General features: G+C 50.5%; 2 protein-coding genes across 4 annotated transcripts; one reads left to right on the top strand and one right to left on the bottom strand.

The window, feature by feature from the left end:
• Window positions 1-6,006: 6,006 nt before the first annotated feature.
• On the top strand, window positions 6,007-34,731 carry BCL9L (BCL9 like). Of its 3 annotated transcripts, XM_080930105.1 has the most exons (10): window positions 6,007-6,766; window positions 12,507-12,563; window positions 22,203-22,304; window positions 23,511-23,902; window positions 24,576-24,695; window positions 27,907-28,117; window positions 28,281-28,365; window positions 28,448-30,734; window positions 31,013-31,294; window positions 31,549-34,731. In XM_080930105.1, exons 3-10 carry the CDS (start codon window positions 22,279-22,281, stop codon window positions 32,634-32,636), a joined length of 4,491 nt encoding a protein of 1,496 aa, XP_080786231.1. In that variant the 5' UTR covers window positions 6,007-6,766; window positions 12,507-12,563; window positions 22,203-22,278; the 3' UTR covers window positions 32,637-34,731. The 3 variants fall into 3 exon arrangements, with proteins under 3 accessions (XP_080786231.1, XP_080786232.1, XP_080786233.1); XM_080930106.1 differs by lacking the exon at window positions 22,203-22,304 and having other exon boundaries at window positions 6,008-6,766; XM_080930107.1 differs by lacking the exons at window positions 12,507-12,563; window positions 22,203-22,304 and having other exon boundaries at window positions 6,008-6,766.
• A 1,376-nt stretch (window positions 34,732-36,107) lies between these two features.
• Window positions 36,108-49,182, bottom strand: CXCR5 (C-X-C motif chemokine receptor 5; the record flags this gene model as incomplete). Its single annotated transcript, XM_080930691.1, has 2 exons — window positions 36,108-37,166; window positions 49,126-49,182. The coding sequence occupies 2 exons, from the start codon at window positions 49,180-49,182 to the stop codon at window positions 36,108-36,110; spliced, it is 1,116 nt and encodes a 371-aa protein (XP_080786817.1).
• Between the last annotated feature and the right edge of the window lie 21,110 nt (window positions 49,183-70,292).

Below are 70,292 nucleotides of genomic sequence, written 5' to 3' on the forward strand. Positions count from 1 at the left end.
TAACTGCCCATCACTTTGGATGCTAAGGTAGAAGGATTGTAGAAACTTTGAGGTCAGCCTGGGCTATATAGTGAATAACAAAAACTTTTTTCCTAAAACAACAAATCAAACCAATCAATAGCCAAGTCAACCTAAGCCTGCTACTGAATTGTTTTCTTCAGGGTGATGAAGCACTTATGGACCTGGAGAGATGGCTCAGTGGTTTCAGAGCACTGGCTGCTCTTCCAGAGGTCATGGGTTTAATTCCCAGCACCCATGCAGAAGCTTACAATGTCTGTAACTCCAGTTCCAGGTCAGTTGCCCTCTTCTAGTGGGAATGGGACGTGCACAAAAAATGGTGTGCAGACACAGGCAGGCAAAACACCTACAAGAACAAATACAATCTCACAATAAATATAAATGATGATAAAGAAATGCACTTGCAATTCAATTCATCCAATTATTTTTCTTTTATTTTTGTAATGGAATGTTCCGGGGGTCCATGCCTTTAGTCCCAGCATTCCGAAGGTAGATAGAGGCAGGCAGATCTCTAAGTTCAGGGCCTGCCTGGGCTAGAGTGAGTTCAAGGCTATCCCGGGCAACTTTAGGGAGAATCTTTTTCCAATCTTGAGAGAGGAAAAAGAGGGCTAGGGATCTGGTTCAGCGGTAAAGTGTTGCTTAGCACTGAGAAACCCTCAGTTCAGTCCCTATCGATACGAACAACCCACTCTCAGAACTACTTACACAAAAAGGGGATTTTAGCTAGAACGTAGTGGGAACTGAAGGGGGGGCAGGAAAGCAGGACAATTAATTGAAAGGGTGGGATACCAGCCCTTCAGAATCCTTGGCCTTGCTCACCCAAGAGGCTTCTGCAGTCTCAGCCTTGCCTGGAGCAGGCAAAAGTGACTGAATCCTTCCAAATGGAGAGATCCAGGAGACAGACAACTAGGCTAGAGGGGAATGAAGGTGAAGGGAAGCTGAGGAGACTGGAATCTGGCGCTGAATTTGCATTCGAAGCTGAGCCTGGGAGGTCAGAAAAGGCCTGGGGCACAAAAGAGGAAGCAGCCAAGAGGAGGTTCTTCCTTCTGACCCCCTCTATTGGGTGGAGAACCTAGGAGAGGCCTCCAGCTTCTGCTCTGTAGCGTGGCATTTGAGGACCATAAGGCGAATTCTGCCACGCAGATCTGGAAGCGGCTGGAACCGCCCGATGAATGGGGATTGCAGGGCAAAGATCATGGGGACTTCTTCCACATCTCAGAGGCGCTCTCGAGCCAGTCTACAACAAATCCAGTGAGGATACTTTTTTTTTTTTTTTGCTGTGGGATGTTAAGCCAGATCTAACCACTAGGGGGGAGTAAAACCAACCCTTAAGGTCAGTATCTCTCCAATACCCCACCTACTTACTCTTCACCTGAGGCCAAGATGGGCGTGCCTCACCTGGCTCTCTCCTTGCGCTCGGTTAACCACTTCCTGCCTAGTCTAAAGTGCCTCCCCGAGATTGAGTCATTCTAAGTGGAACTGAGGGCCAATTTTGATCGGAGGGAGGGTGTCCAGCCAGGGGATGGGGGTGAAATTATGGTTTCCAGAAACTCAGACCCTTGTCCTTGTCCTAAGCTGTAGCCTGGAGAGGATAGGGTTTTCTGCTTCAGATGGGTAGGTCTCTTTTCTAAACCGTGAAGGGGAGCAAAGTGGAACCCCTGGGACAAGCTTTAATGGAGACTGTTCAAGTAGCTTCAAAATCCAGACTTCCGCCTCTCTGCAGCCATTTATCTGTCAAGGGGCTTCAGCCAGACGGAGGGAGGGAGGTTGGGAGGGAGGGAGGGTGATAGGGAGGGAAGGAGGGCGGGAGATAGCCCACCAGTGAAGGGAAGACGACAGGCGGGAGGTAGGCAGTTAAGACAGGGTTTGAGAGCAGACGGCTTTCTGCAGCTCTCAGGTACCCGCTTTCCGTTACTTCCTCCTGCTACTAGCAGCCTTTCATAGCTCAGATCAGCCAAAGTTCCGGGATTGTGTTCCGGGCCTTAAGGTGTTAAACTGTTAGGAGTGGGGTCCGGAGTCCCTCCCTCCCTTCTTCGCGATCAAGTGTCACCACCTCCAAGTCCACCAGACTGGCACGCTAGGAGTTAAGTCTGCCCGCAATCTGCAAGACTGGAGCCGGAGGGGGGGGAGGAAGGGGGAGGGGGAGAGCAAGGAGCTGGGGGAAACAGACTGCTGGGAGACAGCGCCTGGAACCCCCTCCCCAGGGACCTGGCCCTGGGCCCCCAACCCCAAAAGGGGCCCTGCCCTCCCCGGGGTCGCGCTCCCTTCCCCCGCCCTGCCCCCGCCCTCCAGCTTTGTGTCCCCAGGAGGGTGGGCTGCCTGATTTCCAGCCAAGCCTTGGCTGCCTGCTCAGTTTTTCCAAACCCTCCAGTCGGAGAAGGCGAGAGCCTTGTCAGGATAAGAGTCCCTCCCCCTCTGCCCCTGCCCGCCCCCTGGTCCAGCTTGGAGTTTCCCGTCCCCGCAGCTTTCCAAACTCCTTTCCCTTTCCGACCGAGGCCCCAGCGCCCCCTAGCCCCACCTCAATTGGTTCCCAAGTTCCAAGTTCAAGTTGGAGGGGGCCAGGTGGACTCCATAATCTTAGCGAGGCGCTGGTAAAGCCTCGCTCCGCTTGCCGACCCTGAGACTTGCGGGGCTCCGGCCTGACTCCCGGCCTGGGCCCGCCCCATCCCTGGAGTCGGCCTCTGGCCACCAGGGAAGGTGGCTCTTTGGGGTCTCCAGCTCCCGGAAGGAGGCGGTGCCCAGGACGTGGGCACAGCTGGGCGGTAAGGTCGGTTCAGCAGATGCCAGGCCTTAAGGCATACTTCGAGGAGGGGCAGTGTTCCCAGCGCTGGCACGGCTCTGTCCAGAGAGTCTATTATATAATAATCACCATCTATCAGGAAGCCAGGCTGCTGGAGAGTGGGTAAGCCAGGATGCCCGGATCCGCGCCTCATCCAGGGCCCAGAAAGGTGTCTCCATCAAGATACGCACAGTGTGGGGCAAAGCCCAGTGGTCAGATGAAGATCATGATGGGAGGGGGATTCCAGGGGCTAGTGGCTAGTGAGGGGCTCTGAGCAATCTGACTGCAGCCTCGAAAACCCCACCCTCAGAACTCTGACAGGCAGTGCCCCGAGCCAATGACTGAAGTTACTGTGGGACTTGCGGTTAACCCTTTCTTAGGTCCTTATTTGCTTCAGAATCTAGTGTCCCTTTCCACATAACTTCCCTTGACCGGCGCCCACCTACTTCTGACTAGTGCACGCAGGAGGGGAGTGCTAGCATCATTTGTGCACTTTGATCACTCCAGAAACAGGAAGATGGCTAATTTCAGAAAACAAGCAGTCCCAGTCCTGGACGTCCTCTCCCTACCGTCCAAAAGTAAATTTTATTACTTGATGCGGTTGTAGATGCAGCTTCCAGAAACAGTTTCCAGTAGCACTAGCGCAGCGATATCGTCTCAGGAACAGGCCCCTTCATACATTTATGTCCATGCCGCACTTTTACCGGCAAAAGCCGACCGGGACACTCCCTGGCACACCTGTGACATCCCGGAGGACGCGGAGACAAACAGAAGCATGAAGTCTCTTCTAGTTGGCCGGTAGAGGGAGCCGCTCGATTCCAGCAAAGGGCCACCCGCTTTCCTTCCCTGCTCTCTGACTCCAGGGTTCCACCCATAACTCGTGGCTGCCCAAAGCTCGGCTCTGCATCCATACCAGGAAAACCTACATTGGAGGAATGAGTCACAGCCACACCCAGGGGAGGGCTCCACAAGGCTGCTTCACGGGACATACCAAACACTCTTGGTTTTTATTACGTACTACCTTAGAGACCCCTGTAACCCTGCCACCACTACTATATTTTTGGTTGAGAGCCTAGCCTTTGACGGCTGAGCCATCTTTCCAGCTTGCCACCATCACTATAAATTCTGATTTTTGGACCTACTATGAACAGGTCTTATGCCAAAAAGAATTAGGGGTACATGCCTTTAATCCTAGCATTCAATGAGTTCAAGTCCAGCCTACTCTACACAGAGAGTTCCAGACTAGCCAGGGCTATATAGTGACAGTGTGTCACAGCGAAGTCCGAGTGTCTCGTTATTTGTGATGGGAGGCTGATCCACATAGTAACTTCAAGTCAAATTTTTTTTTTTCTTTTTTTTGCTGGTCCTCTGCCTGTGGTCAGTAGTATACCCTAGAGACCCTACATTCAACCCAAATTCATGGTCCTACTTTCCAAAGTATGGGGTTCACGGAGATTAGCTTCTCTGGGCTCCAGTTAGTATCCACTTGGGAGTCATGTGTTGAGTGGATTAAAATGACAAGGTGCTGGAGAAATGGCTCCCAGTAAGGAGCACTTTTTGCTCTTGAAAAGGGCCCAGGTTCAGTCCTAGAACTCACATGGTGGCTCACATGGTGGGACACCAGGCACACACGTGGGTGCACACATACACACATGAAGACACACTCATTCACATGAAATAAAAACAAAATAGTTTTATTAAGGAAATAAAACATAGTCTCTGGGCATAGTGGTCCATTCCTTTAATCTCAGTTCTTGGGAGGAAGAGGCAGGCAGATCTGTGCATCCAAAGCCAGCCTGGTCTACAAAGTGAGTTCTAGGACAGCCAAGGCTGCAGAGACCCTATCTACAAACAAACAAACAAACAAACAAACAAAAGCCAACCCTAAAACATGGTCATCCAGTAATTCTCACAAAAGCGTTCTGAAAGTCCTAATATTATCACACACGTTAGAGACTCAAAGTCTCTCCACTTTCAGGGCTTTGTTCATTTTTATCTGTTACCATTATTTATTTCTTTTATTATTTTATTTGCCCAGTGTGAGCTCAAGTTCCACCTGTAGCTGAAGCTGATCTTGAACTCCTGACCCTCTAGACTTCATTTCCTGTCACTGAGGTCTTCCTCAATCAGGGTTTATGTCCCTACTCCCAGCTGGACCTCCCAGATCTTGCCAGTGCCCAGCTCCTGGGTCTGTCCACTCATTCAGTCAACATTCGCTGAAGCCCTCCTGTGAACCTGGCCACCACTTGAACCATTTGTGCAAGGAACCCAGAGCCTGGAAGCTAGGATCTGCGTCCTTAGGAATCTTTGTGCCAGCCAGATGTGCAAATAGGACAAAATACGGAGTCAGTGCTCTGCTGTGAGGTACTGATGTGACAGGTGAGGGGGGAACAGAAGACACAGTTGTCAAGTGTCCTTTCATTCTGGTTGATCTCACTCTAGGTGAAGGGGCAGTGGGATAGAAGGAAAGCGTCCTGGGATAAGACTTGAATTCTAGGTTCACAAGTCTAGTTGTGCAACTCAGTAATTCCTTAAGTCACCCAAGCCTCACTTTTCTTATTTATGTAATGGGTCTATAACCCCTTCCTTGTAAGCCTGTGGTAGCCATTGAGATAATCTATGCGATGATGCTTTTAGGTTAAAATGCTTAGGTTTGTTTTCTTCCATGGGTCTAACATCCTATAGGATGGTGTTTGTGTGGGTGCTGTGCATGTATGTGTGAAGCCGTTTGAGGTGAGGGAGAGTTTGAAAAGACAAAGGTTTCACTTCCTCAAACATTTTCTTAACATCCAATTTGCACTGCTGAAGGTTTAATTGAAAAAAAATTCAGTCTATGTCCTCAGTGGGAGGGGGGAATGCTCTAAGTGCAAAATGGTTTGGGTACAATAAAGAGGGGAGCTATAGCGTGTGTGTGTGTGTGTGTGTGTGTGTGTGTGTGTGTGTGTGTGTGTGTGTGTGTGTGTGTGTCCAGGCAACTCCCACTCTTTCCAGTCCGTGCTGATAGCACGGTAGGTTTGTCAGACCTCTCCCTAGCATCCGAAGCTGTGGGTGCTACTCCTCCCTAGTCCTTAGGAAAGGGGGGAGGTTGGCTCAAAGGCCCCTTCCCCGCTCAGGGCCAATTGCCTCCTGCTAGCCGGTCGGGCGCCTTACCGAGTCAGACCACTGGGAGGCTGGGGGAGCCGGGTTGGGCGAGGAGTCGGGCGAGATGGGGGAGCTCTTATTTTGACAGGGGCCTCTCCCGGCTCTGGTATGAAGGCAGAAGGAGGCAGCCAGAGAGCCCCGATGCTTATTCAGGCTGGGGAGAGGAGCCGAGTGGAGGGGCGAGCGAGGCTCCGGCAGCGCAGGGGATTCCGGGGAGGCGGCGGCGCGCGGCGGAGCCAGTGGCCGGACATGCCCCGGATCCGGGGCCGCTGCAGCACCGCCGCCGCCCGGAGCCAGCCGGCCGGACGCCCGCACGCCTGGGTCCCCTGGCGCCGCGCCGCCCCGGGGCTGCGATCTGGACCCTCGGCATCCGACCAACAATAAGCGCCTAGACAGCCCCCTCCCCGCCCCGCGCCCGCCGTCCCCGCGGGCCTCGGGGAAAGTGAAAGGAGGAGGCGAAGGAAGGAAGGAAGGAAGGAAGGGAGGAGGAGGAGCAGGAGCAGCAGCAGCCGGAGCCGGGAGGTTTGGGCCGAGACCCCAACCCGGAGCCCCGGCACGGCGGTGCGGTAGCTCTCCCGCTGCTGCCGGCGCCCAGGACCATGCTCCGCGGTTGGGAGGCAGGAACCCAGGCAACCAGCGCCTCCCGGATACCTGCTCGCGGGCCGGGCTGGTATTAAGATCAAGGCGTCCAGGATCAAAAAGACCACCGCCTGCCCGCCTTCTCCGCGTCTCCACTGTCCTGCTGGAGGATCCCAGTCTACCCAACGACCCTGACCTGGCTATGGCGTCCAGCTCCGGCCTGGTGTGAGGACCCCCGATCGGTGCGAGGTGAGGGTTGGTTTGGGGCAAAGGTCTAAAGTCATGCCAGGCCAGCTGGAGCGCGCCAAGCGAGATCCAGTTTAAATTGGGGAGGGGAAGCGCAGTCTGATTGTCTCTTGCGTTCTAGCTCGCACCCCAGGCTGTTTAGGAAGCGGGGGATTCCTCTAGGATCATCAGAAGAAATTCTTAGGTCTTCAACCAAGCTGGCACTCTCGGAGCACTATGAGAAGGGCTTAGTGGCAGCCCGGAGACCCTACCACCTTAGCGCAGAGAACAAGGCCGGCCTTGGGCCAGCTGGAGCAGGGAACTCTGCCCTGGGGGCTTCTGGGAGATGTAGTCCCCCCCTCTCAGGCTCACTAACTCTTAGGTCTTAGCACCCCTGAACTCTTCCTCTGACTTGTGAGAGCCAACTTGGGGAGGAGGGTTGGGACAAGAGTGAGAGGTTGAGTCCTCTGCCCCCAGGCACTGCCTCTGAGCCATAGGAGACAGAGGAGCCTCCCCTGCTAAGGATTCTGAGTGGTGTGGGCTTGGCTGGGGGTGGGGCAGTCATACAGTTCCTTAGAGGTTTCTCTGCATTGCCAAGGAAAGGTGGTTCCTGTCTTGATCCAAAGGAGTCCCTGGGGGGTAGATATGAAGAAGAGAAGTAAGACTTAGGCCTTCCACATGGCTGGAGTATGGCTCTTCTACTCTGAGGGCTGCTGGAATTTGGTTTCAGAGGATACAGAGGTCCATCGTCCCCCTTCCCCTTGGAGACAGAGAAATAGAACATCCCTCAAGGTCTGGGAGTCAAGAGTGTCTCGCTAGAGCAATGAAACAAGGATTAGCTTCTGTCTGTCTGTCCAGCTTCCTTCCTTCCGGGTTTTTCTGACACCACCTTTCTCCCTCCTCCTTCTGTTCTGTCTGCTGCTTGGTGTGTGTGTGTGTGTGTGTGTGTGTGTGTTCATGTCTTGTCTGTGGGAAACCTCTGCTTTAGGAGTAATAGTGTCATTTCTGAGAGAGGAGGGCTTGATGTTTGCCTGAACCTGGAAAAGGTGTGTGTGAGGGTCTGTGGCCCCTTTGCTCTTTTGCCCCACCTCTTTCTCTCCCAATGAACGGCTTGGTGTTCTGTTTGCCCTGGGAATGTTGTCTGTATCAGGAGCTGCTACACCACCACCAATGCCAATACCTCCACTTCCTTCTTCCCCTCCCCTCAGCCTCTCCAGGGGTCAGTCTCTTCCCTAGGATAGTTCCTCTGCTCCTCTCCAGCATGGACTTGGCTGCTTTCTCAGGCCAAGACCATGATCTCATGGCTCCAAGGGAAGAGTGTGCTTGAGCTTGGAAGAGTCAGCTCTTAGGCCCCACAGTTGGGAGCCTCAGGATAGGGTGAGAATGGTAGAGGAGAGAGAAAAACCAGGAGGGAAACAGAACTCTGAACCAGGAAAGCACTTTCTCTCACCTATCTGGCCCTGAAGGACCAGGATTCTGGCTGCATGCATCTCTGTGGGAGTTTCTTTTCTAAGCCATGTCATTCATGCTTGGGATGGGGTGAAGGGCTTTTGGTTCACAGAAATCTGGGGTTAAAGCATCTGTGCTAATTGGAGCTTAGTGATTTCGCTTGTTCAAAGTACACAGAGTACTCACGACTGGTTAGCAAGTTCCTGGTACCTGGATTCAGCAGAAGCCTTAGGCCGGTGGGTTCAGCTTCAACAACCTTGGAGGCCAGGAGCCTGCTGGACAGAGACCTAGTGAGTGGCAGAGAGGCAGAGTCAACTCAGCAAGAGCCAGAAAGCCTGGCACCTGCTTTAGATGAAAGGAAATGTGTTACAAAGTGGGGGTGGAAGCTGATAGGACAGTATTCCGTGGAGTCCTGGAGTGAGGTGGGGGTGTGGGCACCACCAGAGTTGCGGGCAGCAGAAGCTCTGGCGTAAGTAGGGGGAGTCAAAAGTCACCCTGCAGCCTCTCTCCTCCAGGGAACCTTAGATGAGTTGCTGAGGGCACCCTCACCCTGCCTCTGGTGCTGCCTCAGGCTGAGGTTTTGTCCCAGAGCCCTGGGGCAGGTCTAGGGAGCCAGAGTGTCTGTGTCAGTCTTCCAGGGATCAAAGGAAGCCCGGTAGGGGTTGGGGGTGGGGTACTGATGTGGCCATGTTTACTTTCCCTGAGCTTCTCCATTGCAGATAGTGAGAGGTACCTGAAGAGCCCAGGCACCCAAGAATGAGAGGGAAAAGGCATCCCTTGCTTCCTTGTACCAAGTCCCTGGGCACTGCCCGGGTGCTGACCTGGTGGGGGGAGGGGAGAGAGGGGGATGGCACCGTGGGAAAGTGGGCAGACGTGGGAGCAAAGCGGTACAGGCTGGGTGCCCCAGGCAGGGAGCCTCTGCCAGGCCCGCTCTCCCTGGGGTGGGGCTGGCTGTTCCAGGGACTGGCTCAACCTGTTGAACGCCTGGCTGCCGTAGCTTGGCATCTGTGCCCCTGCTTGCCAGCCCCAACAGCTGCCCACCCATAGCCACACTGTGTATATTGCCCCCAGGGATCTGAAGAAAGAGGCTCCTTGGTTAGTTCAAGGAGCTTAGTAGGGACTCCTTCCAGGACTGAGTATCTCTTCCAGGGATTGCTAAATTTTCCCAAGTCTGGACCTCTGAGTTCCAGAGCTGGGGCTAGAGGGCTGTGTGGCCAGGACCAGGAGCTGAGGGGGATAGTCATAGTCTTGAAGAGCTACATGCCGCATGTCACTTGGATGGGTGGCCCTGAAGGCAGCCTGGAGTTACAGCCTGGAATTTCCTGCCGGGTGCCAGGGCCAGGCCTCCAAAGCCCCACCCCCAGCCTGGCCTGACCTCCCCTCCCTCCCTCCTTCCCCCTCCCTCCCTCTGTCTACTTTCCCTGGAGGTTGGAGGAGGGGCAGTGAGAACATTCTGGCTACCAGGGAAAGGTGACTTCCTGGGTGTGGGGGTACTCATGGGAAACTGAGGCGTTTCTCATGAAGACTTCTAGGGGAGATGTTTCCTTAGCCAGTCTTGAATGTGGGGGACATTTGTCCCTCACTGCCTCTTGACTCTTACTAGCTGGGGAAGCTGAGCTGAGGCACTCTTCTGGAGAAAAGGGATGCTCACCTTGTCCTATGTGTAGGTAAGGGGTGTGGTGGCTTCTAACTTTCAGTCCTGAAGGGGAGTGGAGGCTCCCTTTGCCTCTGTACTTCTGTCAGTGGCAAAAACCACTGGAGGCCTTTCCCTTGCCCTGTGTCCAGCAGGCAGTGCCCTCCCTTCTTAGTTCTGGGCCAGCTGTTGTTCTTAACTTGGTAGCCCTTTCCAGGTCCCCCTTTCCACCAGCTAAGCCACCTCTGTCTGCCCCTTTCCTCCTCCTTGTCCTGGTAGCTCCAAATTGGTCTGTGTCTCCCCCCCTCCCACCCTGCCCCCACCCCCAGCTTCAGGAATGGCCCTGAATCCAGCATTTCGAAACCAGGACTGTTTTGAAATCCTGAATGCTTCCCTGCCGCCCCCTCTGACTCCCCTCCCCACTCACGGCTCACTGTCTTCAAATCTGACTTTTCGCTGGGCTGCACTTGAGGTACTTCATCCGAGTTTGTGTGCTTGCACGCGGACACAAAACTGTACTGCTCTGTACTCGGTGGCTCTGCGGGTGTCCTGGAGTGGGTGTGTCTGTGTCAGTATTCCCTGTGACTGGCTGAAGACTGGCTGCCTGTTCCCTGAGCACTCTTTGGTTGCCTCTGAATTTGCCACTCTCAAGGGTCTAAAGGAAAGTTTGGGCTGTTTTAGGAGGTACCTTGAAAGTGTGTGTGCTTGTCTCTCACTGGTGTGTGTCTGGGGGTTCGTTCTGAGGAGTGCACTGGAGGTGTGTCCCTGATGGGTGCTTATGTTCCGCCTCCTCCTCCACCCTGGGAACATGTCTGGGGAGTGTAGTCACAGGTCTGCAGCTCCCTGGGACGTGGAGTCCTCTGCCCTTTGATAGGGAGGTTTCCTGGAGTGAGGCCCAGGCTTCTGGCAGCTCTGAGGCCTTGGAGAAAGAGTGGTGGAGGTGGGAGACGCCTGGATAAGCTGTTGCCAGGGCCTGGTCCTCCCTTTCTCTGGCCTTGTATGCTCAGTGGCACCAGGCAACCCTGTGTCCTGAGGGTGTAGTGATGGTTGATAGAGGGCACCTAGCGACTAAAGGGACAGGCTCCTTTCACCTCCACAGTCACCTCCTTCATGGGAGACCAGGAACAGTCAGTCTCAGTTTACCTCGGAGTTAGTTTAGTGGTGAGTTTCAGGCTCAGAAAACTTCTAAGAGTTGCTTAGCAAAACAAACTCAAAATTTAATCCCAAGCAAAGGGAAGAGGAGTCTGGAGTGCAGGCATTTGGGGTGGACCATTGTAGCCCTGGTCCAGGGAAGTCTTCCCGAATTTCCTTCCTACTGTCAGTGAGGTTCTGCATGGGATGAGGTGGGGGTGGGCAGCTATGAATTTTTTGGGGTTCGTTTCTTCTGGCTAAAGCCTGGGTGTAGGTAGTGTATTTGTGCTGGTTAGTGATATACACTAACCGGGATGCTCCTGTCCCTTGTGAGGACTGTTTCCTATCTAGGATCTTAGGCAGTCACTGGATGCTTTTCTGAAAGTACATGCCATGGCCAATGAAGAGGAAGACGGGCAGGGGGTGATTCTGTGAGTGAGGGCCTGTGGAGACCTCCCTTGAGAGGTGGGCACAGGCCAGGCTTCTTTCCCCCAAGTGTCCTTTGATCCCCTGTGGGAAGGAGGGAGTAGTAGTGGCCCGTGTTGGTACAGGGCTCAGTGACCCAGCAGGAGGAATTTTCAGCTTGTTTCTCAATCTCTGTCTCTGAGACATGCACGCGGGCACGTCACTGCAGACACCTCTGGGAGTTGAGTCTAGAAAAGTCACCTAGATGGTGGTAGGGCAGGGCTGTGCAGATGGAACCATAGGGAGAAAGCTTCTTTTGGTGGGCATGGTGTGCTTTCTGTCTCTTCTCTCTGGAAGCTGGGTGCAGCCCCATCTTGAGCCAAGAGCAACACAGGCTGCAGAGGGTTAAGTCTGGTTGGCAGGGACACCCCCCAACCCCAGTGCAGCAAGAGAGAGGGAGGAGGGGTGGTTAGCAGCTTGCTCTAGTTGGCTTCTCTCCCAGAATTCTTCGGAAAAGAACTCCCCTTTGACCCCCAGTACAAACTGAGCCCAGCCACCAGCCTCCCTCCCTCCTGCTGTGGGAGCTTCACCCAGTGCTACTAAGCTGCTAAACCTTCCTTGCCCCAGGCCCTGGTACATAGACCAGGTGCCCAACACTCTTTGTTTTTAGAGGACCAGGGTTATAGCCAAGGAGACCACATAGGAGCATAGGAACTTAAACCCTTACCCCTGCCACAAGTTAACCTGGGGACGACTGGTTCTGGAAACTAGGTCCTTGGGCTTCAGCCACCCCTCCCCCCAGGTCCTCAGGCCAGGTCGTGGGAGTCCTCCACCCTCCCTCTCTCTGTGGGGCCAAGCTCTCAGGGAACTAAGTCTGAGGTCTTCCAGTGCCTTCTCCTTCCTGCTTCCAGGACAGGGAGGGGGAGTGGTGTGTGGGGCAGCTGGGTCAGGCCTGGCTCCTGGCCAGTCCACAGAAGTCCTTGGGGGGGGGGGTGTCTGAGTAACTCTGAGACTTCCTGGTGTTGTAGGTTGTCTGTAAATTGTACACGTTTATGGCTGGGGAGGGGGGCTGGGGTTGGATTTCTGGGAGGATCAGGGGCATAGATTGCTGGCCAGGGACTTTTAGCTGTGACCATTTTTCCACAGGGAGCCCCCATCCCAGACCACACCCCTGAGCCTGAACCTGACACACATTCCTCAGAGGTGAGCGGGTCCATGTGTTTTGTGCTTTCTTGGCCTTCCCATCTGTCTGCAGTGGCCCCATCATCCTGGCTTAGCCTCCTGCTTGGCTCTTTCTGTCAGCTCCCTCCTCCTGGCTTTCTGCCCCTACTTGCATTCTCCCCTGTCTCTGGGTGGGCAGTACTGCTGGTGTGTGTGTGTGTGTGTGTGTGTGTGTGTGTGTGTGTGTGTGTGTATGTATGTGTGTGTGCCCTGGACAGGGAAGGGTTAAAGCTGGCTGCCACCGAAAGTTCTAGGCCTTCTCTAAGCCTCTTCTCCTGGTGGGAGGTAGGAGATGCAGAACTGTGTCCACCTGGAGAGCAAGGTAGATTTAATGGTTGTTCCAATTACTTGTCTTCCCTCCTTGGCTTTGGCTTCTAGAGGTTGAGTCAAATCCAGGGTGACCACTGGTCAGTCAGTCCACTGGCCACCAGCCACCACCGTAAGTTTGGTTTTTGCTGCCCTGGCTCCACAGGCGTGTACACACTCAAAATACACACACACACACACACACACACACACACACACACACACACACAGAAGCACGTACATAACTTTCCCTCCTCCCTCTCTTCTTACTTAGCAACAACCTACATTCGCAACAAACACTCCCGTAGGCTTCTGTCTGACTAGGGAAAGCCTAAGGAAGGGGAGGTGCTTCTTTTTCCTGGATGGTCCTCTGGAGGGAGAACTTCTAGCTCCTCCACCTAATCGCCCCACCCCCCAACTTTCCCTGTTGGAGGCCACTATCTTCCCTGAGGAAGCTGCACTGCCTGTAAGTCAGGCAGTGAAAAAAGTGGGAAAAGGAGGGACAGGTGGGTCGGCTCAGACCCTGCCTTCTCTGGAAAGTCCTACTTGACCTTTGACTTCCACCTGGGGCTTGGAGGGGGGTGGGTGGCAGGACTTCTCATAGCCCTGGGCATCTCAGCAGGAGCCTGTGCTAGAGCACTAGAAACTTGTCTTGGGACCATGCTGACCTGGATAGGTGAGGAGGTGACGGACTGGGGTGGGTGGAGCTAGGGAGGCCCTAGACCTTTGCCCTTTGAGATCTCAGGCCTGGCTCAGCAGGGCACCTGTATAGAGGCCACAGGGTTCAGGGCTCTCTTTGATCTCTTCCCCAGGCAAGAACTGTGGCCTTTAGTGCAGGACCTGGTCCCCATTAGGCCTAGAAAGAGGGTGGGAAGGCGCGTGGGAATGAAGGCTAGACCTGAACCGAACGCTGTGAGGGGCCTGACTCAATGCTGCATCTGCCCAGGGCAATGGCTAAGAATCCAGTTGCTGGAGTGTTGAGCTTCCAATCCTGATCTTGTAATGGTGGGCTATGTATTTTGGGCAGGCTACTTAAGTCTTCTTACTTGCAAAGAGGGAATAATAAAAGGGCTTTCTAGGCCAGGCATGAAAATTCCAGTGACTGAGAGGTAAAGGCTGGAAGATCACTCCGAGTTTGAGGCCATTCTTCAAGTTTGAGGCCATTTTGGATTATAGAGGAATATCCAGTCTCAAATAGACAAACCAGCGAACCCCAAACATTCCAAGATTATAAAGTCTTTTCTGAGGCTGGCTATTTTAGTGGCTGGGAGGGCCCTGTCCTCAGGATTTCAGGCCAGCCTAAGTAGCATAGCAAGACCTTATCTCAAAAAATAAGAAGAAAAGCCTATACTAGGGCTCTAACTCAGTCGAGAGAATGCTTGCTAGCATGCACAGAACTCCACGTTCAAGCCTAGGATGCCACAAACTGGTATAAGGCGGGCATGGAGGAACATGTCTGTCATCCCAGCTCTCTGAAGGTAGAAACAGGAAGATCAAGAGTCGGAGGCCATTCCTAGCTGCATAGTAAATTGGAAGACCATCCTGAGATATGGGAGACCCTGAAAAGAAGCTGAGTACCTTACTGTTTACTTATACTTCTAGGCAGAGGCTAGAAGATTGCTGCACATTCCAAGCCAGCCCAGTCTTCATAGTGAGAGCCTGTCTCATGAAGGAAACTTTTTAGATGGTGATGTTTGCCTTGCGGACTCAAGGCCCTGGGTTCCATCCCAGGACTAGGGGGGAAAAGAAAAGAAAAGAAAGAAACCAAACTTTTTATAGGATTTTTCTGAAGGTTAAATTAGGTAAAACATATCGTGAATTCACAGATGTTTGGCAGCATTAGAGATGCTTGGCTTTGTCATTAATCTGAGTTCCTTGCAGGAGCTTTATCCTAGGGCTTTGGCCTAAGGGAGAGAGTTTAGGGCTTAGAGGAAGAACCCATCCAGGTCTTTAGACTCTAATGCCCTTCTAGAACCACCTTGTTTTTGTATTTTGAGGCAAGATTTCACTGTGCAGACCAGGCTGGCCTTGAACTCACAGAGCTCTGCTTGCCTCTGTGTTTGGGGGTTAAAGTCGTGAGGTACCACTGCTGGAGAGACGAACCTTGTTGCCTCAGTCTCTCCACTGTTGGTGTTGCCTGATACTGTGATCACAAGTTTTGTAGTTGCCCTGGACCTAGAGAAGAACTTGAGCGCCCCCATCCCCCATTCATTTGTCCTTGCCCTTGCCTTTCTGGGCCCAGCCCTACTCCCTCCCCCAGCCTGCCTGCTTGCTTTAGTTTTGGAGCCCTTCCTACCATCCAACTCCTGCTGCTCTGTTCTGTCACCAGACTGGAGGAAACACTCTGTCCTTAAATGGCTCCAGTGGCCTCCTTCTTTCCCTCCTGGTCTAGGAGTCAGGGGCCTTCCTTGGGAAGAAATAAGGCAGTGTGGAGCGGTGAGGTGGGTGCTAGTGGTTAGACCTGCCCCAAGTCTTAGGGTACTGTCTTGAACATTTTCTGAATATGGAAGGGCAGTGCCTGGGAGATGAGGCATGCCCAACATCTCACAAAGGCAGAGAGGGCTATCCTCAAGTCTGTGAGGAGAGTAGGGCTATCCTCAAGTCTGTGAGGAGAGTAGGGCTATCCTCAAGTCTGTGAGGAGAGTAGGGCTATGTCAGCATCCCTGGTATCCTTCCCTAAGAGTGTTGAAGAAAGTCCATTGTGTCTCAGGGCAGGGGGGTGAGGCATATGAATACCAGTGGGTAACCAGAATTCTCAAAGGTCCTGAGCTAGGACTGGGATGGTAGGGATGGAGCTTGGGAGCTTCTGGGTGAGGAGCCGTGGAGTAGATGGCAGGGCCGGGTTGCCCACAGAAGAAAGAATCTATGTCGACAGGTGGTTAGGATCTTGTGTGGATTAAGGAATAACAGGGCTCCTGGGTGTGAGGCCTGGGCTTGCCCACCAGGCGGTCTCTATGGTCTCAGACTAGGAAGGATGGACTAGAGCACCATGCTGGGCTGCACACTGTCTCCCGGGACGGAGAACTTCCCCTTTTCTATGGGCTCAGTAGGTGAGGGCTCATCTGCCTGCACCGTGGTGCTTAACTGTTGATCTGGCCATGCCTCCTGTGCCCAGCCTCTGGGCCTGTTCCTTGGGCAGGCTAGGGCTATTTTTGGGATTGGGCTGGGGCTCTGGGGCCGGTTTCAGATGTTCCAACGTGAACAGGAGAAAACGGGAACAGATGGCTGGAGGGTTCTGATCAGTGGGTCCTGCTGGGAACAGGTTTATTTTTAGGACCTTTATTAACCCTTTGGGTGCTTTATGGGGCCACCCTGAGAGGTGTTGCTCTTTCTGGTTGAGAAAAGAACGGCCTTCCTCCTTGGTTCTCCTGCCCTCTAGGATTGCTTATCAGCTGCCCTTTCTGTCTAAGACCTTCTCTTTAGAGAGAACCATGGCTCCACACTGCATGTATTACCAAAGAGGTCAGACTTGGGAGGGGGGGGCTGCAGATCACTAGAAGAGAAAACCCCCTTACTTACCTCAGACCCGAGGCTGAGGGAGCTTCGGATGGCTGCTTTCTGCATTCACACTCTGGACTGGAGAAAGAGAACTCAGGGGTGCTCAGGGATGCCTGCTAATAGAGTGGACAAGCTTCCTCATAGAGTGCAGAGAAAGCCATGCCTTTGTGTAACGCAGTATGATGTCCATGGGCAACTTATGTAGACGATGCTTCTCATTACAGATGTACCTTCCTGACATGCCATATTCTTGGGTCATATGTTAGGAAAGAGAGATTGTCCAAGGGACTTGGTTGAGGGCTAATGTGCCATAGACATTTTTAGGTAGTTTCTGGTAATTTCCTCACTCTGTAATTTTTGCCTGTGAGTAAACTGAGGCTCAGGGGGATGAAGATGTGGACAAGGTTCCACAGTTTAGAAGGGGCATGATGGGACTGGCATTCTATCTGCCTAGCTACAGACCTGCTTCTTACTCTGTTGTAGCCCATGCATGGCAGGATGCATGGTCAAGGCTACAGTAGGCACCATAACTTGTCAGGGAAAGGCTTATGGAATGGATATGGGAAAGAAGGCCTTAGGACAGGGGACTGTGCCTGTCACTGCTCCCACAGTCCCGAAAGCCCTTCTTGCCTGAGGGTGCCAGGACTGACACTAGAAACCCAGTTTGGCCTTCCTGTCTGCCCTGCAGGAGATCATAGGCACACATCCTGTCTCATCACCCCACCCCCACTAGCCCTGGCCCACAAGCCCCTGCTTCCTGGAGGGTCATGGCTGTCTGCATGTCAATGTAGGCAGAGCTAGAAGGCTACTCAGGTGCTGCTGGTGCCAAGAGCTTGGGCCAGGCAGGCAAGGCAAGGGATGGAGGATGTGTCTGCCTCTGGCAGTACCTGGGGGAGAGCAGAGTGCGGCAGGCAGTCTTTGGGCGAGGTCCCCGCCCGTGGTGTGCTGGCTGTGCCAGTAGCCTGCCCGCACTCCACCTCCCACAATGGCCCCATTGTTTCCAGTAGCCAGGCAGTTTGGAGGAGGTTCCTTGGTCACCCATGCCCCCCTAAACAGGGGCCAGATTAACCCCTTGGGAGACGAGGATCAGGTGAAGCCCCCAGGAAGCTACCTGGCTCATTTTTTTTTTTCCTGTTGCAGGAGTGGAGTGCAGCCTGAGAAGTCACTCCTTACCCACATGCACACAGCAACAGGCCACCTCCTGAAATCGAGGTCCCTTATCAGGGAGAGGTAGCACCTAGACCCTCCCCCACCCCCACTCTGGTACAGGTGCCAGGGGGCAGGAAGTGCCACTAGGGTGGCAGTAGAGTCCAGATATATTTGGGCGGTGGGGCTAATTCCAGCCACCACTGCTGCTCTGCTGGCTCCTGGGCTGCTACTTTCCTTCCTGTGAAACCAGAGCTGGGTTGGGCCTAGCTTAGGATTTCGGTGGATTTAAAGAGGCAGCCCATCTCTGCCAGCCTGGCTTCCTCTCCCCCTCCCCAGGTGGGGTCCGGGGCCCAGGGAGGCCTTTGAGCATCTCCTTTGCCCTGGGCTAACCCCTGGCCCAGGCCTCAGTCAGGATACTAGGCACTCCTCTCTCCCAGAGCCTTGGGCGGGTGGGGTGGGCGGGGGTGGGCTGTGGTTTCCTGTGTTGGCTGTTTGTGCCTGGCCCAGAGTGCCCTCTGCCTGCCTGGGCTTCCTGCCCTGTCTTGTTTCCTAGTGCTCTCCCCCCTCCCACCCCTCTCCCTAGGGGGAGGGAGTAACTAGGGATTGGGCATCAGTCTTTTGGGGGCACCCTACTGCCAGGGCATGATTGCTTCCTGAGGTCTGGACTCACTGGTAATGGCTGAAAGAGCCAAAAGAAGTGAGGTGAACTTAGGCCTGTGCCGACAAGGCCATCTGTCCCCATAGGCTTGAGAGGGACAGTGGTCCAGCAAAAGTAGAACTAATTTCCCACAGGCATTCTGTTTAAAGATCCTGCATTGCAAAGATCTAGGATCAGCAGACTTCATGGTCCTGCAGGGTTAGGATTGTATGACCTTACCCTGGGGCCCTAGGTGGGGCAGGCTGGAAACTCCCAGGTGAAGCCTCCCAAGCAAAACTGGTTTATTTGCATGGACTCTTGGGAGAGAAGTTGTTGCTAGGAACCAGGGCAGCGGGCGACCCCACCCCCCACGCCTGGAAGTTCCCACCTAGAGGGTCCCCACTAGAATAACATCTTGGGTTCTTGAGCAGATCTCTTTGTGCTAGGTTTTGAATCCTGGACCTCCCTACCTAGCTGAGTTACCACCTCAGGAAGAGAAGCAATTTGAATGCTATTAGGGAGCTTCTGAGAACCAGGGGACAATAGGAGAAAGGGGAATTGGAATTGGGACATTATCTTGGGAACTGAATCTCCCTATGTATCACACATCTTCTTTTCTGGAAGTCTCTGTTCACTGCATGTGGGGGACATGGCCCTCTAAGGCATTTCTCACTGCTCCTCAAGTTTCCTTGACCTTGCTGAGATTGTATGTAGGTCCTCTGATGAAGTATTTGCTCTACCGATGACGTCATTGGCCCTGAAGTGAAATTTGTTGTCCTCATCATCATTTGTGTGTGTGTGTGTGTGTGTGTGTGTGTGTGTGTGTGTGTGTGTGTGTGATAGCATCTCACTTCACAGCCCTAGATGGCCTGGAATCTGGTGTGTAGCCTGGGATAGCCTTCAAATCCAGCCCATTTCTACCTCTCAGGTTGATGGGATTGAAGGTGTAAGCCACCACACCCAAGCATACATATTTACTTTGTAGAAAGTGTCTTCTGGAACCCGTTGTGTAGCTCCTGCTGCTCTGGAATCCATAGAGATCTTCCTGCCTCAGCTTCCTGAGTGCTGAGACTCTAGGGCTGAGCCACAGTTCCTGGCTTCCCTGAAATAGCTGTGAGCAGGGCACTGAGACGGTGGACTGGCTGCTCTGGTCAGGCAGACTCTCAACCTGGAAACAGGCAGATCGCCTGGGTATATGAACACTTGCCCAACAGGGGAACAGTTGTGATGAACGCAGCTGATACAAAACACCTGGGAGCTCTGGCCACGGAGCCTTCCTTGTCCCCTCCTCCCACTGGGATTGTTCTCACTGACCCTTAACCTGTGGCCTACCCTTATTTAACACAGTGGAGACAAGTGACTCCCACTACAGAAGCTCATTAAGTATCCCAAAGCTGGACTGGGCCCTATCTCCGGCTCCCAAGTGCTGAGATCATAGACCTAGGCCCTTTATGCCGGGGTCTGGCTTCTTTGTCTCAGCCACTTGGCTCCAGGCACATTCTCCTGGGTTTGCTTCTGGCCTTTCTTTCACTCAGGTGACTTGCACCTGCTCCCTGTTTGTGAGCACATGTCATGCTTTCCCAGTCTAAGATCCAGAAGTTCCCAGAGCCCAGCCCTACATGCCAGATCTCCAGGGGCTTCCGGCCTGGTGCCACAGAGGCTCCTTTCTCATTTAGTGCCTAAGCATTTTCCTGCCAACCGTCGGTCTCTCAACGGTCCACATTTCAGGTGTCATCTGGGACTTAGCGTAGAGGAGGAGGGGTCTTTGGGAGCTGGGGCCAAGTCTGCTGAAGGGCACACAGGGAGATGCTAGATGGGAAAGCCCTGACTCATCTGGGGTTACCTCAGCTCACCTTGCAGCCGGGTGGGAGCAGGGGGTGGAGTCCTAGGGGGCACCTTTCAGAGTCACTGGAGCCACTGAAGAGGACTAGTTTCCCAACAGCCCTTCCCTGGATTATTATAGTCGAGGTCCTTCCCCTGCCACCCTTGGCTGGGAAGGGAAAGGTTGTGAGACCAAATCTTGCTAGGTGGTTTAGGCTGTCTGGTACTCACAGGTTGGGTTTGAACTTGTGATCCTCCTGCCTTAGCTCCCCAAGCGCTAGGATTACAGCAGTAAGTCACCATGCCAAGGCTGGCTCTCCAGTTTTTGAGACCCCCTTAAACAGAAAGTACTAGTTGGCTCATCCCCCTTAACAGGGGAGACGTTCTGGGGGCTCAAATGTGAAAAACCCACTGGTTTGATTTAGACTGAGATAAACAGTCCGGGTTCTGGGTGATACTGCAGTACCTGGAATGGGGGTCCTGGGTCACCCATGCTGTCATGTGACCCAGGAGCATACAGCTCTCCTCAGACCTCAGTTCCTTGTGAAATTGGGGAGATAGCTTTGAGAATCAACTAGGAATAGAGGTGAGAGCTTAAGCAGCATGTCCTCCATTGGCCAGGGCAATTTCCCTAGGAGTCCTGTTATTCCCTGGTGTTTGTGTGTGTGTGTGTGTGTGTGTGTGTGTGTGTGTGTTGCAAACTAGGCCCTGGACTTTGGAACCTCTTTCAGAGACAGAGTTGGAGTGGGGAAGGCCAGTGTTCTACGGGGTTTAAGGTTAGACGCCCACAATGTACTTGGTAGCCCCCCCCCCCCTTACTTGGAGATCCCAGCCCAGCTACCAGAAGCTGAGCGAGGAGCAGGAGTGTGTAAGGGTGTGTCGAGCTGGACCTGTCACGGGAAGAGGCTCTAGGGTCCAAGACTCCTCCCCTTCCCTCCCCCACCTTTCACCGGGATCTCTGCTGGGGGCGGGGAAAGGGGACAGAGCAGGGGGCGGTTGGGTGAGGCGTCTGTGTTTGTGTAAGTCAGCTTGTTGGTGTATCTATGGCCCTCTGTGTATTCTTTGTGACTGTCGGGCTCAACTTTCTGTGGCTCCCTTGTGTCTGGGTCTCAGTCTTCACATCTGTTCAATGAGTCCGCCGGCTATCCCTCCGCTGGGTGGCCGGGATGTTTGTGTACCTCAGGCTGCCCGGCAGTTCCCGCTGGTTCGCGCTGCCCAGTCCCTCGGGCACACCTCCGCCGTCTGGCCGTGAGCGTCTCTAGTTTCCTGGGCTCCGTGCGTGTCTTTGTCTCCCTGTCCACGTGTGAGCTGTAAGTGTGCGTGTGAGTCAGAGTTGGGGTGTTTGTGGGTCTCTTAAGTCCCAGCTCTGTGAGCCCAGTCTGCCCGGACGGCTAGCGTCCAGTCAGTCCCTGGAGGATTTGTCCATGTGTCTGTCTGCGCGCCCTCCAGTGGACCCGGGAGATCCACACTGCAGCCCTGTCCGCCTCCTTCAACCTCGCTCGCTGCCTCGCTGGCTCTCTCGCTCCTAACTCGCTCTGTCTCTACACTCGGGCTTTGCCGAAGGGGGCGGGGTGGGGGGGTGCAAGGGAGGGGGGAGGGGAGGCTCCTGCATTCTTGCGGTCGGGGAGGAATCTGAGCCAGCGTTACTGGTCTCCAAAAGAGCCCAGCTGCAGCCCCGGGGCCCCGCCAGGCCTCTCGCTGCCCGCCCAGGCCTGCCGGGATGGGCACGGGCTAGGCCTGGAGCTGGGGGCGGGGCAGGGCAGTGCGCCTACCCCGGCCCCTGGGAGGCTGCAGCGCCCGGGGACAGGGCGCAGTACTGGGGCGGGGCATGAGGGATTCCCGAATCCTGGGTGAGGGGCGTGTCTCGGAGTGGGAGTCCCCCCCCATCACCCGTGGGCCAGAGCAGACCTCGCAGCCGCCCCCACGCGTCACTTTTGCTACGAAACCTATTAGTGAATTCTGACTCTACAGCCCTTGGAGGGGGGGTGCCTTGGGTGGGGGGCTTGCTCGATACTGCAAGCACCCTGAGGACAAGGTGTGGAAGGGATGGGGACTGGACTGGTCTTTAGGATTGAGAAGTACCCTCTTTCCAATCCCACCCTACCCCTATCCAGTTCCTTAGTCCAGGGGCTCTGGGTTCTCCCCTTCCCTCCCCTTCATACACCCCCTCCCTAAGTCACAAGTTTTCTCTTTGGGGCTTGTTGCTGCAGTCCCTGCTCCAGTACCGAGTACCTGGCTGGGCCCTGGGCACGCACAGGGGTCGTAGCCCCACTGTGTGTGGGAGCCATGAGGATCCTGGCTAACAAGACAAGGTGTGTGGGTGTCACGGAGGGTGGGATATGTGTGTATGGAGAGTGGGGAAGGGAAGGGCCCCTGGTGATGGGGCCAATCAATGGAGCCATGCTGGCTTGGAGAGGAGCCCCTTGGGCACCCGGCTTCCTGGCTACCAGTGGGTTGAAGGGAAGTAGAATGGTAAAGTCTGGCCTCAGGCAGGAGCTGGCAGCCAGCCTTAGCGCCTGGGCCCAGGGGGCAGAGGAGACTGGCAGCTAGCTTTGCCTGCTTCTGGTCCCTTCTTCCCTCCTAAAACCGTTAGAACAGACCCTCATCCTACCCTAGCGTTGGGGGGTATGATGGCGTGCCCTCCAGCCTCAGTCTAGTTGGGGGTAGGAGCTGGAGTGGGGGTGGTGCCTGCCTCCCTCCTCCCCAGGAGAAGCGGGCAGACAGGGCCAGGCGGCGGCAGCAGGACAGCAGGGCTGAAATAAATCTGAGCTGGTGTGGAATGAGGGGGGATAAATATCCTCTCCCGTGATGTGATCTTTCCAGCGGCTATTAATAGGTCTCCGGGGAGGGGGAGGCGGTGGGGGGAGCGGGCTGGAGCTTAAAGGGCCCGCAGCCTAGGCTGCAGGAATCCTTGGCTTCAAACTGTACTCTTGTCTGCTTGACATGTCCCCCCATCCCTGCCTGCAGACAGGGCCTACTGGCCCACCCTCTTCAGGCCTTACCCCTTAGGCGCTGGGGAGTCCTCTGAACCTGTGGGTTCCACTCTGGGTTGTGCTTTCCCCGGTCCCCTAGGGAAAAGGGCTCGGGTTTGAGCAGTGACTCACAGGTCCTTCTCAGCTAGTTGTTAGGGTTCAGCATAGTTGAGGTTTGGGGCCTTGGAAAGGAGTCTTAAACCCTAGGAGGTGCTAAGAATTCATCAAATGCTGGGACGAAGGGCCAGTTAGAGAAGCTGCTAGATACTGGGGCTAAAGGTAGACAGATTCTGCCAAGTTACACAGCCCTAGGTTTCCATTTGAATTGGGCCTAGAAGATAAGGAACACTGCTCCATCTCCACTCCCCTAGGTGGACAGAGCTCTGCTCTTATCTGAGGAACCACACAGAGGTAGGGAATAGCAGGTGGTCTCAAGATAGCACCTAGCCACCCCCTGCATCGTTAGGTGAGGCGAGAGAGCTAAAGTCCAGGCATGCCTAACTCCTTGCAGGATTAATCTTTGCTGTTTCTCCTTCTTTTTCCCAGGTTACCCCACCCCAGGAGGAGAGAGGCTCCAGGGAGTCCACCGCTGTCCCCTCGAGGCCACTGTCCCCCTGCCTCAGCCAAGCCAATGCACCCAGAAAATAAATTGACCAATCATGGCAAGACAGGGAATGGAGGGGCCCAATCCCAGCACCAGAATGTGAACCAAGGACCCACCTGCAACCTGGGCTCCAAGGGCGTGGGGGCGGGGAGCCATGGGGCCAAGGCCAACCAGATCTCACCTAGCAACTCAAGTCTGAAGAACCCCCAGGCAGGAGTGTCTCCTTTCAGCTCACTCAAGGGCAAGGTGAAGCGTGAGCGTGAGCGGAGTGTGTCTGTGGACTCTGGAGAGCAGCGGGAGGCGGGAACTCCATCCCTGGACTCAGAGGCCAAAGGTACTCCATCACCTAGACTTTAACGTCATCTACAGCCCAAGACCCAAACTGGTCAGAGACCTTCCCCTACTTGGTTCTTGTCCTGTGTTGTGGCCTCCCAACCTATACAGTTTGTAGGAACTTTCTCTAACCTCTACCCATTAGTCAGCCAGTTTTCATCCTAGCGGGGCTGGCTAGGATGCCACTCATGGAAGGGCCCCCAAGAGCAGAGGGATAGAGTTTCTAGTTCCATTGTCCTCTGCCCTCCTATGGTAGCCCCCAGATTGGGAGAGGGCGGTGTCTGAGGTGAAGATAACCCCCCCATAATCATCCCTGAAGCCCCCTGATGTCCTGGTTGGTGGGAGCCTTTTGGGAATAGGCACTGGGGCCTGGAAGAGTCACAGTGGCTCCTCCCTGCACCCCCCCCAGCCCTAATTAGAACCAGTTGTGGTTGGGATTATGCTGTACTGGGGAGGGGGGAGGGGAGACAGGCAGCCAGGGTTGGAGAAAGAAATCAGAAACAAATGGTGGTGTGGTGGGGGCCAAGGACTGGCAAAGTGCTCACCGTGGTCTGGGCAGTGCCCTTTAGGGTGGGGCCCTTTGGAGAATGATCTGGGAGGGCCTCTGCATGTGGAGGGATTAGGCCACATTGCCACACATTCTTACTCTTCCTGCTTATATCCTGCCTGGGCAGAGGTGGCACCCCGGAGTAAACGGAGGTGTGTACTGGAACGGAAGCAGCCTTACAGTGGGGACGAATGGTGCTCTGGACCAGACAGCGAGGAGGACGACAAGCCCATTGGGGCTGCCCACAGTGAGTACCATTGATTCTGTGCCTTATGGTGCCCTTCCCCTGGTGTATGTGTGTGTCTGTATGTCTGTTTGTCCTTACCTAGGGTTTTAGGGGATTGTTCAAGAAATGGTAGTAGAGCCCAGGCTCTTTCTCAGTCTTACTTGACTTTTTTTCTATCTACAGTGTGCGTACTGCCGACAATCTCACCTTCCTTCCCTCTCTCCCTCTCTCCCTCCCTCTCATCTAAGGTCTCTCAGGTAATCCCTTCTCAACCACACGCCTATACGTCTCACAGATTTCATGGCCTATGCTGCCACCTACTGGTCAGCGGAGGATGGGCAGGGATGGTCCAGCCTCTCTGGGAATCTGTTAGCTTGGCTTTGCAAAGCCTCGCTAAACCTAGGTGTGAACTGACATGTAGCTGTGTTCCTGGTTCCTTTCTCCGATCTCTAAGTGATGCTCAGAAAACGCTCATGGTGCACTTCTAGGATGAGATGTGAATGTTCATTAATGGCCGTTCCTCTCTTTCTTTAATCCATCCTTCTGTGCCCGAGACCTGAGACATCCTTGGTGTTGCCAACTGAAGCGTGTAAGAAACTAGCCAGAAGAAGGTTAAATTGTGGACTCTTGTTGTTGTCATTGGAGACAATATCTCACTGTGGAGCACTGGCTTGCGTGGAACTCACAGAGATTCATCTGCCTCTGCTTCCCCAGTTCTGGGATCAAAGTATCTGCCATTATGTCTGGTTAAACTGTGTACTGCTTGCAGGCAGGGATTAAGGAAAGGAGGAAGAAAAATACACTTGCTACTGTGTCTAGTCCTCACAGCTGCCTATGAAGAATGTCCAGTGGAGGAGAGTCAGCAAGTAGGGAAGGAGCCGCCGAATCTACTGGGGAGTGTCCAGTAAGGAATCTCCACAGGGACCCATGTGACTAACGAGTGCTGTCAGTCTCTGAATGCTAGAGTGGTAGACTCTTCCTGCTTCCTGGGACAGGAACCCTCCTGTCACCCCGAATTTGTTTCTGTAACGTTAGCCTGTATCATTGTAAAAACTTCAAAAGATACGGAGTGATAAGAAATTGCTACGGTCCTGTGACCAGTATCTTTTAGATGGAATACTACTCAGTGGAGACCAGGTTTCGTGGAATTCAGGCTAGCCTCAAGCTTGCTATGTAGATGAGGCTGGCCTTGAACTCCTCCTCTTGCCTATTCCTCCCAAATGCTGGGATTATAGTCTGGTGACACCATGCCATTTAGCAGAATTCAACCATGCAATTGAATTCTTCACACGCAGCAAGGCAGACTGATGTAGCCGTCAGTAGGACAGGCCCAGAGATCAGGCCCCCTTCACGTACATCCCAGGGATTATAAACTCGAGAAAGGAGTTCTGATTTCTCATCTATAGAAATGATCTTTATCATATAGATTTGGCACAAGGAGAAAGTGAGTTCAAGCATGTGACATATTTGAACAGTGTTAGCTTGTATTGCTATTATGGTACTAGAGGGTTCTTTCTTGTGATGAACTCTGCTTCCCTTTCCATAGCAGGTAGGAAGGAGCCTGTGGTGTGTTTCCATTTATACTCTAGGCCTATGGTCACTGCTGCCTTGGCCAAGTTCTTGTGTTTTCTGGAAGTGCTGGAAGTGCACATGCTGACTGTAGTCCGGAGGCTCTGACTTGTTTTTCTTGGTGTGAACCTGGATCTTCTTGTCATCTAAACCCACTGATGACCAGTCGAGGATCTTACCTATGTGGGAATGGAACATAAGGCTTGTGACCATGGAGGAAAATTGGTCTTGCTGCTCAGGAATATTCTGGGAATGTTCTGAGTATGTCAGTCTGTGATAGTGTGAAATATATATTTGGTCTTTTCTTGTTTCCTGGCCTCCTACTCTAAAACCCTGGGAATGTCCGAAGGGATAAATGTTTTTTTGTTGTTCTGTTTTCTTAATGCTGTATTGACTGGTGTGTCTGGTAGCCTTGAGGTAGCTTCTAGATGGAACCTGATGACTGGAAAGATCAAAGCAGGATTAGAGGTTTGGGGCTTTCGGTCCCACACTCCAAGGGAGTGGGGCTGTAAGTTGAATTGATCACCCGAGACCAATGGTTTAATTAAATATGACAAATGACTAATCTGTAAAAATCTAAAAAGGAGGGCTGGGTAGATTGCTCAGTTGGAAAAAACTTGCCTTGCAAGAGTTCAGATTCCTACACAGGAAGCTGGATACAGTGCAACCTGCCTGGAGTAAGTCCAGGGATGGTAACACTCAAAGTGGGGGCAGGCAGCTTTTCTGGAAGCTCATTGGCCAGCTAAGTCTGAGAGCCAACAGTGTTCTCTGTTGACCTCCATATGTGCCCTGTGCCCTTAAACTGTGTATATACACACCGACTCCTCCCCTGCAAAACCCAAAAGGACTGTTTGATGCTCAGAGAGGGCACAGAAGCAAATGCCCTTCCTCACATGCCTTGCAAACTGTGTTCATCTCACCTGTCTCCACCATCTGTAGCATCATTTTCATTCACTGTGTGTGCATGTGAGTGTGTGTTGGCACGTGTGTATGCCTGTTGTCGATAGGGCACCTCCATATTATTCCTGGTGATCAGAGTGACCAAAGTCGTCTTGCACGCATCATTTTGTGAAAGCCTGTCTGACTCTTGTTGCAACTGATGCTTTGCTTTGTGCATAGTAAACCATGTCTTTTAAAAGACGTCCTCAAGCGAACTGAGTAGTATTTCCATTTTGTAGGTGAAGAAACTGAGGCTTAGATAAATGCTATGTTTTGTAAAGTCACAGTTTGAATCGTGGGGTAGGATGAAATTCTGTCTGTGATTTGAATCATCAATTACTACATTACTATGACTTCCCTGCCTTCCACAGTATATTCACACACACACACACACACACACACACACACACACACACAGAGAGAGAGAGAGAGAGAGAGAGAGAGAGAGAGAGAATAGTGAGGGTGCTTTAGAGAAGAGCAGAGCAGAGCTTTGGAGTCTCTGCCATGTTTTCTCTCTCCTCTCTACGTGGTCATCACTCTGGCCATCTTGGGCAAAGGTTAGTATAGGACAAGTGAACTGGAAAGTCAGGCTGTGGAGACAAATGACCCTCTGGGCATGGAGCTTGAGGCAGTGAGCGTCCCAGGGCAGGAACAGCAGCTGATCCTCCTTCCCACATCTTCCCACATCTAGGCTGCTTACCTGCTCTACTTTCTCCTCTTGCAGATTGTAATGTAGCAGACCCAGCCATGGTGGCCCCACAGTTGGGCCCTGGCCAAACTGCCCAACTGCCCCTCAGTGAGAACAATGCACCAGGCCCCCAGCATGGCCCCCCACCAGGCCTTCGGTCGGACGTTCCTGGGGGTGGGGGTGGGGGCGTCCCAGGAAAGCCTCCTTCACAGTTCGTGTATGTCTTCACCACCCATCTGGCCAACACGTAAGTCTCTGGGAGAGATGAAGGGTGAAGGGGTTTTGTCTACCCATGCCCAGCCTGAGCACATATGTGGAGGAGGGAGTGCACATTTGAGTGGGCGGCGCAAGGTGAGGGCAGACTTGCTTTTACCCATCTCTGAGCCGCCTGTGACTGCTCCCCTATGCAGGGCAGCAGAGGCAGTGCTGCAGGGCCGGGCAGAGTCCATCCTCGCGTACCACCAGCAGAATGTGCCCCGGGCCAAGCTGGATCAGGTGAGTGTGGTTGCCTGCCTGGCTCTAAGATAGGTTGGGCTGTCCCTGCATTCTCTTATTCTTTACCTTTGTTCTCCTGCAGGCCCCTAAAGTACCGCCTACCCCAGAACCACTACCCCTGAATACACCATCAGCAGGTACACCACAGTCCCAGCCACCTCCATTGCCACCGCCACCCCCAGCCCCTGGCAGTGCCCCTCCTGCTCTGCCCTCGGAGGGGCCTCCTGAAGACACCAGTCAGGACCTGGCCCCCAACTCAGTGGGAGCTGCCAGCACAGGTGGTGGGGCTGGGGGCACCCACCCTAACACCCCAACGGCTGCCACTGCTAACAACCCTCTGCCTTCTGGAGGAGACCCTGGCAGTGCCCCTGGCTCCGCCCTATTGGGGGAGGCCACGCCCACAGGAAATGGGCAGCGGAACCTGGTGGGCTCTGAGGGCCTGTCCAAGGAGCAGCTGGAGCACCGTGAACGCTCCCTCCAGACACTGCGAGACATCGAGAGGTTGTTGCTCCGCAGTGGAGAGACCGAGCCCTTCCTCAAGGGACCCCCTGGAGGAGCTGGTGAGGGAGGCCCACCGGCACAAGCACCCTCTGCTGCTCAGCAGCCTCCCTCCGCCCCTCCTGGGGGGCTGAAGAAGTACGAGGAGCCTCTGCAGTCAATGATTTCACAGACACAGAGCCTAGGAGGCCCCCCACTGGAGCATGAAGTGCCGGGACACCCTCAGGGTGGAGACATGGGACAGCAAATGAACATGATGATGCAGAGGCTGGGCCAGGACAGTCTGACGCCTGAGCAGGTAGCCTGGCGCAAACTGCAGGAAGAGTACTACGAGGAGAAGCGGCGGAAAGAGGAGCAGATTGGATTGCACGGGGGCCGCCCTCTGCAGGACATGGTGGGAATGGGGGGCATGATGGGGAGGGGGCCCCCACCCCCTTACCACAGCAAACCTGGGGATCAGTGGCCACCTGGAATGAGTGCACAACTCCGAGGACCTATGGATGTCCAAGATCCCATGCAGCTCCGACCTGGACCTCCCTTCCCTGGCCCCCGTTTCCCAGGCAACCAGATGCAAAGGGTGCCTGGATTTGGAGGTATGCAGAGTATGCCCATGGACGTACCCATGAATGCCATGCAGAGACCTGTAAGGCCAGGTATGGCCTGGAACGAAGACTTGCCCCCTATTGGGGGACCCAGCAACTTTGCCCAGAATGCCGTGCCCTATCCAGGTGGGCAGGGTGAGGCAGAGCGATTCATGACCCCTCGTGTCCGGGAGGAGCTGCTGAGGCACCAGTTGCTGGAGAAGCGGTCAATGGGCATGCAGCGTCCCTTGGGCATGGCCGGTAGTGGCATGGGACAGAGCATGGAGATGGAACGGATGATCCAGACACATCGACAGATGGACCCTACCATGTTCCCGGGGCAGATGACTGGAGGAGATGGTCTGACCGGCACTCCCATGGGCATAGAGTTTGCTGGAGGCCGGGGCCTCCTGAGCCCTCCAATGGGACAGTCTGGGCTGAGGGAGGTAGACCCACCTATGGGGCCAGGCAACCTCAACATGAACATGAATGTGAACATGAACATGAACATGAACCTGAATGTGCAGATGACGCCACAGCAGCAGATGCTGATGTCACAGAAGATGCGAGGCCCTGGAGACATGATGGGTCCTCAGGGCCTCAGTCCTGAAGAGATGGCTCGGGTTCGGGCCCAGAACAGTAGTGGCATGATGGGTGGTCCCCAGAAGATGCTCATGCCTTCGCAGTTTCCCAACCAGGGCCAGCAGGGATTCTCTGGGGGACAGGGACCCTACCAGGCCATGTCCCAGGACATGGGCAACACTCCAGACATGTTCAGCCCTGATCAGAGTTCAGTGCCCATGGCCACTGTGGGCACTGCCCGGCTCAGCCATATGCCTCTGCCCCCCGCATCTAATCCTCCAGGGTCTGTGCACTCAGCCCCCAACAGGGGGCTAGGCAGGCGGCCTTCAGACCTCACCATCAGTATTAATCAGATGGGCTCACCAGGCATGGGGCATCTGAAGTCACCCACCCTTAGCCAGGTGCACTCCCCTCTGGTCACCTCACCCTCTGCCAACCTCAAGTCACCCCAGACTCCCTCACAGATGGTACCCTTGCCTTCTGCCAACCCACCAGGACCTCTCAAGTCACCCCAGGTCCTCAGCTCTTCCCTCAGTGTGCGGTCACCCACTGGCTCACCCAGCAGGCTCAAGTCTCCCTCCATGGCGGTGCCTTCTCCGGGCTGGGTCGCTTCTCCCAAGACAGCCATGCCTAGTCCTGGGGTCTCCCAGAATAAGCAGCCACCTCTCAACATAAACTCTTCCTCTACCCTGGGCAACATGGAACAGGGTGAGTGATCTGGGTGGCCTTGGTTGCTGGTTGGTTCCTGCAGGGAAATGGTGGCAGCCGTGCTGGTGCCTCTTACACAGAGCTCCAGGCACATCTAGATACCTTGAAGGGTATCTTGGACTCTCTCCGAGGGAACTGCTTGGAAATGCATGGGTCTTGGGGCCCACAGGGAGTCTGTGATCAGTGGGATAGGGGTGTGCCTGAAGTGAGGTGGAGATCTGGGGGACGTTAACCTCACCAGTGACCCCTGCTCTCTTTCTGTCTCTCCACTTTTGTAGGTGCTCTCCCACCCAGCGGCCCCCGGAACAGCTCCTCAGCTCCTCCCGCCAACCCTCCCAGTGGCCTCATGAATCCCAGCCTACCATTCACATCCTCCCCAGACCCTGCGCCTTCCCAGAACCCTCTGTCTCTGATGATGTCTCAGATGTCCAAGTATGCCATGCCCAGCTCTACCCCGCTCTACCACAATGCCATCAAGACCATCGCCACCTCAGACGATGAGCTGCTGCCCGACCGGCCCCTGCTACCCCCACCCCCACCACCGCAGGGCTCTGGGCCAGGTATGAGGAGGCATTGCTCTCTGGGAGTGGGCAACCATGGGTTTGCTTAGAATTGCCCCTGTGGACATGCTGGCTTTGCATGCTTTCACAGTCTCTGGTCATGGGGTTGGTGTGTGCTCTGGAGCCCTGTTCCAATTACTACCATCGCTTAGTGAAACCAAGCCCAGAGCTCTTTAGCAGGCTGGGGAAGGGTTGGGAAGCACCTCCTCAAGTTGGGTGGGCATAGCCTCTAATGCCCTGTTCTTTCCCCACAGGTATCAGCAATAACCAGCCCAATCAGATGCATATGAATCCTGCTGCTACCCAGAGCCCCATGGGCATGAACTTGCCAGGCCAGCAGCCCCTGTCCCATGAGCCTCCACCTACTATGTTGCCCTCCCCCACCCCTCTGGGGTCCAACATTCCACTGCACCCCAACGCACAGGGGACTGGGGGCCCTTCTCAAAACTCAATGATGATGGCCCCAGGAGGCCCAGACTCCCTAAATACCCCTTGTGGCCCTGTGCCCAGCTCTTCCCAGATGATGTCCTTTCCTCCTCGGCTGCAGCAACCCCATGGTGCCATGGCCCCTACTGGGGGTGGGGGGCCTGGCCTGCAGCAACACTACCCTTCAGGCATGGCTCTGCCCCCTGAGGACCTACCCAACCAGCCACCTGGTCCCATACCTCCCCAGCAGCATCTGATGGGCAAAGGCATGGCTGGCCGCATGGGCGACGCATACCCACCCGGGGTGCTCCCTGGGGTGGCATCGGTACTGAATGACCCAGAGCTGAGTGAGGTGATCCGGCCCACCCCTACCGGCATTCCTGAGTTCGACTTATCCAGGATCATCCCCTCTGAGAAACCAAGCAGCACCCTCCAGTACTTCCCCAAGAGCGAAAACCAGCCCCCCAAGGCCCAGCCCCCCAATCTACATCTCATGAACCTGCAAAACATGATGGCGGAGCAGACCCCGTCTCGGCCCCCCAACCTCCCAGGCCAACAGGGGGTCCAGCGGGGGCTCAGCATGTCCATGTGCCACCCTGGACAAATGTCCTTGCTGGGCAGGACAGGTGTGCCCCCACAGCAGGGCATGGTGCCCCATGGTCTGCACCAGGGGGTCATGTCCCCTCCACAAGGCCTCATGGCCCAGCAGAATTTTATGCTGATGAAGCAAAGGGGTGTGGGGGGTGAGGTTTACACCCAGCCCCCCCACATGCTCTCCCCACAGGGCTCCCTCATGGGCCCCCCACCCCAGCAGAACCTCATGGTGTCCCACCCTCTGCGACAACGCAGTGTGTCTCTGGACAGCCAGATGGGCTACCTCCCAACGCCGGGCAGCATGGCCAATCTACCCTTCTAGCAGGCCCCTCGGTTTGGAGCTGGGGGATACTGAAAATATGTTAACTTTAAAAAGTTTTGTTTTCCCTCCAGTGTTGGAACGGGTGGCTCAGGTCCAGGAGTAGGGTGGAGGGGTGGGGTAGGGTTTGTGTGGGGAGTGGTGTTTGTGGAAACCTGATGTGCTGGCAGCTTAGGGGGAAGCGGCAAGTGTTGGGTGAGGAGTTGGAATTGGGGTTTGCTCCATTTCTGCCACCAGGACTGCTCCTCCCCTGCCCCCCCATCCCTATGGAGCTTCTATTTCCCTTTGTCTTTGCACCTCCCCGCTTTCAGCTATGTTTTGGGGGTCCTCGGGGAGAGAGGAGAGTCTTTCATCCTCTGACCCATTGTGGACTGTCACCTTGCCGGCGCTTCAGGTCCGTTTCTCTCCTCCCGGTCTCTCTGCTTTTACCCTGTTTTCCTCCTGCCTCCTTTCCTCTCCCTACTGACGTGGCTGACCTTCTCTCCCACGCCCCCTGCAGGCAGCTGGCCAGGTGGGCAGGTGCCAGCGGAGCTGTAAATAGAGCTGCGCTTTTGTGCCGGTTTGTGCGTGTGCCCGTATTTCTGTGTTTTGATAGAAGTCACACACAAGAAAAAAAAAAAATTAAGAAAAAAAAAAAACCGTCCCCCCCTCTTTCAAATGATCACACCCTCCATTTTCCTGGACCCAGAGACATAAAGTCCTATGCGCCCTCCATACGCCCCACCTATAAAATGAGGTCAGACCATCTAGGCTTCCATTTGGTGAGCCCCTGAGGACTGAGAATCTCCCTCTTCCCTCTACTATGGCCGCCTGTCTGCTGCTGAGTGATTTCCGGAGAGAGCAGGTGTGCACAGGCACATGTGTTTACCTACACCAGTGACATGGGGCCCCCAGCCTGGGTGCCTCTGCTGCTACATCTTAGCCAGAACTTGAAGCCCTTTGTCCCCATTCTAGGATAAAGGAGAGAAGGAAGGGGCAGTGTGTGGCCCCTTAGAATGGAGCTATGGAGGGGTTAGCATGCTGGGACCCTGGCTGCAATAGCCTTCAGCCAGGTAATCCCTCAGGGCATGGACTCTTCTAGAAACCACCACTTGCTTCTCACCAAAGAAGGAAGGGACAGAGTTGGCCCTCCAGCCTCCACCACTAGCTCGGAGTGAGGGAAGGCAGTGTGGGGGAGAGCATCCCGCTGCCTACTCTCTGGCAAGGTCCTTCTGTCCAGGGCCCAGGGCCATGTACCAGATCTGTCTATGACCACCAGACACAGCCACTGCCTCCCCTCTTACTTCCCAGGAGAGCCCCTCCCCCGCCACTGGTCAGACTGAAGCCATACAGGAATGGGTGTTTTGTCTCCTTTGGCCCCAGGAGTAAACTTCTGCTTTTCTCACTTCCTTCCTGCCTTGTAAGGTGGCGGGTAGGTCCCTGGCTAAGGCCTTTCCTGTCCTGCCTCCAGGGCCAAGGGCCATTCTAGACAGGGTGTCTTTTACCAGGGCCTTGTCCCCAGCCTTTCTGACCTGCAGGGCCTGGTTTTGCCTTGGCAGCTGTAATACAAAGGGAATTTGTGCCCACTTCTCCCCATCTGGTGCTGTCCACCATCAGCTAGGTCAGGCACCAAGACCTTCCAGAGCTGGCTGCAGGCCGCTGGCTTCCCCTGCTCCTCCCAGGGACCATAGCCAAGGTCTCTTGTGTTGAGAGGTGGGTGGAAGCCTGTCCTTCCTGCCAGACACTACCCCTCCCTGCTTCCATCTGGGCCTTGTGCCCCCACCCTGCCCAAACTGTCTAGCCTGCCCTGCTCCAAGGAGAGGGCTCAGGCCACAAAGGGCCCGATGCCCCCTTCTGGTGCCCCGGTCTCCCACCTCTACCACTAGCCCAAGGTGATCTCCACAGGCCAGCCTTCTCCCCTCCATCCATGGCCATACCCCAGCCATTTTGTACCATTATATAAATATATATATAAAATATAAATATATAAATACAATATGTGAAGACATCTTCCTGGTTTTTATTTTGAAACACTTTTTAGGCTTGTTCCGGGGGGTCTCTGTGCTGCCTGTACTGTATTGACCTGTTTTATAGGTGCCTTTTTATTAAAAAGAGAAAATTCAAAAATGCCATCTCTTGCATTTTTATTCTGTGTCTGGTTTTGCCTCTGCCCAGCTGGCTGTTGGGGACTGGGAGCAGAAAAGGGGATCCCCAGGTGCCCCCACCACTCGGCAGTGAGGATACAGTCTCAAGCTATAGCACTGATCTCCCCAGCGGGGTCCCCCAGGGAGCTTCTATGGTTGGCTTGAATGGTACCAGGCAACACTGTTTCCCCCAACCCATCCTCCCACCCTTCTAGATCAGTGGCTGGGAGGAAGCAGAGCTCAGAATTACCCGCTAGCTTCCTCTAAGTAGGTGTGGAGCAGCTTCCTCTGTTTCCATCTGAATAGTACCCTCCCAGAGGCAAGACACTGCCTTTCTGGGGTTTGGGGCCTTGCCTGCCCAAGTCACATTGTCTCTACCTATGAAGTCAGAGATCTCTGTCTTCATTCTCTTAGCTCAGTGTCCCCTCTCCTGAGGCTAGGACCACTTGTGGTCTTATTTTCACCCGGCAAGCTAACCTCCTTCCCCATCAGTGCCCAGAATCTACAAGGGACCAATCACATCTGCCTGCCATTCTGGAGGCTTTAGTCTGTGGGTGCAGAAGACAGCAGGCTTTGATTTTTTTTCTTTTTTTAAACTTGTTCCTCTTTGGAGCCTGGAAAAGGTGTCTTTCCATTTTTCCACTGGGCCTCTTTCCTGCTGGCTTGTCCTTTAGGATACTGGCTAGCTTCCAGGATCTTCTGGAACTTGCCCTCAGTCAGTAATCCAAGATCCAGTAACATGGGGCAGACCCAATGCTGGTTTGGTTGGAGCCAGACAGCTACCTAAAGTAGATCAGTTTCAGCTTTCTGCTGGTTAAGAGAATGGCACTGGTTGAAGGTCTGGCATGAAGTCTGTATTTAGGAGACAGGCACATAAGTCTGCCGCCAGCTGGCTGTTCCTCAGTGGTGTGGGAGCAGTGGGTAGCTGTAGCCTTTAAGACAGGGGAATACATTCTGAGAGGAGAGTCTGGGCTCATAATCAGGAGGAAGATGAGACCATGGGCCACAGGCAGAGGTGGTTTTCCCTATGGCAAGGAAGAAATAAAACTGACTCTTAGCTTTAGTTCATTAGGATGGGAGGTGCATGGAGTTCTCTTCGTCCAAGATGATACAGATGCTCTGCATAGTGCTTGCTTTGCCTTTAGGCTGCTTTTCTCTCCTGTGGCTCTAGTCTAGCCTGAGGGCTGGCAGAAGAGCTTTAGGGACATTCTAGAAAGAGTTTGTCTAGCTGTCCCATCTGGGGACACTGGCCCCAATAGCCCTTGGAACCCCAGCTTGTGTTTGGCCGGGTTTCTACCACCGTTACGCTCCCGAGGAAAACAGGCAGAGGTAGGTGTTGAGACTCCGGGATCTAGAAGGTGGTAAGAGATGTAGCATTCTCTGACTCGGAGAGACTACTCTTGCGCCAATTGGGAGGGAGCTGGCAAAGGGAAGCTGGGCTAGCACAGCCCAGCTTGGTCAGAATCCGAGACAGGTCACTGCGGAACTTTACACCAGCGAAGGTGTAGAGCATAGGATTGAGGCAGCAGTGGGCCAGGCCCAGGAATTCACATAAGGTGATAGCCACCGAGAGATAGCCACTCAGTTCACAGCTAGTGCTCATGGCATCCAGCCTCTCCAGCGTATCTAGGAAGATGACAATGTGATAAGGCGACCAGCAGAGAAAGAAAATGCATGTCACTAAGATGGCCACCCTGACTGCCTTCTGCCGTTGAGGGCGCCTCTGGGCCTGCAGTAGCCTGTGTACCACTCCCACATAACACCAGCCCATCACGAGCATCGGAAGTAGGAAGCCCCCAATGTGGTAGAGGAAACGGGAGGTGAACCAGGCTCGAGTTTCAGCTTTGTTTTCTTGGGAGAAGGTGCACTGTGGTAAGGAGTCGTTGGTGTGAGGGCCAACCTTAGCAAAGAGGAGTTCTGGCAAGGCGAACAGGAAGCTGGCCAGCCAAACGGCTGTACAGGTGACGTGGATGGAGAGGTGGCGACGGTGGCGGTACGCATGGACAGCATGAACGATGGCCAGGTAACGGTCTACAGCGATGCAGGCCAGCAGCAAGCTGCTGCAGTAGAAATTGATCTTGTGCAGAGCGATCACAGTTTTGCAGAGGAAGGTCCCTAGGACCCAACCCACAAAGCCCTCCGCCACCGAAAATGGCAGGGTGAAGACTAAGAGGAGGTCGGCTACTGCCAAGTGGAACAGGAAGGTCTCAGTTGAGCTGCGAGTGTGCCGGTGCCTCTCCAGGATTACCAGCACCAGGATGTTTCCCATCATACCCAGGAGGAAGATGAGGCTGTAGGCCACAGGCACGAACACCACCTTAAAGGAAGTCAGCAGGGGCCCCTCCTTTGTAGAGCAGTAGTTACTGTCCAGTTGGGGGATCTCCGTGCTGTTACCGTAGATGGCCAGGTCCTTGGACAAAGAGAGAAATGAGAATGACAGAATGACAGCCATATCTTTTCTCTCTGAGAGGAAGCTCCCTGTGAGGTTGTGAGGTTTCCTGTTCTTCCAGACTAACTGCTTTTTCTCTGTACTGTTCCGTCCGTCGTCCCCCCCCCCCCCCCCCCCCGCCGCTTGTCCTTAAACAAATCATGCCATCTTTCCCTTCCTTCTGTTGATTTATTCTAGACAGGATCTCCCTATATGGCCCTGGCTAGCCTGGAATTTACTGTGTAGACCAGGCTGACCTGAGATTTGGGCAGTCTCTGCTTGCTGGGTGCTGGGATTAAAGGCATGTGCCTTTATGCCCTGTTTCATAAATATGTTTTGTTCTAGTTTTTGGTGGTGCTGGAGGTGTAACCTAGGGGGTGGGGGGGTGGGACTTGTGAGTGCTAAGCAAGTGTTCCACCACTGAGCCACATCCCAGGCCTGAAACTTCAGGGGTTGTTTGTTTGGTTTGGTTGTTGTTTTTTTTTTTTTTTTTTTTTTTTTTTTTTTTATGCAAACAGGACCAATAGTCTCTCACAAAGTGGTGTGGTGTTCTTAGAGGCAGAAGGCTGCAGGCTTAGGGACTGATATTTGGGGATGGGACCTGATTGAAACAAGAAATCAATACTCCAATTCTGTAAGGACAGTGAGTAGTAAATCTATGATCCCGCTGGGGGTGGGAATGGTTGGGTGCTGATATGTCTGGCATACTTCCTCTTAAATTCTCCCCTTCTTCCTGTCTTGCTTTTTGCTGAAACTGAGGAAACAGCCTCCTATCTGATTTAATACACAAAAACTTGAAGTATGTAATCTTATTTTACAGACGTGTCTTGCTTAAAGAGGTGGTTGGCTTAAAGGCACGTTTGCCGGTCTTTACTACACTGAGCGAGACACTACCCGAACTTCCCTTCAGAGACTGCTGGGAAAGGGGCGGAGCCTAAGTTTCCAGCTACTTCCCGAGCAGAGAGCAAACTCCTTAGGCGCAGGAACTCCACAGAGGAGGCAAATATGAGTCACACAAGGAGACCGGCACAGGGAAGGGAGGAAGCGTGCAGAGTGGAAAAGAAGGGGGCGTGCCTGTTATATCTCCGGAAGTTCCTACCTCCGCATTCTCCTCCCCATCTGTCACTGCCCTCCATCACCCCAGCTCTCAGGTTGTTTGCCTACTAACCACAAAGGAAGACAGGGTGCCTGTTTTCATGCCTTTCACTCACAGATGCCCTGCACCTGCGTTTCCTCAGCTCCCAATTCTGTTCTTCTGTCCTGCCCTGGTCAACCTCCTCCCTCGGTAATACAAAACCAATTATACCCACCCTGGGCAATACAAAACCAATCACACCCTACCGACTATGGGTTCAAAGGCAGCGGTTTAAATGATGGGCCCCAGGGTGGTAAGAGACAGGGGCATGTTCTGTCTTTTAGGCTCTGGCAATCGCGTATCTGTGTTGACCCCTTTTCAGGAGGAGAGCGAGGGTCTCCTCCAGCAGAAGTTGGGTCACTGGTTACCTTAAATCTTTCTTGCCACCGGGCACACTGGTTGTAGGCGACACACTCACTTCCCCTGATGATTCCCCATCTTGGTCTTTTGGTCCCTAGAGCAGGTGGCTCTTTCAGAGGGTATGGGGGGACACAAGGCACAATGGCAGCACTGCCTACCACCTCTCCAGTGTCCTGTCTTCTGCCATCACCTCATTCTGCCTCTCATCCCGTCTCTCTATGGGTCTCTTCCTTACTTTTTACATCCTTAAAATATTAGACTTTAAAATGTTTTGTTTATGTGTATGAACGTTTTGCCTGCATGTATGTATATGTATGTGTGCCATGCGACCTCTGTAGAGATCAGAAGGCACTGACTCCCTTGGAACTGGAGTTGCAGATGGGTGCTAGGAATTGAACCCCAGTCCTCTGCAAGAGTAGCAAGTGCTCTTAACCGTGGAGCCATCTCTCTAGTCTTATGGGTTCTTTTCCTCACACTCAGATCCCAGCCCCACACTTCTCAGAAGTCTGAGGTAGGAGGATGGCTTAGAGTTCCATTGTTAATATAGCCAGACTCGGTCGCCAAGACAAACAAACCCAAACTACACCTGCACAGGTCAAAGAACTATACCTACACATGTCCTGCAGATCTAGTGTCTTGCCTAGAGTCCCCATCACCTGTAAGAAATAGGAGTTTTCTGTCTTGTTTTTCTGATATCATATACAACAGTAAGACCATTTATAGAAAGCCTGATGGAGGAGAAGCACAATTACCCTAGGGACCTTGGATTATGTTGCTTTGAGTGGCGTGGCCAGGAACATGCAGGCTGTGGCCTGCAGCCTGTGCACCGCCCTGGCCTCCTCCCAGCAGTGGCAGAGTGGCCAAGCGCTGCCGCCATCCACTCGCTGCGCACCGGATCCGCTTTGCAGTCGGTGTGTAAATTTATAGAAGAGCGTGGAATGAATACAACAGAGGACATGACCTGCTCTAGGGCGCTTGTCTTAAACTCATGGAGAATAGAGGACTTGCAATAACGTTTAGCAATACTGATGGAAAGAAACTCTTCTTGACAGTGCTACTTCTTGAAGACCCGCCCCCAACTTCCTAATGGATTCAGACAAACGCAGTGTACAGATTTCTGATAATCACCATACTAAGTATTTAGATTAGGGGTTAAGCTCTGGTGTTTAGAATTCTTAAGATCATCTGTGGTAAAAGCAGTTATGAAGCTGGGGTTAGTGATGGACCACCAGTTAATCCCAGCATTCAACAGGCAGATGCTAGTTTAAGGTCACTCTATATAATGAGTTCCAGGCCAGCCACAGTTACATGGTAAGATCCTATCTACTGCTTATACAAATTTCACAATTCAGGATAACAGTGGTGTATCTTTTTATACAATTATTTCTTTAAGAAATATTTATTTATTTTATGTATATGAGTACACTGTTGCTGTCTCTAGACACACCAGATGAGGGTAACATAATTTTATAACTTGCCCATATCCACCACTAGATTTTGGTCAGAGATTTAGTGCCCTCTCATTGGAAATGCCTGGGGATGCAGGGAGGTGTTGTACAGTGTCTGATGCAGGAGAGTACTGTCTTTGTTTCACCATGTGCTGTGTTGGCTGTTGTTTTCCCACCTCGAAGCACTAGCTTTGCAATACCGTGAGAAACAAATAAAATATTCATCCACTTTGTTAAGCAAACAAACAAGTCCATTTTGATGATAATATCCACTAGCAGAAAAATGGGTCAAATCAAGTTTCACCCAGCAGAATTCAACACATAATTGAAAGGAAATGAAGTTTATGGTGTGTCTGTCCTCTTAGGGACAAACATTTAACTCACAAGACTTAATTTCAGAGCCAACAACAGGGAATCCACATAGCATAAAGGCCCAGAGTAGTAGGCATACCACAGGAATTGTTACAGAATATAATGGGGGGGACCTGGTGTGCCCATACCAAGGTGTCCCCTGAGAAATTACACCATGCAACAGATCTGATATGAAGGCAGGTTTCGTGGTGGAAGAGAGGGAAGTGAGGGCCTGGAGGAGGGGTAGAGGCAGACAGATGGGAACAGGGTCATGAGGGCAGAGAAGGTGGAGACAGAGAAGAACAGAAAAGGGAGACAGACAGACAGACAGTATCAGCTGGGAACATGAGGAACAGAGAGCGTGCCAACTGGGGATGCAAGCAGTCCTTTTATATGCAGCAGGTAACGGCAGGAGATGATGGAAGCCATTGCTAGGTTCCTGGGATGAGCGGAGGAGAGCTAACAGGAGCCTCTAGGTTAGGGCTCCCAGCGCCCCTTCTTTCCTAGGGCTCTCCACTTTCGATTTTATGATAAAAGCAAACAAACAAGCAAGCAAAAATAGGCATTGTCTAGGCATCAGCTCAGGCTGTTATGCTAACACGGGAGAGAAAGGCCAGAGGATCAAGGGATCGAGGACAGTTTCATCTACGTGAGTTCTGGGCTGGCCTGCACTGCTTAGGTCCTTGTAACAAACAAACAAACAAGGGCTGTACATTTTTGTGGTAGAGCCCTTGACGAGCATGTACAACAACAGAGCCGGTGTGTGAGAGAATGGCCCCAGATAGAAGGCCTTTACGTTTTACATTTCCTCTAGAGTAGGGCTGAAGGTGTATCTCAGATGCTTGCCTAGCATATACGGAGCTCAGAGTTTGAGCCTCAGCCCTGCAAAAATAAAAACAAAAATAAATTTTTCCCCAACGCATACTCCTTTGATGTGTCAGACCTTACCTACAACTTCACTGCACCAGACATGCTATGCCTCAGGTGTACACGCTACCAGCTGCCTGTCCCCAGCAACCCAGGCAGCTTCTTGTCACCTTTGCTCAAACTTCTTTGTTTGCAAGTCTGCCTCTCTAAACTTCTGCCTTCCTTCGAGGCCCCTAAGTGGACTCCATCTTCCTATATCCTACTGAGCTCCTTCTACTTGGAATTCCAAGCTGTCTGGGGCTCAGCGGGGCTTTACACCTTTACATCTGTCTGTAAATTATGCCTCTGGGTCTAACTTGGGTTCTCTATCCCTTTAGGGAGTTGTTTCCAGTAGAATAGAGAGCAGCTATTTATTTGACTCTGACTCTGCAGTAGGAGGCAGAGGGGAAGCTGTGGGGAGCACTGTCCCCCCATGCAGAGCACAGGCATCAAGCAGAGGTGCAGATGTGATGACTCACGTCTCTGTAGCAGCTGCTGAATCCGTCCAGGGAAGCGTGTGAGTCTAGCCGGCCTGTCTGGCCCAGAAGCCCTTCACAATAACGGCTCAAGTTTTTTTTTTTTTTTTAAACGGCTCAAGTTTTTATCCTACAAAGAATCTAGGCTGATGAGCTTCTTTCCCACTTAAAGTTCAATCAGTGCGACCTTTCCAAAGGGACAGGTAAGGGGGTGAGGTCTGTCTCTTCTTCCATGCCAAAAGGTATTATTTTGGCAGAGGGCTCAGAGGAGGGGAAGATGGGGGCAAGCTAGTCTGCTACATATCAACACAAGGTGTCAAACAAACATTTAAACTCAAGAGTGTCAAAGCCACTTCTCATACACAGGAACTTGGGCACTCCCCTCTGTCAAACCATAGAGAGAAGCCCTAGGTAAGATTGGCTCTGGCCTGGTGGGAAGATGCTGTCAACAGGAGCTGGCCTGGCTAATGTACTGGGAAGAGTGCACTGTCAGCAATGGGGTGAATGGCTCACTCATTCTTGGCTATAAAAGACAGCAGAAACCCTCCTGTGTACTCCCACTGTGATGGGTAACATACATCCTATATAGACAGATGGGACCACACTGCCACACTGCACAGGCAGGCACTCAAACAGAGCGCAGACGGCTTACAAGCAAGCTGTAGGGATGCATGCCCTGTGGGGAAGTATGCTGCCTGGAAAGAAGCCAGACATAAGCTAGGAATGTATTCAGAAAGCACCATGAGCTCTGGGCCAGGAGAATGGGAAGCTGGTCCTGCTGTTGGGTAGGGTGGGGAGAAGATACAAAGTGCTCTTCCTGGGATGGGTTCCCCACAGGCTCCTCTTCCCTCCACACAAGACTCAGTTCTCTCCCCAGACAAGCAAAGTCTCTAAGCCCTGTGTGTGTGTGTGTGTGTGTGTGTGTGTGTGTGTGTGTGTGTGTTTTCTAAGTAACAAAGCTGCTTTGTTGCCTCAAGCTGTCTAGCAGGCCGTCTGCTAGGGTTTGCTGACTGGATTTCGCTGGGAGCAAGTTGGGGAACATTTGTCAAGGATGTATTCTGAATTTTCTCCTAGCACTCACGCTGCTTTGGATGGAGTGTGGCTGGGGAACATTAACAATGCAGAGTCTTCCATAAGCAGAGACAGGGGCCCAAATTCATCAGGTAGAATTATTGCAGGGAGCAAATTAAAGAGAACTGGGCTGGGGTGTAGCCGGTAGTCTCTGTTAGTTGGGAGGCTTAGTCAGACAATCATTTGAGCCCATGAGTTTGAAACCAGCCTAATTAGCATACCTAAACCTTGTCTCAAACACCACACACATATACAGAGCCGTAGACAGATAGACAGACAGACAGACAGACATGCATCTTGGGCATTCAGGCCATCATTGTTTTTTTTCTAGATGAGGTGAACCCTTCAGCAGGTCAGTTGTCTCTGCTGAAAGGTTTGAAAAATCCTGCCCTGGATTGAACTAGCTAGCCTTGAACATTGCGACCCTCCTGCATCAATCTCGTGAATGCTTAGGTCATTGCCATCCTGTTGAGCTCTGGAAGACATGGAAGTACTACTGCCTCTTTGCCACTTTAGGTTTAAAGTGAGTTCAGCTTGTGGACCAATGTCTGTCTGTACTGTGAACATGGGTCCTAAAGTCAAGTTACATGTACACGCATCTTCCAGTAATCTCTTAAAACTGCCTCCTGAGACAACCTTGCTTTGAATAAAAAAGTATTATCTTTATCTCTGTGTGCACACTTAAAAAGATCAGCCAACCACTTGGGAGTTGGTTCTCTCTTTTCACCATATGAGACACCAGATTAAACTCAGGTCATTGGGCTTGGCAGTAAGCACCTTTACCCATTGAACCATCTTGTTGGACCCTCTGGGATAGTATAGATTGAAATACTTTGTCTTCCATTCCCAAAAAGAAACTCATTCCTGTATTCAGACTTTGCATTCCAAATGCCTGTTGCTTTGTAGGTGTCTGTCAAAAGAATGGGACCAGGCAGACTGTGTCTCTTATATAAGGGTATGCTTCTAATGTGGTCTGTGGGGTCTGGCTGACAGAAACTAGATTCCCCCTAATGCAACCCCTCAAAGGCTGGCTTTAGGTTTCCCCTCATTTCTGATCCCTTCAGCTGCCCTCAGCTGAGGCGTCCTTTACCGGGGCTTCTGTGGGACTTTTCACATGGTTAGAACAGGGGACCCTCCCCTCCACCCAGGTAAAGCCCAGAAACAGCTTGAGTGAGTTTTGGTTCCTCTTTTTCACTCCCTCGCTGACTGGAGACAGTTGTGTGTGGACAGAATATGACCTGTGATGTTCTGGTCATGCTGAGTTCACGGCTCCTAGTGATCGTCTGTGAGGAAGGGTCAGGGAAGCTAAACATAGGCCAGCTTTGCCCTGTTCTATGGCAGCCTAACCTTCTGAGGTCTGGAGACTTACTTCATAATTAGCCTGCGTGGGTTCCACACGTGCCCTGCTGAGGACCTCTCATATGAGGTGTGATATGAAACAACTCATGACAGTTGATCTCCTCCAGGTCCACCTGGACCCACCTTGCCAGGGTGGGGTGACTTCTGGGCATACCTACTCTAGGCGCTAGTGTTCTTTTTCCTGGCTCTTTGCCATTGAGAAGTTTTGTTCACGTCTTGTACTCATAAGGATTAGCTACCCGCCTTAAGCCAGCAGGTATTCGAGTGGTCAAAGGTGACCTTTGAGTTCAAAGGACAAAAGGGCCTTAGTGGATAAAGTGCTTGTTATACAAGGTTGACGGTTGATAGCCTAAGCTTGTTCCCTGGAACCCATGGCAGGAGAGCAGGAATTCTCGAACTCAAATGTTCTCTGACCTCCACACAGAAGTCATGGCATATGTACACACACACACACACACACACACACACACACACACACAAATAATAATAATAATAACAATTTAAAATTCATTGATAAAAATGATGGACAGGGTGTAGTGGAGCATACCTTTAATCTCAGCACTGGAGAGGCAGAAGCAGAGGCAGATAGATCTCTATGAGTTCAAGGCCAGCCTGATCAAGTTCCTGGACAGACAGGACTACTTAGAAAGACCCTGTCTCAGACAATAGTGGTGGCATATACTTTTAATCCCAGCCCTTGGGAGGTAGAGGCAGGCAGATCTCTCAGTTTCAGACCAGCCTGGTTTATAGAGCAAGTTCCAGGATAAGCAAGGCTACACAGAGAAACCCTGTCTCAAAAAAGCAAATGAAAAAAACAAGAAAACTTTAACTATTTCCATGTTACATTTTGTTTTACATGTACTTTATGCTCATTGTAACTATTCAGTTTTCAAGGCATACTATCAAACCTTGAAAAAAATCAAGTACTGACTAAAAAATATATTCATATAGTTTTATTTAAAAATTATGTTAAAATCTGAAAAAAAAGTACTGACAAAAATGTATAATTTTAAGCAAAAAATGTTTAAAATCTGTACATTTATCTTTGTTTTGTAAAATAAAGTTGTTTAAAAAAAAGCAAAGGAAAAAAAATCCCATCTTAAAATTAATTAATTAATTAAAAATAATAAAAAGAGCAGCTGGTGAGACACTTCATGTGCACCTGCCATGAAGCCTAAAAACCTGAGTTAAGTCCCTGGAACAGACATGATGGAAAGAAAGAATTGAGCCCCACACATTATCCTCTGTTGACTATAAATAAACAAATGTAAAAAACAATTAAAATTAGGACAAAGGGATGGGAGTTGCTTGTTGTCTCAAGACCGTTGTTTTGGAACTCAAAGTTGCGAGTGTTGAACCTATTGATCTGGGGAAGTAGGCCAGTAATCAGCTGGGTCAAGGACGGAGAGTGAGGAGCAGGAAATAAAGTCAATGGGAGGTGCTCAGCAGACTCCTAAAAAAAATGTCAAGCTAAGGCCTCAGAGATTTGTAATGTCAGCACCCAAAAGACTCAGGCAAGAAAACTATGAGTTTGAAGCCAGATTTAGGCTACATGGAGACTCTGTTTCAAACAAACAAATCCCCTCAGGTTTTTTTTTGTTTTGTTTTGTTTTGTTTGTTTTTTTAAGACAACAAAAGAAAGTATTAAACCAAGTCTATAGTCCTTCTAAATGCCTTCCACAAGGCAGGAAGTGCTCCTTAGGAGAGCTGGGGATGTAGGTTTCCAATTCCAGTATAAAAGAATAACAGAGCAAAACAGAAACCCATGATTTTATTGAGAAGCTACTAATGCAAAACTGTTCTGCTGGTTGTTTCCAGAACATGCTATGACAGAACATGCTATGACAGAACATGCTATGACAGAAGAGGGCAGTGTGCCAAGGCCAGTCACAGCCTTCTGGAAGGTGAGCAGGGCTAAAGAGGAGGATCTGTGTCCCAGAGTGACAACCACCTGTGAAGAGACTGGCAGGTAGGTGAAGGAAGACTGTGCCTGGTTGAAGGGCTCCAGGGATGGGGTTGTTTTAGAACCCCTGGACTCCTAGCTAGACCCTAACTAATGTCCGACCACGTAGCTCAGGGCCTTGGGTTTGATTTGTGTCATAAAAAGAAGTTACCATGTGTCTCTCCTTGGAATGTAGGTCTGCTTCATGTCATGAGCACGCCCTGCTGTCCCTCTGCCTCCACTACCATCTGTCTCTAGTGGGTCACCCAGTGATGTGAGGCGTGCAGTTAGGGGAAACTCTTGAGGTTTCTCAGAAGCCAGGAACGGCCAGGTCTCCAGGTGGTTACAAAGGCATCCAAGTGGGTCAGAGCTGATGGTCAGCCTGAGGGCGGAAGATACTAACTCACCAAGTCAGGGACAGCCAGTGGTAGGGATGAGGGTAAGGGAGAGAAAACACTCCCTTGTAGAAGAGTTAGGTTTTAAAGGGGTCTGGCCTAGATCCTGATTAGGTTCAGCTGACATTACAGGGTGCCACTTTGGCAGTCTTGGGGATTCTGCACTTAAAAAGACCTCAGGCTTAGTTTAATGCTTTCTACTGTTGTCTTGAAAAAAAAATTTGGGGTTTGTTTGTTGACTTGTTTATTTGCAACAGAGTCTCCTTGTAGTCTATATCTGACTTCAAACTCATAGTCCTCTTGCCTGAGTCTTCTGGGTGCTGGCATTATAAATCTCTGAGATTAAAAAAAATTTTTTTTTCAATAAGAGGTCCTAACTTTTGGTCTTGGTTTGAACTTGCAAGCCACAATGGGCCCTGGGGTTGAACTGTAGAGGCTGGATCTTGTGATGAGCCCCAGATCCACAGGCCACAGACACTTCTCAGCTTGAGACCTGGGTAAAGGAGCAAGCCCAGGGACAGAGTGGAAAGAATTATAAAGCAGACCACAGATGCTGGAGAGTTGAGGAAATTGGGGGAATGCCTCAAGGTGTGCTTAGGGCAGAGATGATAGGGCCCAGGGTTTAGAGCTTTCATGGCCTATCCCAGAAAGCAGCTCATAGAAAATAAGGTTCCAAGTCCTCCGCTGTCCATAACCCTCAACCCTGGGGTTTTCCACTTGAACTGCTCCTGAAAATATCCTGTGGTAATCCAATAGCAACCAAGTCAAGTGAACTACTGCACTTAACTGGAAAACACTCGGGCAGAAGCAGAAAAGGTTCCGGGCACCCTTTTCCTTTCCTTTCCTTTCCTTTCTTTTCCTTTCCTTTCCTTTCCTTTCCTTTCCTTTCCTTTCCTTTCTTTTCCTTTCCTTTTCTTTTTTAACTCCCACCTAAGAAACCCTTCCAAGATACCTTATCTCTAGAGATGACAGTCCCTTCCAGGATCAAGTAGCATGCTCTAAGACATTTTTAGGATTAATACAGCTTAGCATTTCCTGCTGTACTTTCTTCATCTCTACAAAATCACTGACTAACAGCTTCCAGGCAGGGATTGGTTTCCCTCTTGTCTAGGCCATCAGCCAGTTGAGGGCAAAGATTAGGTTCTCAGCCTCTCGATCCAACACAAATTCACGTTATGTTGTGCCTTGATGATGAAGTCACTAAGCAAGATGAACAATTCTGTGTACATTTTTTCAAGACAAGGTCTCCATGTGTCCTAGGCTAGCTGAGGATGAGTTTGAACTTCTGAGCCTCTTGCTTCCACCTTCCTCATGCTAGGATCACAGGCATGTACCAAGTATATGTGGGCTGAGGATGTACCTAGTGTCATACATGTGTAGTAAGCACTCTATCAACTGAGTACCGTCCCACCCACTCCTCTCCCAGTTAACAACTACACACCGACTGACTACCATTGCCAGCAAACTGACATTAAGAAAACCACTCTGAATACCCAAGAAACAACTCACCAACCATATGAAGCTCAAAAAAAGAAAGCTCCAAAAGTGGAAGCCTCAGTCCTTCTTAGAAAAACAAAAAACAATAAGTCTATAGCATCCTCTCAGAGTGGGGTACACCTAGACCGTAAATCATTAATAACTCAAGAGCTAAGAAGATAGCCTTGTGGCAATTTTTGCTATTTAAAAATTATTATCTTTAATCTATACACACCAAGAAAACTTTGATTATTTCCATGTTACATTTTGTTTTACATGTACTTTATGCTCATTGTAACTAGTAAGATTTCAATGCATACTATCAAACCTTTAAAAAAATCAAGTACTGACAAAAATATATTCATATAGTTTTATGCCAAAATGCTTTTTAAAATCTGCACATGTATCTCTGTTTTTTTCAAATAAAGTTGTAAGAAGAAAGAAAGAAAGAAAGAAAGAGAGAAAGAAAGAAAGAAAACCTCCAGCCAGGCAGTGGTGGGGCAGGCACTTAATCTCAGCATTTGGCAGGTAGAAGCAGGTGAGCTTGAGGCCAGCTTGGTCTACAGAGTAATAGAATAGCCAATGCTTCCCAGAGAAAACCAGTCTCAAAAACAAAAACAAAAAACAAACAAAACCAAACAAGTAAGCAAGCAAGCAAGCAAACAAACAAACAAACAACAACAACAACAACAAAAAAAAAAACCCTTCCAAAATACTTTGCCATTCTAGCCCAAGGAGACAAAGAGAAGCTCCTCTATTAAAGAACCAAGAGGCAGAGCTGTACCCAGTCATACAGCAGGGATGCAAAACCTAACCCTATGTCCCCCACCTCCCTTTGTCATCTATTAAGGGCAACAGATTTAGTAGGACAATAAGAGTCTAAAAGTGCAGGCACCCATGTATTTGCCCATGTTCTATAATCCTCGCGGCGGGATTCTCAAGCTGTCCCCTCTTCCTTGACATAGTATATTTAAAATTCCAAGCAGGACCCAAGCAACAGGGAGCCACATGCCTCTACTCACCTGGTCATTCAGGTCATAGGTGATGGAATCCATGTCTAAGGTTAGTGGGTAGTTCATAACTGCAGATCTTCGTCACCAGGCTGGTCACTGTCTGATGCTGACAGAGTCTGTGCAGGTGCCTATGGAGAGGTGGCAGACGTCAGCTTCAAGCTTAAACAAATGAGCCAAGTGTGGTCTCCTGGGGCAAAGGAAGGCTTGCTGCTTGCCTCTCGACTCATCTCTTTTTTTTTTTTCCACTGTGTCTTTTCTGGTGTGTGTGTGTGTGTGTGTGTGTGTGTGTGTGTGTGTGTTTTCCCCTTTCTTTCTTTTTCTTTCTTTCTTTCTTTTTTTTTTTTAAGAAAAAGGGAAACTCCCCCCCCACAGAATCAGCCCTACTCAAGCATTTCAGCACCTTTCCTGGCAATCTTAGTCTGAACTGGGCCAGGAGTCGGGTGTGAAGGCAGCCCCTCCTTTCTGCTCACTGAATCTCTATGATGGATGCGTATAGACTTGGGAAACGCCACATAGAAAGGGATAAGAACAGAGTACTTCCAGCCTCCTCTAGATACTCGCTTTTCTTATCATTAGGGTGACCAACCACCCTAGTTTGCCCAGAACTGAAAGAAAGTCCCTTGCCCTGGGAAACCCCTCAGTCCCAGGCAAACCGGGGCACTTGATCAACTTGTGACTGCCACCCTTTTGCCCAGCTAGGAAGGAGGAGCCCTGACCCCTTCCTCTTTTTAGCTCAAGTTTGAAAAACATTGTTACAATTTTTCAAAGGGAACAACCCTAAGATAATACTAGAAGAAGAAAAACAAAACAAAAAACCATGACATGAAATTACCAGACAAGGGCACAATATAAACACGGTCACAGAGCCGTCTCTGACTCGGAGAAAAAGGTGTTTCACTACAAATAAACTTGTAGACACTAGGCTAGAAAGGACATAGGTGGCCACTTAGGCCATCCCTCCATCACACCTCCAATTCTACACAAGAGGACCTCAAAGCCCAGAGACAGACTGACCTACCCAAGATCCGGTAACGCACTAATGGTGGCCACCTTGCACCCAAGGGTCCTGACTCCACGCCTGTCTCTGCTTCCATCTGCAGGCTCTCTGCCCCTGCTCTCCACCCCTGCTCTGTCCCGTTCGGAGAGCCACTTCTTTCAAAAAGACTTGTGATGGACATTGATCTATTTCCCCTCCAGGTTTTCTTCCATGGTAGGGCATTTCCCCACTTAGTCCACAATAGTGTAAGATTGTACCTAAAGGCACTATGTATGGTGCCCTGTTTGTGTGTGTGAGCGCGTGTGTTTAGCTTTGCTTTGCCCCGACTCTACAATCATTCTCCCCTTCCAAGCCAGATCACCATCCACATAGGCCATGCTACTATGCTCTGCCATTGCTATTACCCTCCCTTCCCTTTTGAGGGGATCCGGTCCTGACCAGAGTCCACCCTTCATCATCTCCTCCACAGTCCCATCTCACCTTTCTCTGCCCACAAACTTTGGTTATAATCCCCACCTCTTCCTCAATATATACATCTTTCTCAGGACTAATGTGTGAAGACTTTTAGGCTCTCTTTGGACTATTGTAGTCTCTTCCCTTTATTCTTCTCTATATTTGTGTGTGTGCGTGTGCGTGTGTGTGTGTGTGTGTGTGTGTGTGTGTGTGAGAGAGAGAGAGAGAGAGAGAGAGAGAGAGAGATAGACACAGAGACAGACACACAGAGACAGACAGGCACACAAAGACAGACAGGCACAGAGAGAGACAGAGAGAGACAGAAAGACAGACACATATATGGAGAGAAAGACAGAGACAGAGACACACAGAGATAGACACAGAGAGAGACAGACAGCAGACAGACAGACACACAGACACACACACATATATATGGAGAGAGAGAGAGAACTATGGAGGTCAGAGGACAACTTGTGGGAGTTAGTTCTCTCCTTCTACAGTGTGGAAATCTGGGACCTGGGGATCAAACTTAGGTGGTCAGGCTTGGTGGCAAGTGTCTTTCCTTGTTGATCCATCTTGCTGGCCCTACAAACTGCTCTTAAGAAGGAAGAAAGCCAGGACAAGGGGCTGGAGCCCCTGTCTCGCTTTTCTAGTCCTGTACTGCTTGGGGACATGCGGCTTCAGTGCTTCCTGGGTCTGGGACTGACCAAACACTATTCACTCTTCCAGCCCTACATACACTACATGGTCTGGCCCCCCTCCCCAGGGAAAGCAAGAAAAGAGACTGGTGAATCCTCATCAAACAACCACTCAAGGGGGAGAACATCGCTTCATGAAATCATGTTTCCCCAGATGTGGGGGTGAATGTCTGTCACCTAAAAACTGTGAGGATGATGTGGGAAGATAGTGAGTTTGAGGCTAACATGGTCTACGTGATGAGACCCATCCGTAGAATAAAATGCAGAGGGGGAGGGTAGGTCATGCTTTAGAGTAGAATGATTCAGTGTTTAGAATTAGCAACTGAATCTTCATGCTGAGTCAAAATGTGTCTTCTATGACATCCCCAGGAGTCCCAGCTGGTCCTCAGAAAGGACTGTGTAGCATGGCTCCCAAGTGACCTCTGGGTACAGACATCATGAGTCTGTGAGTCTCATGTGTCCCAACCCACATCCTAATGTCTTCAACTATTTTTCAAAGAACTGGTTTCCGAGTACCTTATCAACTTGTGCTTTGACCTTAGGTGATTTCCGGTCAGTGGTCCAGAAAGCCTGTGACAAGGACAAACTACGGGAAAGTGAGTTTCCTTTTTCGGGACTCTGAACATATTTAGTTGCAATTAGTGTGACCTTTTCTGTAGGCGCCTTCTACTCTTGGCAGCAAGCTTAATGGACTTCATGCTGATGGTTCTAAACCACCACTGGATTTTATGAAGGGGAACCTGTCATCTGTGGATGTGATGACAATATGAAAAGCCATCCCTAGGTCTAGCTAAGTCCTCATAGGACAACTCTTGGCAGGATAAAATCAAGACCAGTGTCTTACTTCATATAGCTGGACTCTTGAAAGGTTGGGGAAGACTTCGTTGAAGAAGGACCTAAGCTGGACATTAGGGAGGTGTGTGAGGATGTGTGTGTGTGTGTGTGTGTGTGTGTGTGTGTGTGTGTGTGATGGCGATGGAGGACTGCATGAAAAAGTGTGTGGAAGGAATTGTGCCATGCATGGCACATTGTGGACACTCAGCATTGGGGAGTGCTAACGCAGATAGCAATGTGAGGAGGTGGGAGGAGCCTGGAATTGATCTGGGGCTGTTTCCTCCCTGGTTCTCAGTCACTGTACTTTTCTCAGGCTGTGTTGTAGACTCAGAGGGAATGCCAGGAAGGCTCAGGACTCTTTCCTTCCCTTTCCTGCCTCAGGAAACACATGGTAGGAGAGAGCCAATTCCTATAAGTTGTTCTCTCACATCCACAGAAGTCTGATAAGTGGTTCTCTGACATTCATTTAAGTGTTGTGTGTGCACACACATACAGACTGAATGTAATTGTGGTGACTAATCTTGGTTGTCAACTCAACAGAAGTTGGAAGAAGGAACCTCAGTTGATGGACCTCCATCAGGTGGACATGTAAGCAAGTCTGGAACACTTCCTTCCTTCCTTCCGTCCTTCATTCCTTCCTTCCTTCCTTCCTTCCTTCCTTCCTTCCTTCCTTCCTTCCGTCCTTCATTCTTTCCTTCCTTCCTTTCTTTCCTTTCTTCCTTTTTTCTTCCTTCCTTCCTTTCTTTTTTTTTAAGATTTATTTTTATTATTTTATGTGTATGAGTGCTTTGCTTAAATGTTAGTATGCCTAACACACACATGTGCCTGATGCCTGTGAACCTCCACGTGGGTGTTGGGAAGGAAACCTGGGTCCTTAGCAAGAACCAGTGCTTTTAATCACTGAGCTAACGTTCCAGCCCCAGAGGTGTTTTCCTTCCTTCCTTCCTTCCTTCCTTCCTTTCTTTCTTTCTTTCTTTCTTTCTTTTTGGTTTATGGAGACTGGGTTTCCTGTGTAGCCCTGGCTGTCCTGGAACTCACTCTGTAGACCAGGCTGGCCTCAAACTCACAGAGATCTGCCTGCCTCTGCCTCCTGAGTGCTGCGATTAAGATGTGTGCCACCACTGCCTGGCCCAAGGGGCATTTTCTTGATTGCTGATTGATGTGGGAGAGCCCAGCCCACTGTGGTCAGTGCCAGCGATGGGCATGCGGTCCTATGAGATGCATAAAAGGCAGCAGAACCTGAGCCTGGGAGTAAGTCAGTAAGCAGCAGTCTTTCCTGCTTTTCATCTCAGTTCCTTCCTCCAGGTTCTTACTCTGGCTTCTCTGGATGGTGAACTGTGATGTGGAAATGTAAGTCAAATAAACCCTTTCCTCAACTTTATCACAGCACCAGAGAAACAAACTAATACGGTAATAAAAAAATAAATGAGATATACAGGTCGATAAATAAAGGGATGAGACCTAAAGTGGTGTGGAGGAGCATCTATCTGAAATCTTTAAAAATTTTTTTTTTTTAATTTATGTATGTGAGTATTCTTCAGACACACTAAAAGAAGGCATCGAATCCCATTAGTGCTTTTAACCACTGAGCCATTTCTCCAGCCCTTCTATCTGCAATCTTAACACAGAGAATAGAGTGCTGAGGCAGGAGGATTTCTGTGAGTTTAGGAACATCCTGGATGACCTGAATGTTCAGGCAAGACACTGACCCATAAGCCCAAGCCCAAAACAAAAGCAGAGGTGGAGTGATCCTCTCTCTGTGCATACACACTGTCACACAGATGGCCTCACACAGAGGGCCACCTCTGCCATGTGGTTCTGCCATAAACTGCTGCCACAGGCCCAAAGCAGCAACATTAACTGGGGATGAACTGATACCTCAAAAACTGTGAGCCAAAAGAAGCCTCTGTAAGCTGATAGTTGCTACGGTAACTGACTAACCTCTCCAGGATGGGGAAGGTGATGCCCATGCTGTGTCCTTGACTTAAATGATGTGAAGGCAAAGATTTCAACTATGTGTCAGCTGGGGTGGGGTGCTTCCAGGGAAGGAAACCAAGATTACATCTCAACTTGCAGTTTGGGTGTGATTCCCAATTTCTACCCTGTGGACTTTCCAAGGCTTCTCACTGAAATGACCAGGGGTGGCTTTGCCAGAGCTGGGTTTGCATCTGGCTTAGATGTGGGTGGCTGCTTAAGCCCCAGCTCAGGTGGATTTTTCACAGTAATTATGTCTTGCTGTTAATAGATTATATTACATTTTCATTTGTTCCAGCTACTAGATATAATCACTTGTATCCACAGAAAAATTAAATTGTTCCACAGAGGCTTAGAGTATTGCTGGAGGGAATAAGTCCCCTCTGCCTCAGCCTTTTATTAACCAGACTGTTCTCTGTTCCTGGGTACAAACCTCTTTGCTTTCCCTGTGGGTCTCTTTCAGTGGTGAACAATAATACTTCACAGCTCATTAGCCTCAGAAAGAGTAGGGTCCCTCTAAGCCCATAAGGAAAACCACTGTAGGATTCTTACAGCATTCGATACGTTACACTGCCCCATGGTTCTTAAATTTAGCTTTTTTTCAATCTTTATATTTCGTTTTGTCTGTCTGTCTGTCTTCCTTCTTTTTCTTCTCCAGATAGGCTCTCACTATGTAAAGAAGTCTAGCTTTGGAATCACGGAGATCCACCTGCCTCTGGCCCCCAGAGTTGCTGGGAAAGTAGATATATGCCATACTCAACTCACTCTTTCTCCCCCTCTAGAACTAGGGGGTCAAACCAATGACCTCCCATAAGCGAGGCCAGTACATTGAGCTGCTGCCCCAGCCCTTAATAGTCATGCTTCATACAAAACTGTCAAAACATCTGTGTAGAAGTTACTGGCATGGTCCCTGCCATATTTAGGGGCTGGAAGCTAGAGAAACAGTCGCCCCTCCTCCTCTTCCTCCTCCTTCTTTTCTTCTCATGGTTGTAGTGAGAAAGGTTTAGAGAGCCAGAGTCTGAAGGCAGCTCCATAGACATCAGACCTGACTCCACTCAAGGCCCCGCAATCAGGATTTTCGAAGGATTTGTACTTTCCTGAGTGTCTCAGGGGAGGGGAAACTATGGCTAACCCCTCCAGGGGCTGTTTTTTAGTGCTATGCTCTATGCACGGAGCTAACTTCTTTATACTCTCGTTTCCTTTCATCCTCCGAACAGCCTTTAAGTGTAATAATTATATCACCACATTACAGACATGGAAACTGAGCTTCAGACAGAGGTAGGAAGCAATATGAAGGTTAACAGCTCACTTGGGCACCAAGACCCAAAAGCACATTACAGTCAACACAGGAAGTGGGTGGTAAAGGTTGTCATTACTGGGAGCCAACTCCTACACACACAGATCTTCTGCCTTTAGGTACCAGGTAGTAAGTAGTCTGCAGGGAGGAAACAGGTCCAGGTGTTGGGTAGGCATGCCAAGGTTACTGTAAGGTTACAGGGACTATGTATGTTTCTGGGCACCTCTGCCCAGAGGGAGAGTCAGATGCCTGACCAGGTGTTTATCTGATGAGTACCAAAATGTACACTGGCTAGGGAAGAGACAAAACTTGGCAGTGTGTCTAACAAGGAGAGCAGGACAGACACGTGGACACATTTGTACATGTGTCTATACATTTGTTGAGAATATATTTAGTGGTACCACATTGAAGTAGCGTGGCTAAGTGGAGCAGGGTGGAAGGTGCTGGGGACGAAGATCCAAACAGCCCTCTCTCACAGGAGAGCTGTGTTTGAATGTGCTCTCCTGTGTGTATAAGACTGAGAGACTGATGGAAAGATTGTGGATGTAGCATCTAAAGGTCCAGATGGAGGTCCCAACACTTCTGCTATTCACTGAGGACAGAACAGGCTTTGCCCAATGTTCTAAGATGCTCTAAACACCAAGCATATACTCTTCTTGAACTTGACGCAGTAACTGAAGAATTTGATGAACGTGATGTCTGGGCCCGAGCAGGGTGGCTGACTCTGACCTTAGAATCATGGGTCTAGCATATGTCCAACTGAAATGTGGTCTTGCGAACACTCAGAAAGCTGATGCCCTGGACCACAAGGATCTCTTTACTTAGATACACCAGTCAGTCCCCCTGTTCTGACACAGGTAGTGTGCCACACTGGAGCTCCCAAACCATTCCCACAGAGCTCCCAGCCTGTCCACACAAGGAGCACTATAACAGAGACCTTTCTGAAACAAGGATAGCACCTCCCACAACTAATAGAACCTACTGGTTCCTTTTCACAAAACGAGCTTCCCCAGGGCCCACCCTGAAACAGCTGAGATTCCCATCATGCCTCACAGATTTGGGCAGCCTCTGCCTCTGATACTTTGTTGGTCTATTTTAGTTTCCCCTCTATTTTGTTGTTGTTGCCATATGTATGCATGTATGTGTGTGTATGCGTATATATGCATGCATGCATGGATATGTGTGTATGCATGCATGCATGTATATATATATATATGTATGTATATATGTATGTGAATGACACAGAGGACAACACGCAAGAGTCAGTTTTTTTCTTCCATATGTGGGTCCTGAGAATTGGGTCCTCAGGCTTGGCTGCGAGTGCCTTTACCTGTCAAGTCATCTCCCTAACCTTATTTTGTAACTTTGGTTTGTTTCACAAGATCTTATGCTGTTGCCTGTTACCTAGGCTAGCCTCAAACCCATGACATTCCTCTTGCTTCAGCTTTCTCCACAGGGAGATTACAAGTTCCTGCCACTGTGATCAGCTTCAACCTCTGCTCTAATTGAGTGCTTAGTCCCTGCTCGATACATCATGTATCCTGTCACTTTGGCTGCACACAGTGAGAAATGCATTTGATATAGCCTGCTTGGCATGCATATACTTATGTCTTAGTTAGGGTTACCATTGCTGTGATGGAACACCATGAGCAACGTGAGGAGAAGAGGCTTTATTCAGCCCACACGTCCTGAGTCCTAGTCAACTGAGAGAAGCTAAGGCAGGAACTCAAACCACACAGGAACCTGAAGGCAGGAGCTGATGCAGAGGCCACAAAAGGGTGCTGCTTACTGGCTTAATCCTCATGGCTTCTGCTTTGCTGTAGAACCCAGATCACTAGCTCAGAGAAGCCTCCCCCATCATTAAATTAAAAAATGCCCTCCAAGTCTGTCTACAGCCCAGTCTTATGGAGATATTTTCTCAATTGGGCTTCCCTCTTCTCAAATGAATCTAGAAATGGTTGACATGAAACTATTCAGCACAACATATAATCAATATTATAAAGAATACTTAGGATATATAATACTCATGTTTTCTTCCTTCTCACTCCTCCACTTCGCTCATTTGTTGTCTAACTGTCTGTCTGTCTGTCTGTTTGTTTTGAGTCAGGGGTTTTACTATGTAGCCCTAAGCTGCCTGGAACTCATTTGTAGATGAGCTGGCCTTAGACCCACAGGATCTACCTGCCTCTGCTTTAAAAGCTCATGCTAACAGAAACTATACCATTCAAGAAAAGATGACCACTCAGACTAATTACTTGTATGGATTCCCCTATGAGATACCATTGGGTTCAAAGCTAGAAATACAAATTCTCTACTTGCTTGTAGTCAATGATGGTTGATTCAGAGACTACGTGCTGGTCAAAGTGATTCTAAACCAGACAGTAGCATCACCACCTCTAAGACTCAGGAAACATTTCAGAAGAAAGGCTGGCCAGAATGTAAGATGCGGGGAGGCGTTCTATAAGTGTTAAGTCTTCTGTACATGATGTGGTTATGGTATTCATGGATTCACTGTAGGTCTGTACAAGATTGAGCCCTTCAAATCTTGTCACGTATGCATACATGTCATGTATGACATGGATAATGTCACCTCACAAGGCCTGTCCCTCTCTGAGGTGCTATAGGCAGCTGACGGTTGCTGGGGAAGGAAGAGTTATATTCCTCAGTACTGACTTAGACATGTATAAGTTGTCTTTGTCCTTACCAGAAGCCACATCTAAACACACTCACATATGTGTGTACATGCACTCACACACAGGTACACATGAAAGCAGAAAAGGGATTCATTAGGATGAAGGGGCTTGGAGGAAAGGGAGGGAATACAGGAGACTTATGGGAGAAATGGAATCAGAGGAGACTGCATATGTCTCAAGTTGTGGAAAAATAGCATTTAAAACAATAAAGATGTACTTAGGAGGCAGAGGCAGGTGGGCTCCGTGAATTCCAGGCCAGCATAGTCTACATAGAGAGTTCCAGGACAACCAGGGTTACATAAAGAGACCCTATCTCTATAATTATAACAGCAACAATAATACTAACACAGATATGTGTGCACAACTGGTGAGCCTTCGTTTACTACTTTATAATGTACTTGAGTGATACATCTTAGTATTGTTTGTATAAAACAATATCATGTGTATGAGTCTTTTTTTAAAATAGAAATTCTCCATAGGTACAAATTGCTTTGCTTTACATATTTTTACACATCTACACACACCACACATATATCATCACACATTCACACACATACATACACACACACAGAGAGAGAGAGAGACAGAGAGAGAGACAGAGAGAGAGACAGAGATACAGAGACACAGAGAGAGACTATCTGTTAAAAGGGGGATTGGTACAGGCATGGTGGCTCACACCTGTAATCCTAGAATTAAAGAGGCTGAGGCAAGAGGATGGTCATGAATACGAGGTCACCCTAAGCTACAGAGTGAGGATCTTACCTGAAAATTTTTTAAAGAGAGAAAACAAGGTTGGGAACAGCAGGAAGGTTAGACAGGACTCCCAGGGAAGGCTTGGATGCAGCACAGGGTAGCAGACTTCTGAGTGAGTGGACAGAGAGCAGCTAGCGGGGGTTGGAGCAAAGGAAGTGTGAGAAGGGACAAGAGGTGAGATAGACAGGACTGAGAAGGCCTGAGGGGACAGCTGGGAACACAGCAGAGACCACGCTACAGACTCACGGTGACATTGACATCCAGGGAGGTTTGTATATTCTAACCTCCAGGTAAGATAACTAATCACCGACTACATACTAGGTTCAACAGACCGTCCAGTCAAGGTCTCCAGTGAGGACGGGTGGTGGGTCCTTTGATAACAATGAATTATCCGTGTCCATTTCAGGTACCGACCCACGTGCTGGGGAAGTTATGAGAAACACAGACACGAGAGTAGTGTCGGCCATGCGGCACTGAAGAGACGGACATTAAACACATAAACCACGCACTTAGTGCTGACAGTAACTCATAAAGTGGTTGTAAAAACCTACACGTTCTATGAAGAGAAAGGACAGCATGCTAAGAACAGCACCAACCTGAACTCAATCCTCATAAACTAACAAGTGGACCATGATTCTCCCAGGCTGATTTATGTCTGAGGCCCCCTCACGTTCACTGCTTCACATGAGTGCATCATCCCAGCCTGTGGAGAAGCCATTTGGGAGTCCTTAGCATATTTTGTTTAGGATGAAAGGCAGCCTCGGTCGACCCAGGTCTATCCAGCCAGCAGGGAGTCTCACCTAGTTCTGATCTGGGCCATTGTGCTTGGCTGAACTGGGTAGCTAACAAACTAGCTCACAGCTCTTTTATTTGAGACCATGTGCCCAGACTTGCCTTGATCTCCAGACTCTGACGCTACAGCCTCAGCCTCCTTAGATCACATTTTGAGCCACCCACCATACCTGCCTCCTGAAGCTTCTAGTGTAGCGTGACTTAAGTCAAGGGCACAAACTTTGGCTCTCCCATTTTCAGTTCTCAGAGCCTTCACAGGAGTGAGAGGGTGGTTAGAGGGTCAGTGACAGGGTGGTTAGAGGCTTGGGTTGTGGGTGGCCCAGAGTAGGGCAGGGGGGACAAGGTGACCTGGAAGCCAAGGCAGGAAATGGCTGACAGCAGCTTCCTAATGTGGCTGTCCTGTAGTGAAAGTGAGCCAGGCCCCAGGTGGGGGGGAGGGGGGGAGTGACAGGCCAGCGAAACTCCTCACCGCATTTCGGGACCTGTAGAGGCGGCCCACCTGCCCTATCAGCTCCTTGATCACACCTCATGAAAGAGAGGTTTCCAAATGACTTGGCCTTGCTGCTCCAGGAAGGAAGTGTTCCAGGCTGCAAATGGGGGCCTGTGCGTGTGGGTCAGGCGTGTACAAGTGAGCAACTGATGACACAGCACTAGAGGACAGGGCTGCTGACAGAGTGAGATCCGATCTGGAGTGAGCAGAGACGGAGGGGCCATCGGGCCTTCCCTCACAGAGGGTCACAACAGGAAATCCCGTCAACAGCTCCGACTAACAGTGACAGATGTGGCCAGCTCTGTGGCATGGCATATTAGGTCTTCTGTACATGATCCAGATTTATCACGTCTGTTTTTCAGGTAATGGGTATGTCTCCTGCGTGTTTCCAAATTTATACCCCACCGTCACTTCTAATGACCAGGAGTCGAATAGATACCCCTCTACCCATGTCTGGAGCTCTTCCCACCTCTGACCTTTGCTTATAAGCTTTCCATTCGGGATCTCCAGATCTCTGTATGTCCAAAGCCTAAACAACCTTGAAGCCAGCCACCTCAGTGTGCCTGCCTTCCTCCAGTCTCCAAAGTCAAGGAGGCACCTGCCCTACCTTGACCTGGTACTTTACCAGTATCTCTCACTTCCTACCTTATTTTCAAGTTACTGAAGAATTACACACTCTTGCTAGGTTGTGAGAGGCTCTGGCGGCAAAGTCATGTGTGACCCATCCTTTCCCTCTTGTCCCCAAATTTTCACATAGCATAAATGCTCATTGATTGACCGAGTGGATGGATGGATAGATGGACAGGAATGGGGAGTTTTCTGGTGTATAGAGCTCATGCCTGTAGAACTCATGTTGAGGCTCCCAGCAAGGTTGGGAGTTAGGACTGGAGGTCTGTGTGGAAGTTTTGCTAGTGGGTAACGTGATGATGCTCGGAAAGTGTTTGTGTGTACCTTTCACATGTGTACCTGGTATCATTCCTACCTGGAAAGAGGTATGTGAGTGTGCACAGTATCAAGTGCTGGGCAAGTGTGTGCATGAGTTATCCAGGCATTCCCACATGGGGTTAAGTAGGCACTGACCTCACCTGCCTTTCTCGTGGAGATGCATGCATAATTGCCAGCTGTTTCCCCCTCCATCGAAAACATTGTTTAAAAGTTACACCTTCGCTTATTCGTGGTGGGGAGAGTGTGAATGCCATGGTGTCTGTGGAGGTCAGAAGGTAATTTTCAGGAGTTGGTTCTCTCTTCCTATCCTACGGGTCCTCAAGCCATCAGGCTTCATGACAAGTGCCTTCCCCGACAGCCATCTTGTTGCCTTGCTGCTCAATTTTAATATCACCATCCAGGCTCCTAGACAGACTTGATATGTGACAAAGGTTGTTGACACTATGGAGGAGCACAAGTCTGGGAAATAAGCCTGTAACCTTCATTTCCTGTGGCAGAGGTTGTACCTCCTCCACGCTAGAGAACTAGTCTTTCAAAACTTGTGGCCCTGGACTCCGGCTCTAACTATGGTGGGGGCGGGCAGGGGAGGGAAGAGGGGAGGGAAGAACACTCGCATGAAATCCTACATTCCCTTAAGCAAGGGGCTAGAGACCAAACAAGACAGGTAGAATTCTCCAGTCAGCAATGCAATCCCACAATCCTCCAGGGCCTTCAGCTGACTAGAGCCAGAGAGGCACCTCACAGAGCCTAGTTAGTTCACCATGAACACTGCTTTAGACTTCCCAGACTTGGAATGGGGAAGAGGAGACAATGGACCAAACACCATGACCCTGTCCAGTGCCTAGAAAAAGAGCTTGCTGTCCTGGAGACAGGCTCCAGGCAACTGCAGGGGGCGGGGGGGGGGGGACTCAATACTTGAGTTCTTATCTGAAACAGGCAGAGTTGGGAAGACATCAAAAAAGAAAGTCTTAGAAATGGCCACAACCAGCTAATGTGGGCTCCTTGAAGACCTGTGGCTGAGCCATGAGTGGTGAGGACCATGTATTTGAGAGAAACCGATTCCAGTCATGTGAAGAGGACTCGGGGGGGGGGGGGCGTCCACACTCCAGAAGGTTGATCAGCTGGAGGTCTCTACTGGGCACAGGACAAAGGGCATAGATAGGTGTTCTTCCCATTCTACTCTCAGAACAGGCAAAGGGCACTGGACTGTATCACTTCAGCCATAGCTTCTGAGGGCAGGATACATACCTGGCTTCTCTGTGAGCTACATTTATGTTTTTAAATGAAGGCAATGAAAGCCCAGCCAGGGAAAGAATTTTGTTGCTTTGGGAGCTCTTAGTTAGACCTCAATTTGTTTTGTTTCTCAAAAGGCTTCTTTTAATTATTTCTGAAAAATCTAATTCTACCATATGAGCACTCATGGTTTTTCTTTAAAATCAATGAAATAAAAATATTTAGATTTATTTTATTACTTTATGTGCATGAGCATTTTGCCTGCACGCATGCGTGTGCACACCACATGTTGTGCAAGCATTCAGACATGTCAGAAGAGAGCCTTGGATCCCCCAGGACTGGAGTTACATTACAGATGGTTGAGAGCCTCTGGTAGACATTGGGAATCAAACCTGGGACCTTTGGAAGAACAGCCTACACTCTTAACTACTGAGCCATCTCTCCAGCCCCTTAATTTGCTTTTTATGTGGGTGTCTGTGTACCATGCTTGCAGGAGTTCGTGAAGATTAGCAGTGGGTGTTGGATACCCTGGGACAGCAGTTACAGGTGGTTGAAAGCTCCATGTAAGTGCCGGAAATTGAACCTGTGCCATTAGTAAGAGCAGCCGACTGGGGTGCCTTCCCAGCCTGTTGATGCATTGGTTTAAAAACGTATTCACTTATTTTAATTTTGAAATTCTTTTTCTTATCTATGTGTATGAGTTGCTTGCCTGCCTGGATACACGCTACCTGTGTGCCTGGTGCTCCCTGGAGGTGAGAAGTAGGTTTCGGATTCCCTGGAACTGGAGCAACGGATGGTTGTGAACTCTGTGTGGGTGCTGGGAATTGAACCCGGGTTCTCTGGTCCTCTGGAAGAGCAACAACTGCTTTAGCAGTAGGTTTTTTTGGTTTTTTTTTTTTTGTTGTTGTTTTAACATTTTTAACTAATTAATTTAAAATATTTTGAGCCTGGTGGTGGCGGCACTTGCCTTTAATCCCAGCACTTGAGAGGCAGAGGCAGGAAGATTTCTGAGTTGAGGCTAGCCTGGTCTACAGAATGAGTTCCCAGGCTACCCAGAAAAACCCCGTCTCAAAAACCATAACAAAAACACTTGTGTGTAGGTATGTATGTCTGCTGGTGTTATTACATGTGAGTGAGGTACCTACACATCCACTGCAGCTGCATTAAGACATGATTATACCACGTGACAAGCCGTCCTGGGAGCTGAACTGGAATCACTGGAAGAGCGGCAAGTGCTCTTAACTGCCGACTCACCTTTCCAGCCCCCATCTTTATTTTCTCCTTTATATGACTTGTAAATTACTAATCATCAGTTCCATGTAATTCTGTAACGCTTTTCATGTCGGATGGTCTCATAAACGCTGGAGGTTTTCCCCATGAGGTGTCGATGACTAACAGAATTCGCTTCTCCCTCTCGCTATTTCCAAATGTTAAGATAATAATTAGAATTAACATGCATTGGTTATATCTAATCCGTATTGATGATTATGATTATGGTCTCATTTTCCAGGTCTAGGCTCTGAGGAGGAAGCAGTGAGCCTGCCTTGATCCCTGTCTCCAAAGTCCGATGGAGCCTGGGTTCGAATGGGGAAGGGCAGAATGTAAACAAATACTCTGGGTAGTGTACTGGATTAATCCTACAACAGAAGGGCATTAGTATCGGAGGAAAAGGTAACACATCTAATTCCAGTACTGGGAAAGAAGAGCAGGCTGAGCTCTGTGAGTTGGAGACCAGCCTGGTCTACGCAGTGAGTTACAGGCTAGCCAGGGCTACACAGTAAGACTTCATCTCAGAAAAAAAAAAAAAAAAAAAAAAAAAAAAGGAATAGAAAAAAGTAGCTTAGGATGAGAGGTGGGGCGAGGGAGGGAACAAGCCAGCTGTGAAACTCAACTGTGATACTTGGGAAGGCAGAGCTGAGAACTTTGGCAGCTGCAAGAACATTGACCTGGGCATCTAGGAAGGTCTGACTCCCCCTTAAGTGAGGTAACAGTGAGATGGGGAAGACCTCGGGAAGGGCAGGTTTAAAGATGAACATGAGTCCAGCCCCTGTCCTGCGAAGCTCTAGATAGACTAGCTATCTGAGTGGAACAGACCGTCTAGAAGCTGGATGTGGGAACAGAGAGTTCCTTGGACAATGAGCCCAGGCCAGCATGTGTGTAGGATTTCAAGCCAATGAAGGGATTCTGAGAAGAGATCTAGATTTGTGTCCCAGGGCACCCCAGGGGTCAGAGGTGATGGAATAATGTAGATTCACCAGGCTCTTCTAACAACTCTTTGGAAACCGATATTTTTGCCATCACTTCACAAGTGATGACACTGAAGTGCAACGAGCCACACAGCAGAGCTGGGATTTGAACTGATAGCTGCTTCAAGTGTCATAAGCTTAGATCCTACATAACAGGGGTCACTCCTACTGTCAGGCGCACACTTCTTCCAGGGAGAGAAACTGGGTCTTAATGAAAGTAATATATTATATCGGTGGCAGGGCTGTGGCAGAAACCCTCTTCCTGCTTTTTCTTCTTCTTTTCCTTGTACCACTGAGCTACATCCTCAGCCAAGGAGATCTCTGCTTTAATCTCTGTCTCTGTGTCTCTGTGTCTGTCTCTCTGTCTCTCTCTCTCTGTTTTTCAAGACAGGGTTTCTCTGTGTAACCCTGGTTATCATAGGACTCACTCTGTAGATCAGCCTGGCCTTGAACTCAGAGACCTGCCTGCCTCTGTCTCCAGAGTGCTGGGATTAAAGGTGTGTGTTACCACAAGGCTAAACTATTTTTTATTACACTCACTTATGTGTGTGTTTGTGTGTGTGGGGGGGTGTCACATGTGCTATCACGTGTTCGGGAAAGTCAGAGGTCAGCTTGTGGAGTCTGTTTTACCTTAGGACAGTAAGCTCGGGTTGCTAGGCTTGGAGGCAAATGCCTTTGACCCACATACTGACCATATTGCTAGCCAGAAGTCTTGTCTTTTGTTCTATTATTATTGTGGTTGTTGTCATTGTTGAGACAGGTTCTCAGAATGGCGCTCTGGCTAGTCTGGAACTTGGTATGTAGAGCAGGCTGGACACCTATCTCACAGAGATCTGCCTGCCTCTACATCTCAGATGCTAGATTTAGACATGGGCTACCATGTCCAGCAGAGCTCTGCCCTTTAAAAGCACTCTGACTCTAACAGGGTGGAAGCCTCCTGCCTCCCCCCTGCTCATCCAAGGATGGTAGGTCAGGCCAATTTTAATACCTTACTCTTGTTTCCTAGTATCCTGAGCAGGGGATCTGTGTTTGCACATGACTCCTGACTTCCAGATGCTCAGATGCTGGCCTCAAACTCTCTAGCTGTGGGGCGCTGCCTGCACTTTCTCCATTACAAGATGGCGCTGACATCCGGCTGGAGTTAGCAGTAAACAAGTCATGTGCGTACGTGCTGGGTAACTTTCCACTCCTTGAGCTCTGCCTCTCCCGTGGCGTCATAGGGCCTGATGAGTTTCAACCAATCAGGGGGCTCCACGTCCAAGGCAAGGACTGATCCCTTTATAAGGGGATGGGCTAGATAGTGCGGGATCTTCGTCTTCACGTGTTGCAAGCTTATGCTTTGCCTCTCGAGAGCATTAAAGCTTTACCGCAGAAGAATCCTATTTCGTGTGCCGCGTCGTTCTTGCTGGCGAGACGGTTGCACGGGACATCTAGCTATGGGTGACTTTGAACTTTTGAAGTTCTGCTCTTTCTGCCTTCACCTTCCAAGTGTTGGATTACAGGCACATAACACCACCACTGTGTGGTACCATTGATTGAACCCAGGGCCTTGCCCATGCTAGGTTCACATACTGCTAACTGAGCTACATCCCCCAGATCTAGCCGATGCTTCTAGATGGCCATCTGCCCTTCTTCAGCAGAACACAAGGATTGTTTCTAAATGACAATTACCGACCCCCTCTCCCGGGGCCCTAGCATTTATAAACCCTCTGAAAAGTTTTCAGAATTCCAAATGTCACACAACCCTAGAAACCGTCTGCAGCTGGCAGAAACATGCCACTGCTAGAGCACGAGGTAAATCATAGTCAGCTGTTGTTGTTTCAGACAGTTCAAAGCAGCTCCATATCCCTGCAGGGCATGGTGCCCACCACAGACCTATTGAACCATACTCTGGAAGACCAAGACTATAGGGGCTGAGATGCTTGTGAAGACAATCATGAAGCTCTCTCACTTCTAAACTACTGTGGTTCTGGAACCTTGTCGTCTTGACTACACCTTTCCCTCTCCCTTCCCCTCCATCCCCCATCCCCCTGCCCAACTCCGTGTAGTAGGAGGCTCATCTCATCAGAGGGTGGACAACCTGAGTTCTCATTCTAGCCACACCAATCACTCAGCATCCACAAGCTACTTCCTCTCTGGAGCTCCATTTCCTTCTCTATTAAGACTTGGTGGTGGTCCAAGCTCAGCCCCCTGCAGGCTGAGCACCTACCCTAGAAAGCTCTAGAATTCAATGGGATTGGGGCTGAGTGATGAACTTGGTAAGGGGTGAAGCTCTAAGGACCAACATGGGAGGGGCCTGTTGCCAGGCAACTGGTGCTGATTACCTATACTTTCCTGTCTGGATGCTGGTAGGTCCTACTTTGCACTAACATGATAGTTCTGTCAACAGGGTTCCCCAACCCCACCCTGGCAGCTGCGGCTGAACTCCACAGCACACAAACTTCCTGGGTTCAGAAAGTGAACTGTATGCAAAACTGGGAGAATGAACTCTGTGAGTTTTTCCGCAAACAAAACATTACATTGAAAAATATGTGTGAGTTAATTAGAATAAAGAACTTGGGTTTTCTTAATTATAAGCTTTTCTAGAGCCACCCCACTAGTTCTAAGCTACAATACTAAACCAACCAGTTTGCTGAGCCCTATTCACCTAAGCTTAGCTGCTGAGGATCTTGATTCCCTGTACCATGTCGTCTGGTCTCATCTTGGCTATTGAGACAATCTGCTTACGGATGGATTCCAGGACAGGCTGCGCAGGTTTGTGATCCCGGCGTGAGTGCTGGCATCAGTGTGTTCACTGCCAGCTTGGGCCACCTGGTGAGAACCTGTTTCAGTAGAACAATCAACAGCCTGGTGGTGGTGGCTCACGCCTTTGATCCCTGAACTCAGGAGGCAGAGGCAGGCAGATTTCTGAGTTCAAGGCCAGCATGGACTACAGAGTGAGTTCCAGGACAGCCAGGGCTACAGAGAGAAACCCTGTCTCATAAATTTAAAAGGCAAGACAAGATAATGACAACAGTAACTAAAAAAAAAAAGATCACCAGGTATCTGCACGCACCTTTGCAGTTTGGAAAAACTATGGTTCAGATAGCCTTAGGCAGGAAGAAACTCGAGAATGAGGAAAACCAATTACCCCAGGAGCCCGGGCCCAGCGTGCTTCTGTCAGGGTGATTCAGAGTGAGGCACCAATATTCACAAAGATGGGATGGGTCCAAGTGATTTGTGAATGTTATCTGAAAGAGTAAACAGACAAGCACATCTCCTTTCCCCTTGAAAATACGAATAATTAACTGGCACTGCCGTCAGAAATGGTACTTAGGGGACCAGCTTGATTAGGCCCAACAGAACTACATAGTAAGACCCTGTCAAGGTGGGGGGGAGAGGGAGGGAGGAAGGGAGGCAGGAAGGGAGGGAGGGAGGGAGAGAGAGCAAGAGAGAGAGAGAGAGAGAGAGAGAGAGAGAGAGAGAGAGAGAGCTAAGTTGCCTAGTTTAACCACCCTCCTACAATATACCAGTTAGACAAATAATAGAAAAAAAGGCACTGAAGGAGGAGAAGGAAGCTGAAGCTGAGTAATTCATATCCAGCTCTGCCACTTCTGGCCATGTCCCTAGTTACTACTGGGGACTGAATTGTGTCCCTTTAATCTTACATGTTGAGGCTTAAACTCCCTTCTTATGTCTGAGCACAAAGGAAAGACCACGTGAAGAGACATTTAAGAAGAGGCCACACTCTGAGCTAGATATCATGAGACCCCATCAAAATGAAAATAAAAATAAAAATCAGAGGCACCATCAACAGGTTCGGCCACATAAACAAATAGCCTCAACCCCATTAGTGGGGTTGCATATGAAAAGGCAGGAATGACAAGATGAAGCCATCGTCTGGGGACGGTGACTAGTCTCACAACTCTTCTGCATTTCAATTATTTTAGCCTTCCATTTCATTATGGGGCCCCCTGAGAGCTGGGATGATACCTTGCCTCACCATGCCCACTCTCCCTGAAAAGTCTATCATCCATCCACTCATCCATTCTATCTGTCTGTCTGTCTATCTATCTGTCTGTCTGTCTGTCTATCTATCTATCTATCTATCTATCTATCTATCTATCTATCTATCCAGGCAGGGTCTCTTAACATAGCCCTGACTGTCCTGGAAATCTGAGAGACCCGCTTGCCTCTGCCTCCTGGGTGCTAGAATTAAAAATATATGCCACCATGCCCAGTTATATATGAATGTTTTACCCTACTTGTATATATGTGCCTGCCTAGTGCCCACAGGGACTTAAAAAAGGGCACTGATTCCCCTAGACCTGGAGTTGTGGATGGTTTTGAGCCACCATGAGAGTACTGAGGATTGAACCTGCCTGGCACATTTGTCTGTTTTTAAACACTGGCCGTGCCTGGGTCAATCTGCACATTTTACAAGCTGCTCATTTTAAAGCTTTCAGGTGGATGATGTGGTTCCATCCTCGGGTCGTTCATTAGGCAAATTACGCTGTTTGTAATTTTCAGCTCTAAACTTCCAGTTGGGATAGGGAAGCGGCTAGAGTGCTAGCAAGGCCCATTGTCATCTGGTTGGATGTCACTGTCTCAAGAAACTTGTATTTTTTTTTTAATAGAAAGAGATACAGCTTTCTTTTGGGAAAAAAAAGAGATTTATTTACTTATTATACATAAATATACTGAAGCTGTCTTCTGACACACCAAAAGAGGGCATCCAATCTCATTACAGATGGTTGTGAGCCACCATGTTGTTGCTGGGATTTGAACTCAGGACCTCTGGAAGAGCAGTCAGTACTCTTAACCACTGAACCACCTCTCCAGCCCGAAACTTGTATTTTTAAAATGAACCATCAGATTTTATTCTTTACAATCAGCACTAATGACTTTGTCTTGGTCAGCAATGAAAATACAGAAGGGGGCAGGGGTCTTGTGTGAGAACATTTAAAACAGCAGCCCAAGGAAGGGTCAGGGAATCCTGGCAGCGCTGTGGCCCTTTCCAGAGCAATAAAAGAGCTGGGAGAGAGCTGAGGACTGAAGCCCTAGCACCTGAGTTGAACCCCCAGAAGCCACGTACAAGGCCCAGTATAGTGGTGCACCAGGCTTGATGGTGTAAGCTTGTACTGTCAGAGCTGGGGAGGGGGAGACAGGTGGATCCCAGCAGGTTTACTCACCAGCCTGGTTAGCCCAGTGGGTGGTCTCCAGGCCCCCTAAGAGATAAAATTGACACCCTCTGATCCCCCCTACACACGTGCACATGTTTACAAGTGCATAGACACATAAAATGCACACATATACACATGAGCATGCACACACAGAGAAAAGTCTATGCCTTCAGAACTATTTTTATCATGAGATTAAGATTACATTCCCATTATTCATCTGATGTGACTAAGCTGTGAGGTTTTCCCTGGATGGCGTGGTGTAACGGTGCAACGAATATCCACAGAAATAGTTATGTGAGTCTAGCTGTTGTCTTATTTATTTTATTTTGCAGTACCTTCACTGTGCAACTCTGACTGGTGTGGAACTAGTTACATGGATCATTCTAGTTAGGAGCTCACAAAGATCTGCCTTCCTCTGCCTCTGTGGTGGTTTGAATGAAAATGGCCCCCATAGGTCTGTAGGGAGTGACACTATTAGGCTGTGTGGCCTTGGTGGAGTAGATGCAGCCTTGTTGGAAGAAGTGTATCACTGGGGGGTAGGCTTTGAGGTTTCAGATGTTCAAGCTATGGCCAGTGGCTCAGTCTCTCTCTTCCTGCTGACTGAGGATC

The sequence above is a fragment of the Micromys minutus genome (assembly GCF_963924665.1).
Source record: "Micromys minutus genome assembly, chromosome: 16".
NCBI lineage: Eukaryota > Metazoa > Chordata > Mammalia > Rodentia > Muridae > Micromys > Micromys minutus.

Excerpts from the sequence above, each read along its gene's own strand:
- BCL9L (XM_080930105.1), top strand. The coding sequence starts at position 22,279 with ATGAGGATCCTGGCTAACAAGACAAG. Across the intron at positions 23,903-24,575 it reads CCTGGACTCAGAGGCCAAAG|AGGTGGCACCCCGGAGTAAA; the intron begins GTACTCCATCAC and ends CTGCCTGGGCAG. Across the intron at positions 24,696-27,906 it reads GCCCATTGGGGCTGCCCACA|ATTGTAATGTAGCAGACCCA; the intron begins GTGAGTACCATT and ends CTCCTCTTGCAG.